We start from the raw sequence: 72,089 nt of genomic DNA, 5'->3' as shown, positions 1-72,089 counted from the left end.
TGAACACTGAACCGATCTTCGAGATTGTGAACCCTAATTGTTGCGTGTGTTATTATAATATACATAATTATGAGTCGGGTTTGAATATCGTTGGGTAGAATTGCTATCGAGGATATGTCAAGCATACCTAGACGTCTAACGTAGGGCATTTTGGCTCTGTAGGTTCTAGTCGAAGGACTCAAGAGTTGATATCGAACTAAGTTGACCTAGTGATCAGTCGACAAGCGCAGCGAGGTTCCTAAGCGAAGGACCTGAGCGTTGAAGTCAGATCCATGATAGTCTGATAGTAAGGCGATAAATCTGAGTGTCCAAGTCAGTCCAAGGTCAACCAGAGATAGTCATAAGCTCTGCAAGCCAAGTACCCCTGACCATTCTTTTATGGTTCAGTACATATGAATAGCTAAATGTTTTACTTTCGTAATGGAACGAAAACGTTTTAAGTTACGTATCCCCTGTAGTTATAAATCACTATTTTCAAATTGTTTTGGGGAGAAGTAACTTCGAAAGGTACCTATCTCGAATGAAATGATTTGCGAAATGGATTTTATATGTGTGCTGGTTAAATAAATAATTTTGAAAATGAGATTGGTACAAGTGTTTTGAAAACTGGATAAAACGGTCAAATATAGGATACATTGGGGCCAGAGTAGGCCTATTGAGGTGGCGTAAGAGGCTAATTCGGTTGCGCGCAATATAAAACCGATTAGTCCAGCAGGTCAGAGACCTAGCTAGTCTCTGAGTTCCGGAACAGGTATATAGGATAGCAGTGGGAGCTGTCCGGTGTTGATAGCCTGATCAACTATCTTCACATATCCACTACGTATCTGATTTGGATTTTATGGTCTCCATAACGGAACAAGTGGTTTATCTAGTGGATTTGGAAATGAAGATAGCATGCTAAAATTTGACTCTGGTATTTATACACATCACACTACTGATGTTATTATTTTACAGAGCATGCTAGTTTTGATATCCAGTTTATACCTATTTTACATGTTTCTAACGAATAATGAATTATATTCCTATAACTATTTTACTTTAAACTGTTTTACTTGTTATTCATATAGTGGTGCTGCCGAGCAAGCAATTGCTCACCCTTGCAAAATATTTTATATGTATTGTAGATGCCTAGGAGATTCTTGCGCGGTAGTCAGGTCAGAGTTCCAGCTCCTTTCGTGTCAGGCTCCTCTGAGGTAGTTGTGCTGGACCAAAGATGGTCTGTTGAGTTGCTGCATTAGGTTAGTTATGTCAGGATTGTTTGTAATTAGTTGAGTTGAAATAGTTGTAACCTAAGTCATACTTAAACCTGGAAAAGATCTTGGAAAAAAAGGGCCGTATTTATATTCTATCTTGGAATTGATTGTATTATGTTTGTTATGGTGATTGTTGATGACGTCAACTCCTGACCCCGGGGTTGAGGCCGTCACAGCAACGGTATCAAGATCATCCAGTTTCACCTTCCTTGAAAGAATACCTTTCATGAATTTCGCATAACTAGGCATTTGCTCCAGAGCCTCAGCGAAAGGTATGTTGATGTGAAGTTTCTTGAACATCTCCAGAAACTTATCGAATTGCTTATCCAGCTTTTGTTTTTGCAATCACTTAGGAAAAGGTGGTGGAGGATAGAACTGTTTCTCCCCTATATTACCCTCAAGAAGAATGTGTTCAACAGTAGTCTTCCTTGGTTCCCCCTCTTTCTCCTTTTTCTTTTCTTCTTCATCTACAACTTCAGCTTCTCCATCTTTTGCTTTTTCAGCATCAGCAACTTTTCCAGACCTTAAGGTAACAGCTTTGACTTGCTCTTTAGCTTCCTTCCTACCCGGCACTTCAGTATCGCTGGGAAGTGTGCCAGGTTGACGATTAAGCAAGGAATTGGCTATTTGACCGATTTGATTCTTCAATGTCTTGATAGAAACAACCTGACTTTTGCAAAACAGCTTTAGCTCCTCGAAATCAATGCTAGAAGGTGGAGCAGCACCTCCTTGTTGAGGATATGATTTCCTTTGAGCATATTACTGAGGTTGCTAATATGGTTGCTGAACACCGTTCTGATTGTTGCTCCAGCTGAAATTGGGATGATTTCTGTTATTAGGATGATAAGTAGCTGGCACAGGCTGCTGCGGTCGCTGATAATTATTCACATACTGAACAGATTCATTAACAAGAGAACACTGATCCGTAGCATGAGAGCCTGCACAAAGCTCACAGACAATAGCTATTTGATTGACTCCGTAGTTGGCTAAAGAATCGACCTTCATAGACAGCGCTTGGAGCTGTGCTGCAATAGTTGTAGATGCATCAACTTCCAGAATACCTGCTACCTTCCCAGGCATCATCCTTTGAGTTGGATTTTGATACTCGTTTGCATCCATAGTTTTAATGAGATTATAGGCCTCGGTATAGCTTTTGGCCCACAAAGCGCCTCCAAAAGCTGCATCGAGCATGGGCCGAGATTAGTCCCCCAAACCATTGTAGAACCCAGTTATCCCCATCCAGTCAGGCATACCATGATGTGGACACTTTCTTAACATCTCCTTATAGCGCTCTCAAGCTTCGCACATAGATTATGTTGGTTGCTGAGCCAACTGAGTAAGAGCACTCCTCATAGCTGCAGTCTTGGCCATTGGATAAAACTTCACCAGAAACTTTTGCGCAAGATCTTCCCAAGTAGTGATGGACCCAGCTGGTAAAGAATGTAACCAGTCCTTAGCTTTATCCCTCAGAGAGAATGGGAAAAGCCTCAGCTTGATAGCCTCATCAGCAATACCATTATATTTGAAAGTACTGCAGATCTCGACAAAATTCCTGATATACATATTGGGATCTTCAGTCGCAGCACCTCTGAAAGAAACAGAATTCTGCACCATCTGAATAGTGCTCGGCTTGATTTCGAAAGTATTGGCCTGAATAGCCGGATGAATAATGCTTGACTGAATGTCATCAAATTTAGGCCGAGAAAAGTCCATAAGAGCTTGATCTGCTGGAACTATACGATCACCCATGATTACCGGTTCTTTCTTTTCACTCTCTTTATCTGAATCTTCAAAATCTAACTTCTCAGGAATGTCAAGAAGTGAATCTGTCTCCTCAGCCGTATCTAGAGTCCTCTTGCAAGTGCGAGAACGTATTTGCATAAACGCTCGCTAGAGTACCTGATGTTGGATATATTTGAGATGTCATGTCTAATATGTTTCATGTTTAGTTTTCAGATCTTAACTAATAGGAAATATCAGTTCTTACTGGAATCAGGACTTACTGGAAGTCAGGACTTAAGGATATCAGGACTTAGATTATCAGAAGATAATAACAGAAGATGGATATCAGAACTTAAGTACTGGAGAACTAACAGTTAAGGAAGGAAGCTGATTTACATGAAAGAAGATCGAGACTAATACAAGAAGAAGATATGCATGGAAAGAGTTAAAGGACTAGAAGAATTATATAAGATATCTGGTTGATATATTTTAGGAGGACAGAATTATATTCCATATCAACTAGAAGTTATCTTGTAACTGTGTGTCTATATAAACACATACATAGATTTACTCTATAAGAGTTAGGATCATCGAGAAGATCATACAATTATAACCTAGCAGCTCTTGTGATATTTGTTCATCACTGAGAGAGAACAGTTCCATTGTAACGGAGTTTATTATATCGAATACATCTGTTTTCTGTTACTTGTGCTTTAAATCGATTTGATTGTATTCTACACTGTATTCAACCCCCTTCTACAGTGTTGTGTGACCTAACATGTGGTATCAGAGCCTCTCTGTTAACACACATACAGTAAAGATCCAAAACAATCATGTCTGAAGAAGCAGAAAATCCAACCAATCCCCCCAAAACTGAAGAAACTCTAAAGACTCAAACCCATAGTCCATATGAGACTATCAGGGTTCCCATGTTGAGACCTTCTGAGTATCCCATATGGAAAGTGAAGATGGATATGTTTCTGGAAGCTATAGACCCAGAATACCTTGACAGAATTTATGAAGGACCACATAAGCCAACCAAGCTCTATGTTGTAGTTGCAGATCAGCCAGCAAAGACCATACCAAAGGGGAAAAGTGAATACACAGCTGAAGATATCTCATCTATTGCCAAGGATGCAAAGGTAAGGCATTTGCTGCATAGTGCTATTGATAATGTCATGTCAAATAGGGTAATTCAATGCAAGACTGCAAAGGAGATATGGGATGCTTTGAAGACAATGTGTTAGGGAACTGATGCAATCAAGAAAAATTGGAGGACTATACTCACTCAAGCGTATGAGAACTTTGACTCAAAAAGTAATGAGTCATTAACTGACTTATATGACAGATTTGTCAAACTCTTGAATGATCTGTCACTGGTGGACAAGGAATATGACATTGAAGATTCAAATCTAAAATTCCTTTTAGCTCTTCCTGAAAGTTGGGATTTGAAAGCTACTATTATAAGAGACAAATATGCTCTTGATGAAACTACTCTTGATGAAATTTATGGAATGCTCAAGACTTATGAACTTGAGATGGATCAAAGAAGCAAGAGACATGGGAGAAAGTCAAGGAAAGTTGCTCTTAATGCTGAGGAGGAATCCCCCAAAGTGGTTGTCTCAAAGAAAGGAAAAGGAAAGGCTCTCATCATATAGTCTGATTCAGAATCATCAAGTTCTGATGATGATGATTCAGAAACTGAAAGTCTACCTGAAGTAGATGTTGATGAAGAGATGATGAAGCTGTGTGCTCTTATGGTGAAGGGTATCACAAAGATAGACTACAGGAAATTCAGAAGGGGAAAGAAGTTTTCCAGGAAAGGTAGAAGTTCTGATAAGAAGGGCTTCGGAAAATTTGAAGGCAAAGGAGGAAAGTCTGACAGAGGAGATTACTCAAATGTCAAATGCTACAACTGTGGTGAGAAAGGCCACATATCTCCTGACTGCAAGAAAGGAAAGAGTGATAAAGGCAAGGCTCTTGTCACAAAGAAGAAAAGCTGGACAGACACCTCAGATTCTAAAGATGAGGAGAACTATGCCTTGATGGCAAATGCTGATAGCAGTTCTAATGCTGTTGAGTTAAAGGTACCTCAAACAACTTATGCCTTTCATATTGATGATATTACCGAGTTGAGATTATATCTTAAAACCATGTTTATTAGCTATAGAGATCAAACTTTAACATGTAAAAGATTAACTTCTGAAAATATTGCTTTTAAAAAAAGGAATGATTATTTAGAAAAAGAGTTAGTTATGTTCCATCAAACTCAGAAGGATAGAGATGATGCTTTATATGTTAGAGATGAAGTGCTAAAAATGAATAAATCTCTAAAAAGTGAGTTAGAAAATGAGAGAGAGATTATAAGGACTTGGACTAACTCTGGCAGAGCAACTCAGGATATACTAAGTAGTGGGAATTGGAAAGAGGGCTTAGGTTATGGAGATAAGAAAAGTGAAAAAGGAACTGATCAAGTTAAGCCAATTATTATTAAACAGACTACTAAGCCAAAGGTAAATCCTGTTAAATTTGTAGCTAAAACTGTAAAGTCTGATTCTGAAAAGATGGAAGATATTAAGATAGAAGTGATAGCAGAGTCAACTTCTGACAAATTAGAACAGGATAAACCAACTGAAGTTAACATAGGCTTAATGACAAAGAAGCAGCTTAAACATAAGCTGAAAGAGATTACCAATGTAAACAAGGTAAAGGTAGCTAGGAAAAATAGGAATGGAAAGGAAGGTATGAATAAAAGTAGCAATTATATGCCTGTTTCTAATGCTCCTAGAAAGAAATGCTATAACTATGGAAACTCTAACCATCTGGCTTCTTTTTGCAGGAAGAATAAGAATATAAACTCCTTACCTTCTAAGTCAGGAGTTAAGAGTCAGTCTGTTAGATTTAAGCCACAAAATCCTTGTTTTCATTGTGGTAGTATATGGCATTCCATTTATACTTGTAAGGAATATCATAGTTCGTACTATGATTATTATCAGATAAAACCTTCTTTGAAGAAAGTTGCTTTAATTCCTTCTAGTGTAAAGTGTGATACAAAGTCTGATACTGTTAATACTGATAAGAAAATTGTTAGCATAAACTCTGATGTTAAATCCTCTGCAAATGTTAACAAACTTAAAAAGGCCAAAGGATCCAAGCAAGTCTGGGTCCTTAAAACTAACCATTAGTGGTCTTTGTGATTGCAGGGCAACAGGAAGAACATCCTAGTTCTGGACAGTGGATGTTCAGGACATATGACTGGAAATAAAGCCCTGCTATCAGATTTTGTAGAGAAAGTTGGCCCAGAAGTTTCTTATGGAGATGGAAACATTGGAAAAACTTTGGGATATGGCAAGATCAATCTTGGGAATGTCATCATTGAAAAAGTTGCTCTTGTCTCAGGACTTAAACACAATCTGTTGAGTATAAGTCAAATCTGTGACAGAGGTTATCATGTGGATTTCTTTGAAGAACACTGTGAAGTTAAGAGTAATTCAACAGGCAAAGTGGTTCTGAAAGGATACAGGCATGGTAACATTTATGAAGCCAGACTTTCAACAAGTACTGATGGTTCTGCAATCTGTCTGTTAAGTAGAGTATCAATTGAAGAAAGCTGGAATTGGCACAAGAAACTCTCTCATTTAAATTTCAACAATATAAATGAGCTTGTAAAGAAAGATCTTGTGAGAGGACTGCCAAAAATAGTATTTGCTCCTGATGGCCTTTGTGATTCATGTCAGGATGCAAAACAAAGAAAATCTTCTTTCAAGAGCAAAACTGAGTCATCAATTCTTGAGCCTTATCACCTACTGCACGTTGATCTATTTAGTCCAGTCAATGTCATGTCTATTACAAAGAAGAAATATGTTATGGTTATAGTGGATGAGTTCACAAGGTACACTTGGGTGTACTTCTTGCACAAGAAGACTGAAACTGCATCTACCCTAATTGATCATGTCAGATAGGTGGATAAATTGATCAAAGATTCTGTTAAAATCATAAGGAGTGATAATGGCACTAAGTTCAAGAATTTAATCATGGAAGAGTTCTGCAAAGATCATGGAATTAAACAGGAATTTTATGCACCTGGAACTCCACAGCAAAATGGAGTTGTAGAAAGAAAGAACAGGACTCTCATTGAAGCTGCATGAACAATGCTTGATGAAGTAAAGCTACCAACCTATTTTTGGGCTGAAGTTGTGCAGACTACTTGTTTTACACAAAATACTACACTTATAAACAAGCATGGAAAAACACCATATGAGATGGTGAAGAAAAAGACGCCAAATCTGAAATACTTTCATGTATTTGGTTGCAAGTATTTTGTTCTTAAGAGTCATCCTGAACATTTGTCCAAATTTGATCTAAAAGCTGATGAAAGAATTTTTGTTGGATATCCATTTTCCACAAAAACCTTCAGAGTCTACAATTTGAGAACAAGAGTTGTAATGGAATCTATCAATGTCTCTTTTGATGATAAGAAGATTACTGGACTTGAAGATTTCGATGATAATGATTAGCTGAGATTTGAGAATGAAGATTTAAATTTTTATTCTGGAAATTCTGATGACTTAAATCCTGATCCTGTAAATTCTGATGGATTAAGTTCTGATGTCGTTGAAACTTTGGTAACAACTCCAAAGGAAAATGCACCAATCCAGGGGGAGCAAGCTGAAGAACCTACCATATCTCAAGACTCTCGAGAAGCATCAGAACCAGTCACTACCTCTTCAAGTTCTGATTCATCTAGTTCTGATGAGCCAAATTCTGATAATTCTAGAAGCTCTGATTCTTCAACTCCTGAAAAATCAAATTCAATTTCTGAAGTCTCAGAGAGCATAACTACAGGGGGAGCATCGGAAAATGCTGATGGATACAGCATGGATCATGGGGGAGGATCCAGTTCTAGAGATCAACTTCCATCTGCAAGGAAGTGGACTAAAGCACATACACCTGATTTAATCATTGGAGATCCTGAAGCAGGTGTCAGAACAACTTCAACTTCAAATGAATGTCTCTATCATTCTTTTCTATCTCAGAATGAACCAAAGAAAGTGGAAGAAGCTCTTCAAGATGCTGATTGGGTGCAAGCAATGCAGAAAGAGTTAAATGAATTTGAAAGAAATAAATTATGGACCCTATTGCCAAGACCAAAGAACAGATCAGTTGTTGGTACAAAATGGGTGTTTAGAAACAAAACTGACAGTGATGGCATAATTACAAGGAATAAAGCAAGACTGGTTGCCAAAGGCTACTCTCAACAGGAGGGTATTGATTATGATGAAACATTTGCACCAGTTGCTAGATTAGAAGCCATAAGGATCTTTTTGGCTTATGCTGCTCACAAGAACTTTAAAGTCTTTCAAATGGATGTAAAAAGTGTTTTTCTTAATGGAGAATTGGATGAAGAGGTATATATTGAACAACCTCCAGGCTTTGTAGATCCTAAATTTCCCAATCATGTCTACAGGCTTGACAAAGCACTTTATGGCCTTAAGCAAGCTCCAAGAGCATGGTATGAGACTTTAGCTCAATTCCTTCTGGAAAGTGGATTTCACAGAGGCACAATTGACAAGACTTTATTCTACCTCAACCATGGAAAGGACTTACTTTTGGTACAGATATATGTTGATGATATCATATTTGATTCTACTAATTCCAAACTGTGTGAGAAGTTTGCAAAGCTAATGTAGTCAAGATATCAAATGAGTATGATGGGAGAACTCAACTATTTTCTGGGCCTTCAAGTCAAGCAAACTGCAGAAGGCACTTTTATCTGTCAATCCAAGTATACCAGAAATTTACTGAAGAAATTTGGAATGCAAGATTGTTCAACTGCATCCACTTACATGTCCACTGTAACCAAGTTAGATAAGGAACTGGTAAATCAGTAGATATTACTAACTACTGAGGTATGATTGGCTCCTTACTCTATCTAACTGCAAGTGATATCATGTATGCTACCTGTCTTTGTGCAAGATTTCAGGCTAATTCAAGAGAACCTCACTTATTAGCTGTGAAAAGAATTTTCAAGTACCTTAAGGGTACAGCTGATCTAGGATTGTGGTATCCTAGGGAATCAGATTTTAAGCTAATTGGTTACTCAGATGCAAATTTTGCAGGATGCAAAATAGACAGGAAAAGCACTAGTGGAAGCTGCCAATTTCTTGGAGGCAGATTGGTTTCTTGGTTTAGCAAGAAACAAAATTCAATTTCCACATCAATTGCAGAAGCAGAATATATTGCCGTAGGAAGCTGTTGTGCACAGATTCTTTGGATGAAGAATCAGTTACTGGATTATGGGTTAGAATTTTCTAAAATACCTATTTACTGTGATAATCAAAATGCTATTGCTATGACAGGTAATCCAGTTCAACACTCAATGACAAAGCACATCAGCATTAGGTACCATTTCATAAGGGAACATCTGGATGAAGGTACAGTGGAATTGCATTTTGTTCCAACAGATCAACAGCTAGCAGATATCTTCACAAAACCACTATGTGAAGCTACTTTTATAAGATTGGTAAATGAACTTGGAATGGTTTCAGGTTCTTTCACTAAATCTGCTTAGTTTTTGTTCTCATGCATCAGACTTTATGATCAGTGTTTACAGATTGTATTATCTATATGTAATATGTGCTTAATTTGAAAATTCATTAAATGCTGATTGTTATCTGATGTGGATTTATATAATCTGATAAGTGTTTTGAATATTCTATGGCTATTCAATCCAATGAGGATAACTGTGCTAGATGCTAACCTAGTAGTTTTAACATACTAGAAATCCCATGTTTGAATTAGTTGTTTATGTGGAAAGTCATTAACACAAGCAGATTCTGATATTGAGCTTAGTCAAGTTTACTTTGTGTATCTTATTACTAAGTCACAAACTAGATTCTTATTTCTTATCTGTCAAATTCTGATGTCAGTAAATCTTAAGAATGAACTAAGTGCTGATAAGCCTCACTTATCAAAAGAAAAGAAAAGAAAAGAATAAAATTCAGGTACTCATTTGAGATCTAGAGTAAAAATGTGGAAGGGAAGACCCAAGTGCATTGCTGGTATTAAGTAATATGCATTAGAAAAGCAATAAATTTCTTGGTGACTTTTCACACTCTATGATTATTGGAGAAATACTCTGATAACAGCATAAATTCTGATAAGCAGTCGTGACTCACTTACACTGAGAAGCCACTGTAAAAAGGAATTTCAAAAGATGCATAAAATGAGCACAAACAGTTGAGGTGGACTCTTGCATACATTTGTTCTATAGTAGACATCATGACTGATGATAGATTTTAAGAATTTTTCTGAGTTATGCCTAATTTCTAAGATGTATTGAAGTTAATCAGACTTTAATCTTTATCTGATATTTTGCTGAATGCACACACTTTCACTCCATATGAATGATAAAAATTACTGTGGTGATTAAGTTGTTTTTGACAAACAGTTAAGTGTCATTTGCATAAATTCTGAGGACAAGTTCTGATGGAAGTTCTGATTATTAAACTCTGAAGAAAACAAGTCAGTATTTGTATGAAGAATCACTGATAAAGATATTCACTTTTTAAGTTCAGAAGCCATGTTCTGATGATTGTTAAAATATGATATAAGTTAAGTTCTGATATTAAATCCTGATGGAATCTTTGATGCGTACATGGCATTTTTCTTTACTTATCTTATTTGTGGTAAAATCTGAAACAGTCGTATTTAAATCAGAATAAATTTGGGTGAGATAAAAACAGTCATAATCATTATGGGTTAGTGGTTAACTTGTATGTCCTGAAAACCTGCATGTGCACGGTAATTATTGCTTATTTCCCGTGCCTATTAACTCTTGCTTTAGATCTTTTACTGACTGTTATTATTACACATCAATCTAGGGAGTCGAGGGATCATTATTTTTACTTGTAATTGTTAACCAGTCCTCGCGTCCCTTGGTATTCTATTGGCTATTTAAACCGACTATTCATTCCAGCCAAAACATCTTTCATTTTCTCACAAATCCACTCTCTCTTTATTCTCATCAAGAAAAATGGTTCGTTTCAACTTGTTCCTGAACTATGAAACTTTCAACATTGAGTTGAGTTGTGATGATTGGCAACAGGAGTAGCATGTCACCACCATTCCTGAAGAGCTCTGGAACTCAGTTCCACATTCCACAAGAGGTTCACACAGACCTCTTGTTCTTTTCGATGGAATACCACCTCCATCTTGACAGGTTGGAAGAGGAAAGGAGAGAAGCTCTCCGTCAGCAAGAACGGACATCCGTCTTGCAGTGCTCTTCATAAGCAGCAGAAGGAGCTAGTCGATAGGTTTTCTTAGACTAGGACTAAGGCTGTTGATGTTAAGATTCTTAGAATAGGACTATCTTGTAATTTTTGTATGTAATTGATAAATTTCATGAAATGTACTCATCTGATATATTAGTGAAATTTTCTTTAAATTGCAAGATTTGGTCTTTATTTCTCAAATTATATGACTGTGCATGTTTTAATTGTAATTTGTTAATCTTTACTTCATCAATTTTTAACTTTATCCTGTGATGAATGTTTTGATTCAATAATGGTCAATAATAAATTTTGATGATTTGAGGAAATAATTGAAGCACGAGTTCATGCATCTGAACCTGTGATAGTTAGAGCTGAGAATGATACTTCTCAGAAAAAGAAAGCAGCTCAAAGTTCTGATACTTTGAAAAGGAAATCTGTAAATTCTGATGCTGCTGAAGCAAATCCTTCATTGGCAAGGAGATTGAAGAAAATGAAGGCAAGGAGGTATTTGGCTAAGGCTATATCAGAAGATACTGAAGAAGCTGAGGAAGGGGATCAGGAATCTCTGATCTCACAAGAACCAATTATCATTGAAGCCCTTCCAGCTCAATCCAAAGACACTGCTAATGACACAGTTGTTACCCCTCCTGTCTCTCCTATCAAAGCTACAGATGATGCTAAAGAATAAACTGATAATTCTAAAATAGATATTCATAATTTGAATATACCTAAAGTTCTTTATCTAGAAGCTCCATCTACATCAAAGACACCAGCTCTGGAGATAAATTCTACTGATCAAAATTTAGATGATGTTATTCCTGAATCTCCAGTTGCTTCACACACTGTTGAGCTATCAGAACAGAATGAGTCTTCCTTAAATTCTGATGACAGTGTTTCTGTTGAGACTCCAGTACCTACTTGGGGTAAAGAAGAATTGGTGAAGAAATTTGTTGAAAAGGAAGCACCTATTCCTTGGGAGGATATTCACAGAGGTGTTGAGTGGACCAAGAAGTGGAATGAATCAGATTTTATTCCATGTTCTACAATTCTGACAGAGCATATTGCAAAAGCTGATGAGTTGCTCACAAATGCTGATTTCAAGACACAACTCAAGATCACAACTCTGTCTACAAAACATCTTCAAGGTCTACATAATTCTACTCATGAAAAGGTTGATACACTCAGGGAACAAGCTGATAAGTTCAATCTACAGATCAAGCTTGACAAGAACAGGTATATCAGACCTATTTCTGAAAAAGTTGCAACCATTGAGAAAACTCAAGAGAAGTAACAGGCCCAAATTGCTGAGGTTCTGGCTAATTAAGCTTCTCAGAAAGCTCAATTGGATGAAATCCAATCTTCAGTTGAACTTCTTCTTTCTCTCTTACTTCCTGATGATGCCAAAAAGGGGGAGAAGGTAGTTAAGTCCAAATGCTCACCTACTCAAGAACTGAAGAAAAAGGATGATAAAGGTGATGACCAGAGAAACTCTGAAAAGAGCAGAGGTCAAAGAAAAGTTCAAGGAAAATCTTCTATTCAGAACAAGTCAAGTTCTGATATTGTGAATGCTCAAAGATTGAAGTCAAGTGGTGATAAGCAAAGTCTGATGACAAGTTCTGATTTTCTGATTCAGTCAGGATCTGAAGAGTCTCAGAAGTTTTTGCAAACTCTGAAGTTAAAGGGGAAGCAGACTACTGTTTATTACAAAGATCCTAAAATCCATACACTTGATGAGGAGATAGCAAGAAGATTATTTCTGAAACACAATCCAAGAATGGATTTAGAAACTCTCAAGGAGGAAGAAGCTAGATTTGCTGCTGAGAAGACAAATCCTAAATCTAAAGCTTCTGATGCAAAGAAACCTCCAAGGTCTAAGGAAAAAGGCATTGTTATCAAGAAAAAGTCAAATTCTGAAACTTCAAAGTTCAAGACTAGATCACAGACTGAGAGTATTCCCAAAGACAAAGGGAAAGGAAAAGTTTATGAACCAACCAAGTCACTGGATTTGAAAACTTCTCAAGATCTGATAAAACCAGTGTGCAAAATGGTTCAAGTAACCGATGATAATCTTGTTGAAGATGAAACTGTTCAAATTCTGAAAAGAAGAAAGACAATTGAAGATTCTAAAACAACCTCTGATACTGCTCAAGTTGTTATTCAGAATAAAGGACAGAAAGGTAGAGAAGAAACAGCAAATTATGATCAAGCTATCAAGACATCAACTACTAACAATGCTCAATTGATTTGGTTAAATTGACAATTGCTGATAAGAAGAAGCTGTTATGGAAGAAAGCTACTCCAGTTGAACCAAAATCCAATCTCATGATTAATCAACTTGTTACATTTGGGTTGAAAGCCAAGCAACCTAGAGATAGAGATGGATTAGGTTCTGACGAAGAGAAGATTCAAACAGGAGTAGAGGTTACTCTAAGAGATCCTTTCATATTGACAGATAAACCATATGAACAAATTAAACAAAAGCACCTTGACAAGGTGTTATCTGCTCAAGTTGTGATAGATGCTCATGATAAGGAGAATCTAAAAGAGAAATTGATCTTATTTCTCAATGATGGAAGGACTTATAGATTAGCTGATACTGATGTATCAAAGAAGTCTATCAGAGAACTTCAACATATTTACTATCTTCTGGAAGTAAAATCTGATGTTACAAGAAGATGGTCAGAATACATTTAGAAAGCTATAAGAGATCTATTCAGAATCTCTGGTACAAAGACTTTTCATTACAGTCCAATGATTACTGAAGGTGATGGAAGAGAAATTCCTATGCTGAAGAATTCTGCTAAGGTGGAAGTTATTCTGAAAGGAAGATGCTTATGTTATAATGAAAACTCTTCACATCCTAAGGTTATCAGACTTGGTGATGGACTTGAAAGAACATCCATTCAAGCTCTCAGAAAAGCCATTTATCAAATTGGTGATAGTAAAGAAGAAGAACTGATACAGGTCGAAGCACAGTTAGCTGAAGTTCTGAAGGAAGCTGAAGATAATCTGATAAATGATTTTGTTAAGAATCATTATGGATTCAGGTTGATTTAGTGATGTTGGTAAAGCTGTATGTTTTGTAAGTTGTAATTAATAGTCTTATTAAACTCTTATTGCATTTGAACTTAAATGTTTTTGACATCATCAAATCTATTAACTTGTACATTCTTGCATAATTTACAAGTTGGGGGAGATTGTTGGATATATTTGAGATGTCATGTCTAATATGTTTTATGTTTAGTTTTCAGATCTTAACTAATAGGAAATATCAGTTCTTACAGGAATCAGGACTTACTGGAAGTCAGGACTAAAGGATATCAGGACTTAGATTATCAGAAGATGGATATCAGAACTTAAGTACTGGAGGACTAACTATTAAGGAAGGAATCTGATTTACAGGAAAGAAGATCGAGACTAATACAAGAAGAAGATATGCATGGAAAGAGTTAGAGGACTAGAAGAATTATATAAGATATCTGGTTGATATATTTTAGGAGACAGAATTATATTCCATATCAACTAGAAGTTATCTTGTAACTATGTGTCTATATAAACACAGACATAGGTTTACTCTATAAGAGTTACGATCATCGAGAAGATCATACAATTGTAACCTAGCAGCTCTCGTGATATTTGTTCACCACTGAGAGAGAACAGTTCCATTGTAACTGAGTTTATTATATCGAATACATCTGTTTTCTGTTACTTGTACTTTAAATCGATTTGATTGTATTCTACGCTGTATTCAACCCCCTTCTACAGTATTGTGTGACCTAACACCTGAAACACAACGGGAAACGGTAAGTAACAAGTCTTAATCAATGATACCTAATGACCACTGATGGCAAGTACATAAACTAAACAAATTAACACCGAGTCCCCGGCAGCGGCGCCAAAAACTTGTTAGGCACAAAGCATGCGCTAATAATTCACAAAAGTATACGCGTTCGCAAGTAATATAGAATGATTTCTAGTTCGTTCCCACAGAGACTCAGACTAATTATATTTAATTAACACTTACTCACCAATGTATGATTACTCTTTAATGTCAAGACAATAACACTTAAGGTTGATTAACTAATTATTAACTACGAGAATTAAACACCTAAATTGACACTTGAATTAACAATATTAAACACACATGAGATCATAACTTCATTACTACTTCATTCAATAGTTATTGTTATTACCCTTAGCATGTAACAGTGATGATATTAATCGAACAACACGAAATTGATAAAAGCCCACTTTCGTTGCACAAGTACCATTCTACCAGGCATCCACAATTAAGATAGAAGTTGAATAGGCATCAATTATGTTAAGACCCTATATGTCTACAGAATTTAACAACATAATGATTTAAGCGCAAGTTATTCATTATGATTACACAGGGCAAGTAAAATGGCTAGAGTTACCCACTAATCATGCATACAATACATGAACCTATGCTAGCATGGCAAGTTCTAAATCTCAAGATTCACTGTCGCTTCACAAGAGATTAATAGGTTATCTTATATATTCAAGACGCACATAAGACAAATAAGCACAACCTATGCTAAATATCATACAATCATCACATACCAAGGTATTAAACAATTAACTAAAAAAATTCATAGTAAATCCGCTACGACCCCATGATCACGATTAATTCATGATAGAACTCATCGTCACCATGGGTTCATATGAAAACATGATAATAACACAACGATATAAACTAATAATAATACTTAACAAAAACAGAGTACGTCACAAGAATATTAAGGTTCAAAGTAAAGAAAACTAGCATCGACTGTTATAATGAATTAAAAGAATCATAAGATAACGTATGCTTCCTCTTCTTCATTTTTACGTGCTAAAACGGTCTTCTTGATCTTCTCTCCATGTTACTTGCTCCTTGATTGTTACTTCTTGTTGTGAAAACATCTCCCAAGATTACTTATATAAGAGTCCACAAGAAACAGCGCTGTCAGAAGCCCAATAGAACTCAAATTAGAAAATCTAAAATTCCGACCCCAGGCGGCCGCCTCCAATCCCACGCAGGCGCCTGCTCTCCAGGTGGTCGCCTGCAGTCTCCAGGAAGGCGCCTGCACACCTTCTGGAAAATTCCACTTTATGCTTCTGATTTTGCTGAATTCTTCACGCAACTCCCCGCAATTGATTCCAAGTACTTCCCTAGGTTTATTATGATGAAATCTTCCTAATTATGCAAGTTATACCCTGAAATGTAAAACACTAGAAAAATACATCAAATACATAAAATACTTGATTTCAAAACATCAATTCAAGCCATTATAAGACGTTCTAAGTGGTAGAAAATGCCACTTATCATCTACTCAACAGACAGATTGCAGAACCATCAGAACTAGTTGAAAGTCTGGCTTTATAAATGTTACCATGCCTGTAACCTTTCAGAACCACTTTGCCTGTAGAATTACTTACAACTTCACAGTGTTCTTCAAAGGAATCCACATGATAACCTATATCACAGATTTGACTCACACTTAGAAAATTGTGCTTAAGTCCTGAGACAAGAGCTACGATTCAATGATGACATTCCCAAGATTGATATTGCCATATCCCAGAGTTTTTCCCATGTTTCCATCTCCATAAGAAACTTCTGGGCCAGCTTTCTCCACAAAGTCTGATAGCAGGGCTTTATTTACAGTCATATGTCCTGAACATCCACTGTCCAGTACTAGGATATTTTTCCTGTTGCCCTGCAATCATAAAGACAACTAATGGTTAGTTTTAAGGACCCAGACTTGCTTGGATCCTTTGGCCCTTTTAAGTTTGTTAACATTTGTAGCGGATTTAGTTTCAGAGTTTATGCTAACATGCTGTTTATCAAGATTTATATCAGACTTTGCATCAGCCTTTACACTAGAAGAAATAATACTAACTTTCTTTAAAGAAGGTTTTATTTGATAATAATCATAGTACAAACTATGTTATTCCTTACAAGTATAAATGGAATGACATAAACTACCACAATAAAAACAAGGATTTTGTGGCTTAAACCTAACAGACTGACTCTTAACTCCTGATTTAGGAGGTAAAGAGTTTATATCTTTATTTTTCCTGCAAAAAGAAGCAAGATGGTTAGAGTTTCCACAGTTATAAAATTTCTTTCTAGGATCATTAGGAATAGGCATATAATTATTGCTTTTATTCACACCTTCCTTTCCATTCCTATTTTTCCTAGCTTCCTTTACCTTGTTGACATTCCTAATCTCTTTCAGCTTATGCTTAAGCTGCTTCTTGGTCATTAAGCCTATGTTTACTTCAGCTGGTTTATCCTGTTTTAATTTGTCAGAAGTTGGCTTATCTTTGACATATGTCCTAGACTCTTTCATCTTTTTAGAATCAGACTTTACAGTTTTTGCTAGAAACTTAACAGGATTTAACTTTGGCTTAGCAGTCTGTTTAACAACAATTGGCTCAATTTGTTCAGTTCCTTTTACACTTTTATCATCTCCATAACCTAAGCCCTCTTTCCAGTTTCCACTACTTAATAAATTCTGAGTTGTTCTGCCGAGTTAGTCCAAATTCTGATAATCTCTCTTTCCTTTTCTAAGTAAGCATTTAGAGATTCATTCAATTTTAACACTTCATCTCTAACATATAAAGCATCAACTTTTTATTTCTTAGTTTGATGAAGAAAAACTAACTCTTTTTCTAAATAATCATTACTCTTTTTATAAGAAAGATTTTCAGATGTTAATCTTTCACATGTTAAAGTCCGATCTCTATAACTAATGAACATGGTTTAAAGATATAATCTCAACTCAGTAATATCATCAGTATTAAAGGCATAAGTTGTTTGAGGTACCTTTAATTCAGCAGTTTCAGGGCTACCATCAACATTTACCATCAAGGCATAGTTTACCTCACATTCAGAATCTGAAGTGTCTGTCCATCTTTTCTTCTTTGTGACAAGTGCCTTGCCTTTGTCACTTTTTCCTTTCTTGCAATCAGGAGATATGTGGCCTTTTTCACCACAATTATAGCATTTGACACTTGAGTTGTCTCCTCTGTCAGACTTTCCTCATTTACCTTCAGACTTTCTGAACCCTTTCTTATCAGAACTTCCACTTTTCCTGGAAAACTTCTTGCCTTTTCTGAATTTCCTGTAGGCTATCCTTGTGATAGCCTTCACCATAAGAGCACACAATTTCATCATCTCTTCATCAGCATCCATTTCAGGTAAACTTTCAGTTTCTGAATCATTATTATCAAAATATGATGACTCTGAATCAGACTTTATGATAAGAGCCTTTCCTTTGCCTCTCTTTGAGGCAACAACTTTAGGATATTCCTCCTCATCTTTAAGAGAAAATGTCCTTGACTTTCTTCCATGCCTCTTGCTCCTTTGATCCATCTCAAGTTCATGAGTCTTGAGCATACCATAAATTTCATCAAGGGTAGTTTGAGTAAGGTCATAGTTGTCTCTTATGGTAGTAGACTTCAAATTCCAATTTTCAGGAAGAGCTAAAAGGAATTTTAGATTTTAATCTTCAAGATTATATTCCTTGTCCACCAGTGACAGATCATTCAAGAGTTTGGCAAACCTGTCATATAAATCAGTTAATGACTCATCAGCTTTTGAGTCAAAGTGCTCATACTCTTGAGTGAGTATAGTCCTCATGTTCTTCTTGATTGCATCAGTTCCCTGACATCTTGTCTCCAAAGCATCCCATATCTCCTTTACAGTCTTGCAATAAATTACCCTGTTTGACATGATATTATCAATGGCACTATGCAGCAAATGCCTTACCATTTCATCCTTGGCAATAGATGAGATATCTTCAGCTGTGTACTCACCTTTCTCCTTTGGTATGGTCTTTGTTGGTTGATCAGCATTTACAACAGAGAGCTTGGTAGGCTTATATGGTCCTTTATTAATTCTGTCAAGGTATTCTGGATCTGTAGCTTCCAGAAACATAGCCATCTTCACTTTCCATATGGGATACTCAGAAGGTCTCAGTATGGGAACCCTAATAGTCTCATATCGACTGTGGGTCTAAGTCTTTTGAGTTTCTTCAGATTTGGTGGGCTTGGATGGAGTTTGTGCTTTTTCAGACATGATTGTTTGGATCTTTACTGTATGTGTTAATAGATAAGCTCTGATACCACTTGTTAGGTCACACAACACTGTAGAAGGGGGTTGAATATAGTGTTTATACAATCAAATCGATTTAACACAAGTATGTAACAAAGATCAAGTATATTAAATAAACTCTGTTACAATATGAACTGTTATTCTCTCTCAGTGATGAACAAATATCACTAAGAGCTGCTAGGTTAAAATGTATAATCTTCTCGATAATGATAACACATATAGTGTAAACCCTAAGTCTGTGTTTATATAGTACACAGTTACAAGATAACTTCTAATTGATATGGAATACAATTCTGTCTCCTAAAATATATCAATCAGATATCTTCTACAAGTCTTCCAGTCTTCTAACTCTTTCCATGCATATCTTCTTTTGTTTTAGTCTCGATCTTCTACTATAAATCAGCTTCCTTCCTTATCTGTAAGTCTTTGCGCACTTAAGTTCTGATATGACCTTAAGTTCTGATATTAAGTTCTGACTTCCAGTAAGTCCCGATTTCAGTAAGTCCTGATATGTCCTGTTTGTTAAGATCTGAAAACTAAACATGAATCATATTAGACATGACATCTCAAATATATCTAACAGTAACTGATAGATAAAGCCATCATCGACTGATCTGTAAGGGGTTTGACGTCATTTAGGCCCTGTAATTTGCGATTTAATGTTATCATATTTAATTTTGAATTTTCTGATTTTTTTCAATATTTGGTTTTTATGATTAGATCATGATGGATATGATATGTTAAGATCAGATAATGTGTTTTAACATGTTATTTTGTGTTAATTGAGCATGGTGGATGGTTATGGCTTATGACCTTAGGTTAATGATTTTGGTTTTTCAAATACGGCTTGCATGTCGTTTAATCTTGTAATTATTAAATCTCGAATGTAACTCAAGTTCTTCTTGTAGATTAGTTTTCATATTTCATTCTTGTAATGTACATGAAGACATGAAGATTTGAAGATCAAGGGTAATCCCACACGGAGGCCATCCAACGAAGCAATACAAGAAAGAAGACATGTAATAGTTAGCCTGTATTTATTTTCCAACTTAGATTGACCTAGATATTAGCTTGATAAAGATCACATAGGATGAATCCATAACCAACCACGTTTATTTATTGCACTTTACATATATATGCGCATATGATGAATGTATATGTAGAGTAGTTTATTACGATGCATGCTTAATTAGATTAAGGATGCATGTATTAGATACGACACCCATGTCATGCTTGCTAAATAAGATAAAATCTGTAACGACTCAAGTTTTTAAAATGAACAAATGATTATGGGATTCTCGTGTTTGTGAAACACGGAATAAAATACAAATTTTCTTTATTTCTGACATGGGGCGATTTTGTCAAAAACGAGTTCATTGAACTTGTAAGGTTGTGGGTTTTAAGCGAGACTGTTGTGACTCCCTCACTACCTGGAAATCAAACCATTGACGAATATTGATTTGAAGTATTTTATTCAAGGAAAAATTGGGAATCTCTTTATGATGGCATCATGATTGTTTTAAAATTAACAAAACCCTAAAGTTAATATTAAGTTGATCAGATGCCTTCCAATGAGTCCAATGTGTTAACCCCTAGATCGAAAAGGAATGGATTCGCCAAAGCGAAGTACTCCTATCCATCGTGGGAGATGTGTTGAAGTATATTGATATTTTTGACTATTGGGTTTGACTTAACTAAGTTACCATAATAGGATTGTGAACTTATAGGCATAGAGTTTGGCGAGATTTATTAGATAAATATGAACAATTGTTGTTCCGCCAAGCTATCCAAGAGTTATATAGTTAATATAAATGACAAATGTTGTCTACCTAAATAATCATATTTTAGGAGAAAAGCCAAAGCTGACCTAACGCATGGTGAAATATGGATCTTGGCTCACTAGAAAGGATATAGAAGATATTCCTTCCGAATTAATAGTTAGGGCTATTGATTTGATAAAAATAGTGGGAGATTATATTGTGTATATATATGTATAATCACTTGAACATAATTTAATGATCATCTGTAGACTAAGTCATTTTAGGCACTTTAATATTGTAGATATCAAATGACAAATAACACAAATAACTTCTCTATGTAATAGTCCTTGAGAAGGACAAGCTGAGATGAAATAATTTCCTCAATTGACATGGGAACTTGAGGATTGTCCTCAGGTTCAAGGATGTCACTCAAACCCCTCCCTTATTTCTTCTAGCTGAGAATGAAACATGTGCTGAACAAAATGCTTACCAGAAGTAAATTGATTATGCAACTGATGTTTCATGTCTCGTGCTAGTAATTATGAGTGCCGAGCTTTAGAAGCAACAAGAGCATAATGATGCTTATGATATGATTGAGCCCCTTCAAAGGATGTTTGAAAGATAGGCTCGTCAGAAAGATTTGACAATAATAAGGCACCATACTTTGCATTAATGGGAGAATGATACCCGGTTGGACCACATGTTATAAAGATGATAGGTATATGTACCTTGATATTTTGGGTTTCAAGAATAGTCTAAAGACTCAGCTTGATTTGATCAAACAATCTTTGAACAACTTATATTCTTAGTTTGTTAAGAACAAAAGGAATGAGATAGACAGAACACTCACTGAGTTGTTAAGCATGTTTAGAACTGCTAAAAATAACACGGTAAAGGCATTAATTACGTCCATATTGATGATGTACACATGGAATGTAAATGGGAAAGGAAAATGGATGGGAAAGGTGAATATTTGATCTTATTCGGTGCCAAACCAAAGTCAAATCCCAAAAGGGCTTTTGAAGCCTGATAGTAGTGTTGCTAATGGAGATGCTTGAAATAACTGAATGATTGGAAGTTGAAAGTTAAATTGTCGAGTTTGTTTGGAAGATCTAAAAAAGAAGACTAGCAATGGTCAAGTTTCAGGTGTCCGGTTAGAATTGTAGCAAAAGTTGTTTCCCTAGTTGAAGGAACTCGATGCCTAATTTTGCCCATAAGGCGAGATTGAGAACTTGATAAATTGTTATTACATGCCTGTCTTTAACGGATACATTAAACCAATTTCTTGTCAGGACAAGAAAGGTTTTCATTTAAATTAAATAAACAATAGTTGTTTATTCTATTTTAATGATAAGGCTTATAATGCTGCACAATTAGTTAACAATTTATATGTTCTAAGGTGCCTCAAATCAAACATTACCTCTAGCATTGTAGTTAATCCATATTAATGAGAAACGCAATTATGAGTTACATATAGATGGATACTTGGATAAGTTTGATTTTGAATCATATGGAAGAAGCGAACTTTGTCTCATTGGCAAAATGACTAAAGCTTCTTTTACCTGATCAGGTGAAAGGGCCACCGAATGATTATGACTTATACATAATGATGTAAGTGGTCGAATGCGTATGATGGCAAGGGGTGGCTTATACTACTTCATAACATTTACTGATGATTTTAGTAGATATGGATATGTGGTTCTTATAAAGAAAAAATCTGATTCTTTTGAACTGTTCAAAGAATATAAGTCGAAGTAGAAAAGCAAACAAGGGAAAAGTATAAAAGTTTTATGATCAGATCGTGGAGGAGAATACTTAAACCTCAATTTCAAGAGTTTCTTGAAGGAGTGTGACAGTGTATCATAACTTACTCCTTCTAGAATACCTCAATAGAATAGAGATTCTGAGAGGAGAATCGTACCTTATTGGACATAATGCGATCGATGATGAGTCAAGCGGATCTTCCATTCAATTTCTAGGGTTATGCTCTGGAAACGGCTGCATATACACTTAACCAAGTTCCGATTAAAGCCATTCAACATACTCTGTATGAGATATAGAGTGATAAATGTCAAAGCATGTCATTTATGAAATTTTGGGGACGTGAAGCGTTTGTAAAATGTTTAGCCTCTGACAAGCTTGGACCAAAATTAGATAGATGCTATTTTGTGGGATACCCAAGTGAGACTAGGGTATAGTTTTTATAATCCTTCCGGGAGCAAAGTGTTTGTTGCTCGGGTTGCTATATTTCTTGAGGGAGAACTACTTTCTAAGAAAATCAGTGGGAGGATAATACATCTCGATGAAGATCGAGAACCATATGATAACATTGAACCAGAGTTGGAATAAGATCAAGATGTACATCAAAATCTTAAAAGTAATCATGTCCAAGAAACACGGGTTATTAGTAGATCTAGTAGGATTCACCATGAGCCCGGGAGAAATTATGAATTTCTTTTGACTCAAGATGGTGATGTGATACTTACGGATAATGATAAGCTTCTCACCTACCAAGATGCTATGAACAGTTTAGACTCCGAGAGATGGATAGAGGCCATGAAATCCGAGATGGAATCCATGTATCAAAATAAAGTATTGACTTTAGTTGATCCACTCGAAGGGGTAAAACCTATAGGGTGCAAATGGGTTTTCAAGAAGAAAACTGACATGGATGGTAAAGTACGGACCTATAAGACGCGACTAGTGCCAAAAAGTTTCAAAAAAATTCATGGTATAGACTATGATGAGACTTTTTCACCGGTTACTATGGTCAAGTCCATCAGGATTTTGTTAGCAATAGTTGTTTACTTTGACTATGAGATTTGGCAAATGGATGTCAAAATTGCTTTCTTATATGGGAGCCTTGAAGATGATGTATATATGATATAACCTGAGTGTTTTGTCGATCCAAAGTTTGCTAAGATAGTTTGTAAGTTGCTTATATCTATTTATAGATTAATTTTGATGAAACGGTCATAGAGTTTGGCTTTATTCAAAATGAAGATGAACCATGTGTTTACAAGAAGGTTAGTGAGAGCCATGTGACATTCCTAGTATTATATGTAGATGACATATAACAAATAAGGAATGTCATACCTTCTCTACAGGCTGTTAAGAATTGGTTGAGAATTAGTTTCTCGGTGAAAGACTTAGGCGATGCTACCTATATATTAGGGATCAAGATCTATAGAGATAGATTGAAAAGATTAATCGACCTAGTCGAAGTACATACATTGATAAAGTATTACATCATTTTATGATGCAAGAGATAAAGAAAGGATATGTTTCGATGTCTTATGGGATAGTGATCTCAAAAGATAATTGCCCCCTAAATCATTAGATGATAAGGGCCGTTTGAGAAAGTTCTAGATGCGTCAGCAATTGGATCTATAATGTGTACAATGATATGTATTTATCCTGATATTTCGTATGCTTTGAGCATGACGATCAGATACCAGTCTAATCCGGGTGAGGGTCACTGGATAGTTTTCAAGAATATTCTTAAGTACTTAAAGAGGACTAAAGATTTATTTTTGGTTTATGGAGAAGATAGGGAACTGGTTGTAAAGGGTTACACTGATACTAGTTTCTTAACCTAATTTATGGATAGACAAGGATAATTATGTGTCTATCCCTGGTTTGTGTTTTGTTTAAATATAATTGATGTTAGCTTGAATAGTTCACAGCAAGAACATTGGTTATTTCTATGGAAGCCGAATATATTGATGTTTTCAAAACAGCCAAGGAGACTGTTTAGGCATATCCTTAAGCGATATCACCTTATTAATGAGATTAATGATCAAGGAGATATAAATGTAAAGTGCATAGTAATGATAGTGTTGCAGACCCACTGACTAAGGCTTTGTCGCAGCATAAGCACGATGGTCATACTAGTTCCATAAGTATTAGATACATGGGTGATTGGCTCTAGTGCAAGTGGGAGATTGTTAGTGTTTGTGCCCTAGAGACAACACTATGATGTTTTAGTTTAAGACATTAGGATTATTAATATTTATGTTCTATCGATTATTCCCTTTATAGTTTATTAATTCTTAATTTACTGCGATATAAATGTTAGATTAATAAATGTCCTTGGAATATGATATGTAATTCTATATCTCTAAGTACTTGGCTTAGAAATGAGATTATGAGAATAGTATCAATATTCCTAAAGGTCCCTAGTCGAGTATTATTATTAAGGGACAATAATAATGCATTAAGACTGGTGTTTGTTGACTGATGATCACATCTCATTGATCATAGGTATCGTGATACTAAAGTCAGAAACATAGGCAGATGTATATGTACAAGGTGCTGGACATACCCAATGTGAGATTTTGCATGTCTATTGTGTCATAAGTAATTCTCACAGTGATAATGATGTAATGGTCCTTAGACCTGAAGTCATTATATTTCAATACGAGAATTAATATACATTGATTCCATTAAAAGTTATCCTTGACCGGGTAATAATAAAAGTGGACATTGGGTATATTATGAATCATATTAGAAATATGAATGATCTAGATGGGATTTAACCCTTCTATTTTTGGAGTGATATTATTGGCCTCTTCTGTGAGCTAGACTATGAAATGCGTGGCCACGCTCAAATGTTGATTTGATATGATAGTCTACTCATTGATCAAGGAAACATAGATTAAACTATAATGAGGATGACACATTACATGCCTCTAGTTTAATCTATAATATTTGGTTAAAGGGATTATATTACATTGTACATTATTCACAAAAGGTTTAATCGATCACCGATTCAATTATTATTACTTGGGTAGCAATGATGTATTACTAGATGCCGCTCATTATTTACGATTTTAAATTACATTTAAAATTCGTTGCCAACGTAATAATAACCTATAGGGTCACACACTAAGAATTCTTGAAGGATTATTTAATTTAAATTGGATTTAAATTATATTAAAATAATTCGAAATATTTATAATATTAATTAAGTATGACTTAATTAATTAGATAAATATTGATATTCGAATTTACTAATATTAATTATGAAATTTATTTGTTAAATAATTAAGTGAGACTTAATTATAATACAAATAGGAATTTCGAATTAATAATAACTCCTAATTAGTTAAGAGTTATAATTCGTTTTTCTACTCTCTATATAATATCTCTTGTGTGGCTGATTTTGCAAGCAAGACTTTTACTAAAACCCTAGCCACCAAGGGAGAAGATGGAGAGAGCCAGAAGAAACGAGTTTGTACTAGTACACATTCAATTCTTGAGTTCAAGCATTCGTGTGGATACCGATAGAGCGTAGATCGCGAGAGCAGGATGCGTGGTGATTGAACAAGCTTTGGATCTCCATTAGTCAACTAATTGGTAAAGCTTCTTAAGGTAAACAATCTGATCTACGAATTAAATATATGTTTTTCGCATGGATCCTGCGGTGGGTTTCAAAAATTCTGATTTTTTACGTTTTTAATTACTGTTTCCGTTGTATTTATGTTCTCGAGACCCAACATAGAGTTGGTACCTTTAATTTTGAAGTAGATGCTTCTCCATGCTCAAAAGCCATAAATGCATATTTTCCAACCTCTTCATCATCATCATCAACATCAGTATCATCCCAACTCTTTCCTTTTCCAATATAAGCTTTTCCAGACTACTTCTTCAAGAGAGCTTCATACTTTGCTTCCATTTCAAGATATGCCTTATCTTTCTTCACCTTTTTAAGCTTTCTGCATTCAGTAGAAAAGTGACCCAACTCATCATAGTTGAAGCACCTTATCTTTGATCTGTCCACAGATCCTGTTTTGTAGCCACCTTTGCTAGCTGAATTGTACTGAGCTTTTGGTTTCCAATTATTGCTGTTAGACGATTGTCCCTTGATTTTGAAAAATCTTGGCTTCTTGAGTCTTATGTTGGAAAATTTTCTAGCCAAGTAAGCCATGGATTGATCCATTTCATCTAACTCATCCAGGGTGTAATATTCATCTTCCTCCAGCTCCAATACAACTTGCTTCTGAGGTCCTTTATTCTTTTGTTCCATAACTTGAACAACTGGAACTTGATCATCTTACTCATCTTCACTTTCTTCTCTGTCATTCATAATCAAAGCACTTGAACCATCAATAACATGACCATGGTGTGCTTTCAATGACTTTCTTTGTAGCATTTCAAGTTCATAAGTTTTCAAGATTCCATATAAAACTTCCAAAGTTATTTTGCTTAAATCTCTTCCTTCTCTAATAGCTGATATTTTTTGTTCAAGATGGTCAGGAAGAGCTAGCAAGAACTTTAGGTTAACCTCCTCAGCTTCATAATATTTATCATGTAGCTGCAAGTCATTTATCAATTTATTGAACCTTTCAAAAACTTCATTGATTCCTTCTTTTGGTTTAGCCATAAACCCTTCATACTGAGAAACCAGAATCCTCCTTTGGTTTGACCTAACCTCTTCTGTTCCTTCACATAAGATCTTTATCTTCTCCCAGATTTATATGGCTGTGTCACAGTTGACAATGTTGTTGTATATTACATTGTCAAGTGACTCTATTAAGATCAGCTGCAAGCCACTATCCAGAGAGACTTTTTCTTTTTCAGTTTCATTATATTCTGAAGGATTTTTAGGAGCATAATGTGCTGGAATGACCATGTCCCCATCTGTAGATTCCTAAACTCTTACCATGGGAGTGAAATGCCCATTCTTGAGAATCTGAATGTATAATGGATTGGCCATCCTGATGAACAACAACATTTTCTTCTTCCATAATATGTAGTTAGATCTGTCAAAGGTGAGGATTTTGATACTGCTCAGCTTCTGTGTCTTCATTCTTCCAAGATCTTTAATCTGTTTGCTTTCAGATTTTTCTCTGATACCACTTGTTAGGTAATGAATACAACACAGGGGGATGAATGTGTTTTAGGTTAATTTTCAGCTTTTTGAATTGTTATGAGTGGTGAACAAAGTAATCTGTCTTGTAGAGATAATATGCTTTAACATGAATAAAACATGCACATGAACACATTGTCTTTCAAAATTCACTTAATTTTATATTAAAATCAAATACGTCTTGCTACAAATTTCTGGGTTCTTTGTTGATAAAGAACTCAACTTCTCTTTTGAGAGTTACAAAATTTTCTAGATCTGTTTTGTTATAACTAAAAATAAGGCATCCAGTGTTTACTTTATAGAACAGTAAACATTTGTTTTAAACAACATGCAATAGCATATACTAAACCCTACTTTAAGTTAAATAAAACTTTCTATTTCTGATTTAGTGTATCTTTACAAATCGTGCATGTATGTGACTTTACTTTGTCAGTTAATCTTGGCCTTTGATCTTGTACTCTTCAAGCTGCTTTTTGTAGACTTTTCAAATCAGTGATTGATTTGTTTGTTGATTGATAATCTTGGATATTTAACTGATCTACATTATGTACTTGAGTTTTACATTGAGATCTCCAGTTTGTTATATAGAGAACTCGACATCTCGATAAGTGTAATAGCTTATCGAGATCTCTTATTACTCTATAGTTGTTTTGACTTATCGAAGACTCTGAGTTCTCTATAAAAGAATTTGGCTTATCGAGGTCTCTAATCTTCATGTCTTCATTTTGACTTATCGATATCTCTGAGTTCTCTAGTGAAGAAATGACTTGTCGATATCTTAGAGATCTCTAGTGATAATTAGAATTATCGATATCTCAGAGATATCTAGTTATAATTAGACTTATCGATATCTTAGAGATCTCTAGTGATAATTAGACTTATCGATATCTCAGAGATCTCTAGTGATATTTTGACTTGTCGATATCTCCAATCTTCATGTCTTCATTTTGGCTTGTCAATATCTCTGAGACTTCTCTATAAACTTTTCTTGACTTCTCGATAAGTCATTCTGGAGTTCTCGAATGACTTCTCTATAAGAATTAATCTGTGACTTGTAGATTTCTTGACTTAGAATATTTTTTCCACAACAGATTTATTCAACTCCAAACTTCTTCACATTATCTCTGAGGCATGATCTTCATGATCTTATTCCAGAGTTTATTCTAAGGCTTGAGACTGTTTATAGAAAAATACTTCAGTCTAATCTATTTACACTTTTACAGACTTAAGTGATACAATACAAAATGCAAACATAGATTATCATACAACTTACTTAGGGTTGTCAATTTGACTTAGTCTTGTTATAGTACATGCATGTCTTGCACAATAAAACATTCCGACTATATCCGGTAGCCATCGATGTAACACCCCCAAATCCGGGGTCGGGGATCCGGGTTGTCACGAGTTCCATTTCCCTTAATAACACTCAATCTTAATAAACAACTAACTAATGCGTACTGTGACCCCACAATATACACACACACCACAAGTTATAGTCTCAGAGATGAATACCAAAAATAACACAAGTCATTTTATTCCATAATTATAAGTCATTACACCTCAAAAGGGTTTCTGAATAACTTTATATTTTATTTACCATTATTACAATTCATAAATATACATAAGTATGGTACATCAAAAGTTGAAAGCCTAGCCTATTGGTAGTTCCTACCTCAGCTACAGCGGCATCAACGCCTACAGGAAACTGCGGAACATTTCCTATCCGCTCGTGAATTGGGAGCTTGGTCATGTTCATCTTGTCTAGCTGTTGTTGTGTGATGAAAGAATAAAGCAAGGGTGAGCAACAAGCCCACCAAAATAACATGTATAATAATTAACAATATATGAGCATTCTCATAGTACTCATGAAAGTCTTGGTTAAACAGAATTGAACCAAGTTTGATATCCTAACGCGACCAAGTCACAAAATAATCAGTATATATGTATATATACTTTTCAAAATCTTTGAAATCCTCTTCCATGCATAATATACACAGAGTTCCAGTTTATAACTGTATAAAAATATCGTTGCAAAGTGATCTCATATATATAACCTTGTCTCAACGTTTTTCTGAAAATCTTTGTCATGCATAAGATAGTCATTAACTAGATATAAGTTGAAAAGATGAAGTTATAAGATACTCCAATATACTTATATCTTTTCCAAATAGTACTTGCACTACCACTGTTCAAGGTATAATCAGTTTCAAAATTTCATCACATAGATGAGACTACAAGATAAGACTTGAATAGATTCGATCTTTGAAATATCATTTGAAAGAAATGAATTTATGAGATACTTCATTAAGTCCCGATATATATACACCTATCTATATATATATCTCATACACTCCTTGAAAACCTCTGTTATGAAAATTATAAACAGAGTTGCAATATCCAATGAATTTGGAAAAAAGAAAACCTTGGCATAAACCTGATATCTTGCTGATCAGGAAAAGATACCAATTAAATCACCTTTTCTACTAGTCGAAGGGATGAATTACCTACTGGTCATCACCCTGGCCGCATTAGAAATTTATGCTGGACTTCCAATTAGCCACTTATGCTTTGATGGACTCCCACTGAGGCACTTACACTTTGATGGACTCCCACTGAGCCCATGTCGCCTATGCCGACGCATTTTGATTGGGCTTACTTCCCGAACATTGGGCAAGTAATCAAATTCTTTTATCAAATTAGCAACTTCGTTGCGCCGAAAATACATCATAGATCCAGATCCCTTAGGCTTTGAGCGAGTATTTATATCCCCTTCGAAAGGAAGATCTTAAATTAAAATCGAGTTTTGGGATCCGCACTAACTTTTAAAATCATTTTGAAGACTTGAAACCATTTTTGAAAATGTTTGGAGTAAGGATGATTTAATAGAATAAATCAGTTACAAAATAATCAAAGAATATTTGAATATTATTCTTCAAATAATATTCTAATAAAGGATAGCTTTTATCAAAATAAATCCAGTAAAAGTTTTTGGAAATAATACTTGAAACGAATAATAATTTTTGAAAGATATTCTTATACGAAAGTAAAATCTTGATTTGAATAATCGAAAACAATGTTTGATTATTATTCAAACCTATTGAATATACCTTATTTGATTATTGTTATATAAAACTATATATATATACATATATTATACCCGGGAACATCGGCTCCCGGTTCAGAAAAATGTTCACCTTTGGGTCCCCTGTACTAAGGGTATACGCAACTACTGCTTAACTCTAGCATAGGTCGTATGCAGTTTATAAGCATTTAAATTGATAATAAAATATCAAGATTTCACAAAATTCATATATATATATATATATATCATATCAACATGCTCCAATATATCGCACGATTTTCTAATAACAACCATGCACTTATGTCAAGATAATGCATCAATATATTTACATCACAACAACAATATAACGGGTAGAAAACTTGCCTGAGTGTTCTGGGGTAGACTTAAGCTTAGAGTGAGTCCGGTAACCTATGAACAACAATATAAGTCGAAATTAAACCACGGTGGCTTAAGAAACTACAATTTATCCACTTAGACCCTAACGTTCGCTTTTGCGCTTAAGGATTTACATAAGTCGCTCGAGTACCCTAGGCTCCACCAGTTTTATAAAATTAACCATTAAACGTTTAAGGCGACTCTTTCGCGAGTACTTTACCAACTGACTAATCCACCTTACATAATTGTTTCTTGTTTCAATTAATCATTTAAGGGTCTCTGTAACGGCCTCAACCCCGGGTTAGGAGTTGACGTCACTAACAAAATGAAACTATAATTATAAGATAACTACTTACTTTATTCAATATAAACAACTCTTCCACAAGATCTTTTCCAGGTTCAAGTATAATTTAGGTTACACACTTATTACAAACCATCTTATTAAAAACAACCTGCCACCTGACTATTATTCTACAGCAACTCACAGACCACACTTCCTAGACACAACCTATTCAGAGGAGCTCGACACAGGAGGAGTTAGAAACTGGCTCTTAGCAAAACAGCAACATCCCCTAAGCATCTGCAATGCGAAAATATACAAACACATTTGCAAGAGTGAGCGATCAACCGCTCAGCAGTACCACTATATGATTACTAACTAAAACAGTTTATAATAAACAATTGTAGGAACAGAAATTACAACTTGTTAGTAGAAAACACGTAAAACAAGTGTAAATAGATAAAAACTGATAAATTGTTGAAACTGGATCTTTAATAGCTAGTATGCTCTCTAAACATTTTATTAATAGTGCTGTGTAAATAGCAGGATTAAATTTAGCATGCTACTTACATTTCCAAATCATTTGTCCCATCGCAGGACCTATAAAACTAATTGTTCCTTTACGGGAACCATAAAACTTGTCCCTTTCCGGGAACCTCAAAATCATTTGCTCAGATATACATGCATTGGATGATTCCTGGTGAGACAGCTGATCAGGCTATCATATGAAACTTGTTTCGGAACTCAGAGACTAGCTAGGTCTCTGTCACGCTGGGCTGGTGGTTATAATAGGGGGCGCAACCACTTCGCCTCTTACGCTAACTTCCATGTCGTTACGGGCCTTCTGCGCACACTCATCCAATTATCTGATCATTTTTATCCAGTTTTCCAAATCACTTACCTATCTCTTGTCAAAACAATTATAACACAGCACATTTTCCCAAAACATTTCCATTTTATTCAAAGCTTAGATATAGGTATTTTCAGAAGTTACTTTTCCCCCAAAACACAAGTTAATAAAATAATTTGAAACCCAGGGAATACGTAACTTAAATCATTCTGTTCCAGTACGAGAATAAGACAACATTATATTCATATATATTGAACCATAAAGATATGATCAGGGGTACTTGCCTTAATACGCTTTAACACTAAGTTCTGACTGGCTTTGCACTGACCGGGATGCTAAGGATTTCAACTGGAACCTACAGGACCCAAAATACCCTAAATTATACATCCGAATAAGCTTGACTATCCTCGCTAACAATCTACCCATACGTTAACAAACCCGACTCGTAACATTCTCAATATAATAATACACGTATCAATTAAGGTTCACGTCTTCAAAAGTCGGTTCAGTGTTCGTTTTCGTAATATAGGTATATTTGTCCTTTTATGAAATTAGGGTTATGGGTTTCGCAAAGTATTCCATCGCAACACATAATCAGGTTTTGTACAAATTAGTTACATATAAATGATCGACGTTCCGATAGCCATTGGGTACGGCCTCGTATTCCCGTAATATAACTTTTCCGAAAATCGGGCAGCACCTCCTTTGATTATCGGCTAACCCGTCGAACGTCCCGACGTCCAATCAATCACAATCAATTCAAATCAATACAATTCCCAACCACCGATTCCCGCCAACACTGTCAATTCTCAAATTTACAAACACCAATTATTCGTTATTATCTGCATTTTATGTCTTAACTCGCATTTTATAACTTTATTCAAAATTTTGATTTTAAATCGTATTTTGTATTTTAAATTGTAGGACTCAGAACAACGTCATCACAGTCCACCGTCGGCTCGCCGAAGCTCATCGCCGACGGCGGCAAAAATTCGCGGGTACCCGTATAATCGGGTTTCCAACGCGAACCTTCACCGATTAAACTAATATTTCTCGCACGGAATTTATTTTCATTAAAATAATCAAATAATTTATTCGAATATTTCAGCAAAATTAAATGGAAAATCAGAAATCATAACATCACCGGCCCACGCGCACACGCGTGGCCGGAAAGAACAGAACCAAGGCGGCAGATAACCAAAACGGAAGTGGTAACAGGAAGAGACACTTGAATCACAGATACACACAACACATGTACACACAGAATCGATACACACACGCATAGATACACACAAGCAACCCACGCAGTTATAATCCTCCCACGCGCCACCACCTCGCCGAAAAACAACGAGGGGCGGCGGCCGGAATGAAAGAAACCGAAGCACAGTAATTATCGAGAATCAGGACAGGAAAGACGATGACAGAGGGAGGAGAGGGATGGAATCGAACAGAGAGGAGGAGGGATTAAAGGGAGAGAAGAGAGTTTGGAGAGAAAATCAGAGAGAGGGACTAGAGGTCGAGGGTGGGGGTGCAGGGATGAAATTGGGGTTTTTGTCCCCCTTTTTTTTTATTATTATTCTGACTCGTACCGCACTTACTGATTTTAACGAATAATTTTCGAGTAACAACACCCCGAAAATTTATCAGAACAAATTTAAAATTCTCAAGATAATTTAAAACTAATACTCTAAAATTATCGCAATAATTAACAATTAACTAAACAAAATTTTCAAGATTTTGAAAGCATTTTTAAAACGTATACTGGATCCGCATTTTTACAATTAAACGAAATAACGCACGGGTCAAATAAATCCCAAAAATCTCCAAAATAATTTTAAAATTCTCGGAATATTCCAACTTAATAAAAATATGAATTTCGTAATTTTTGAAGAAGTCAGGCATTTAATACTGATTTTACAATTAAATGAAATCAGAAAATTATTTAAAGATAAATAAATGATAAAATATCAATTTCTAAATTTTAAAAACTCCTAAAAATAATTAATAAAATTATGAAGCCATAAAAATAATTTTAGGGATAACCCAAGTATTTATGGAAATAAATACTGAATAAAATCACCTTTAAATACAAAAGTGACACAACACAGCTTCACAACGAATTACGTAATTAATACACGAACACCAACGATCACACATAATTAATTAAAATATTAAAAAAAATAATATCCAGCTGACAGAACCCACAGATCTACTTTATTTATGCAATTATTTAATAATTATACATTTAAACAACATAAAAAAAATATACGAGTCGTTATAATCTTTCCCCCTTAAAAGATTCTGTCCTCAGAATATGATCTAATTAAATAAATGAGGATATTTGTCAAGCATATCTGACTCTAATTCCCAAGTGGACTCTTCTACTCGAGGATTCCGCCACAGTACTTTAACTATAGGTAAAGACTTATTTCTAAGAACTCGCTCTTTACGATCTAGGATCTGGATCGGCCGTTCCTCGTAGGATAAATCTGGTTGAAGATCGATTGGTTCATATTCAATAACTTGATTTTAATCAGGGATATAACGCTTCAGCATGGACACATGGAATACATTGTGGATATGTTGTAATTACGGTGGCAATGCCAACTCATAGGCAACCTTACCAACTTTCCTCAGTATTTCAAAAGGTCCAATATATCTAGGACTTAACTTACCTTTCTGTCCAAATCTAACCAATCCTTTCCAGGGCGACACTTTTAGCAATACCAACGATCCTATTTCCATCTCCACGTCTTTTCGATGAAGGTCTGCGTTCTTTTTCTGTCTATCTTGAGCTGCTTCTAACCTTTTTCGAATTAATATAATTGCATCCTTAGTCTGTTGAACCAATTCAGGGCCTAATAATTTCTTTTCTCCTACTTCATCCCAATAAAGAGGGGACCTACACTTACGTCCATACAGGGCTTCGTAGGGCGGCATTCTTATACTGGCATGATAACTGTTATTATAAGAGAACTCAATCAGGGGTAAGTGTTCGTCCCAATTTCCTTTAAAATCCAAAGCACAAACCCTTAACATGTCTTCTATCGTCTGAATGGTTCTTTCACTTTGGCCATCTGTCTGGGGATGGTAGGCGGTACTCATTTTCAATTTAGTCCCTAAACACTCCTGAAATTTTGTCCAAAATTTGGAATTAAATCTTGGATCTCGATCTGATACGATTGAAACAGGAACTCCATGCTTGGTAACAATTTCATCCAAATTAATTTAACTAGCCTGTCCAAAGAATACTTTTTATTGATCGGGAGAAAATGTGCAGACTTGGTCAATCTATCAATAATTACCCAAATTGCATCATGGTTCGATTTCGTCTTTGGTAGTCCTACTACAAAATCCATCGCTAGTTCTTCCCATTTCCACTGTGGAACATCTAACGGTTGTAACAATCCACTTGGTCTTTGATGTTCCGCCTTCACTGTCTGGCATACATGGCATTTGTTAACCCAACTTGCAATTTCCTTTTTCATTCCTGGCCACCAAAAGTGCATCTTCAAATCTTGATACATTTTAGTGCTTCCCGGGTGAATGGAAAACTTGGAATTATGAGCTTCCCGCAATATCGCATTCCTTAGTTCAGTTACATTGGGAATCCATATCCTCGAGGAAAACCTATACATACCCTTGCTATCCTTTTGTGTGCAGAGTTCTTCTCCAGTTAAACTATCTAACTCTCGATTCATCATTTCTTCCTGACACTTCTGGATCTTGTCCATCAATTCTGGCCGAAAAGTGATCTCATACAATTGTCCTTGATTTTCGTCTGTTACTCGAACCTCAATTTCCAGCTTCTCCAATTCTCTGGCGAGGTCCTCGGAAATTTTGATTGCATTCAATCTTTCCTTCCTGCTTAGGGCATCTGCCACTACGTTGGCCTTGCCTGGGTGGTAATTAATAGAACAATCGTAATCCTTAATCAGTTCTAGCCATCTCCGTTGTCGCATGTTTAGATCCTTCTGAGTGAATATATACTTTAAACTTTTGTGATCTGTATAAATTTCACATTTTTATCCGTATAAGTAATGTCTCCACAGCTTCAACGCGAACACGATTGCGGCTAATTCCAAATCATGCACTGGATACTTTTGCTCATGAGGCTTTAACTGTCTGGAAGCGTAGGCAATGACTTTATCATGTTGCATTAATACACAACCCAAACCTTGCAAGGAAGCGTCACTATAGATCACGAAGTTTCCTGTCTCATCTGGCAATGCTAATACTGGAGCTGTTACTAACCTCTTTTTCAATTCTTGGAAGCTTTCCTCGCACTTCTCTGTCCAATTAAACTTCTCATTCTTCCGGGTCAACTTGGTCAATGGAGTTGCAATCTTGGCGAAATCCTTTACAAATCTTCGATAATAACCTGCTAACCCAAGAAAGCTTCTGACTTCTGTTGGAGTCTTTGGTTGTTCCCACTTGGATACAGCTTCAATCTTTATGGGATCCACTTTAATGCCATCTTTTCCTACTACGTGACCTAAGAATTGAACTTCCTCCAACCAAAATTCGCACTTCGAAAACTTTGTGTACAACTGATTCTCTCTTAGCCTTTACAGGGAAATCTTCAAATGATTAGCATGATCTTCTCTAGTCTTCGAATAAATGAGGATGTCATCAATAAATACAATCACAAACTTATCCAAGTATTCTTTATACACCCGATTCATTAAATCCATGAAGGCAGCTGGTGCATTGGTCAATCCAAACGACATTACTAAGAACTCATAATGTCCGTATCGGGTCCTGAATGCAGTCTTTGGTATGTCTTCAGGCTTAATCTTTAACTGATGGTAGCCTGATCTCAAGTCGATCTTCGAGAAACAACACGCTCCCTTAAGTTGGTCAAACAGGTCATCTATCCTTGGCAGGGGATACTTGTTTTTAATGGTTAACTTGTTTAATTCCCGATAATCAATACACAATCTCATACTTCCATCCTTCTTCTTTACGAATAGTACTGGAGCACCCCACGGGGATACACTTGGCCTAATGACGCCTTTGTCCAATAATTCCTGGAGTTGCTTAGCTAGTTCTTTCATTTCAACTGGAGCCATGCGATAGGGTGCCTTTGAAACTGGTTCTGCTCCGGGAACTAAGTCTATGGAAAACTCAATTTCATGATCTGGTGGTAATCCGGGCAATTCATTTGGAAAAACGTCTGGGAATTCCCTTAATATTGGAATCTTGTCTAAATCAAGTACTTCTTTTTCCACGTCCACCACATGTGCTAAGTAAGCTTCACATCCTTGTCTTAACAATTTCTTCGTCTGGAGTATCGAGAGAAATTTCTTTTCTTGCCTTTGTCCTTGATAAGTCACCTTAATATTATCCTTAGTAACCATCAAAATTTTCTTCTTCTTACAATCAATGTTAGCCTTATACTGGGACAACCAATCCATTCCTAAAATCACGTTGAACTCTCCTAGCTCGAAGGGTATTAGATCAGCCGAAAAAGAGTATCCGTGGATTTCCAATTGACACTTAGGGCAAAACTGACTCACTGAAACTCTATCCTGATTGGCTACTTCTATAGTCAAAGGTTCAACCAAATCTTCTAACATTAAGTCCATCTTAACCACACAATTCTTTGATATAAAAGACTTAGATGCTCCTGAATCAAATAAAACTTTAACATGTACGGAGTTGAGAGAGAGCGTACCTGCCACTACGTCCGAGTCCTAAGCATTGGACTTTTTTGTCAATTTGAAAGTTCTGGCTTTAGCTGTGCTGGATGCCGGTCCTTGAGATGCAGTACCTTGAGTAGCTGCCTTACAATACCGAGCAACATGTCCCACTTTCCCACAGTTGTAGCAAGTAACTGCGGGTTTCTCTATATTACATTCAGATGCGTAATGACCCTTTTGATGACATTTGAAGCACTGAACATCCCTTTTGCACGGGCCACTATGTCTCTTCCCACATACCTTACAATCTCTTACGGAATTTGATGACTGAGCTGGAGTGGAGGCAACTGAGGTGGTAGCAGGCCTAACCTGAGAAAAATTATGTCTTCTAAATCTTTTATTTCTGTTCTGGCAAAACCTCTTCTGAAACCTCTGACCGGATCCCCCTGGATTCGTTTCACCAGTGATGCTTTCAGATTTCCGCTTTTTATCGCCCTTTTCCTTGGCAGCCAACTTCTGGTCACTTTCAATTACCAGCGCGGCCTGAACTACGGAGGGATATGTCTTGAGCTGCAAGGCTACAACCCCACTGCGAATTTCTGGCTTCAGTCCCTGTTGGAACCTCTTTGCTTTCTGAGCTTCAGTATTCACATACACAGGCACCAATCGGGCCAATTCCGTAAACTTTGCCTCATACTCGGCCACACTCTTTTCATCCTGCTTCAATTCCAAAAACTCAACTTCTAACTGGTTCTGCAAACAGTCCGGAAAATATTTTTCCAAGAACAACTCTATAAACCTGGCCCACAAGACAGGGCCTTCTCCTTCCACGGCACGGGTGGATTCCCGCCAATAATTCACTTCACCCTTGAGAAAATAGCTCGCATAGTCTGATCTAAGATTATCACTTACTTGCGTAAGGGTGAAAGCTTTCTCTATTTCCTTTAGCCAAATCCTAGCAGCAACTGGGTCCACCTCGCCCTTAAATTCTGGAGGCTTTACCGACTGAAAAGATTTAAAACTCACAGTTTGGTTCACTTCTCTTTGTTGAGGTTGCTGCTGAAGCTGCAGCTGTTGTTGTTGAATTTGTTGTTGCTGCTGCTGTATGAACTGCTGCTGTTGTTGCTGTTGTTGTAGAAATAGCTGCTGCTGCTGCTGAAATTGTTCTTGCTGCTGAGCCATTTGATTAGACTGTTGGCGCAGCAAATCTAGAAACTCACCCATAACTGGGCCCCCTTCAGAAGCTCTGCTAGAGGAATTGGGTGGAATATTCTTCTTGGGCGGCATTCTCCTGAAATATAGCAAATGATTTTAGTTTAAAAGAATTGCCCCCGGGTAGCAACATTTTCATGTGCCAAGAGAATACTGCCACAATAAAATATTCCCACCCTCATTGAGTTGGGGTCCGACTGTAATGAGTGGCTAGATTTAACAAAATCAGCAACAATTGCCACAATAAAATAACAACAGTAATAACAACACGACACTAGCAGCATGCAACAATACCTATAATATAACACTGGCTAAATTCACATGGTCGGACTCGTTCTCGTGGAAAAACTATATAGGAATCTTTATTGGCTACTACCAATGGTACATATACCAGGGAAAACACACTAAAGATTAGGGTAGTTCCAACATCCTTAAAATATGCCAGGGTTACGCCTTCGAACCCTCGACTAGACTCTTAAACTTGCTCCTCTAGGTGCGAGTTGCTGATTCACTCCCTATATACCAATATTACCCCTTCCGACTCTACTCCTAACCTAAATCAGGGACTCAAACCTGTAGCTCTGATACCAACCTGTAACGGCCTCAACCTCGGGTTAGGAGCTGACGTCACTAACAAAATGAAACTATAATTATAAGATAACTACTTACTTTATTCAATATAAACAACTCTTCCACAAGATCTTTTACAGGTTCAAGTATAATTTAGGTTACACACTTATTACAAACCATCTTATTAAAAACAACCTGCCACCTGACTATTATTCTACAGCAACTCACAGACCACACTTCCTAGACACAACCTATTCAGAGGAGCTCGACACAGGAGGAGTTGGAAACTGGCTCTTAGCAAAACAGCAACATCCCCTAAGCATCTGCAATGCGAAAATATACAAACACATTTGCAAGAGTGAGCGATCAACCGCTCAGCAGTACCACTATATGATTACTAACTAAAACAGTTTATAATAAACAATTGTAGGAACAGAAATTACAACTTGTTAGTAGAAAACACGTAAAACAAGTGTAAATAGATAAAAACTGATAAACTGTTGAAACTGGATCTTTAATAGCTAGTATGCTCTCTAAACATTTTATTAATAGTGCTGTGTAAATAGCAGGATTAAATTTAGCATGCTACTTACATTTCCAAATCATTTGTCCCATCGCAGGACCTATAAAACTAATTGTTCCTTTACGGGTTCCATAAAACTTGTCCCTTTCCGGGAACCTCAAAATCATTTGCTCAGATATACATGCATTGGATGATTCCTGGTGAGACAGCTGATCAGGCTATCATATGAAACTTGTTCCTGAACTCAGAGACTAGCTAGGTCTCTGTCACGCTGGGCTGGTGGTTATAATAGGGGGCGCAACCACTTCGCCTCTTACGCTAACTTCCAGGCCGTTACGGGCCTTCTGCGCACACTCATCCAATTATCTGATCATTTTTATCCAGTTTTCCAAATCACTTACCTATCTCTTGTCAAAACAATTATAACACAGCACATTTTCCCAAAACATTTCCATTTTATTCAAAGCTTAGAGATAGGTATTTTCAGAAGTTACTTTTCCCCCAAAACACAAGTTAATAAAATAATTTGAAACCCAGGGAATACGTAACTTAAATCATTCTGTTCCAGTACGAGAATAAGACAACATTATATTCATATATACTGAACCATAAAGATATGATCAGGGGTACTTGCCTTAATACGCTTTAACACTAAGGTCTGACTGGCTTTGCACTGACCGGGATGCTAAGGATTTTAACTGGAACCTACAGGACCCAAAATACCCTAAATTAGACATCCGAATAAGCTTGACTATCCTCGCTAACAATCTACCCATACGTTAACAAACCTGACTCGTAACATTCTCAATATAATAATACACGTATCAATTAAGTTTCACGTCTTCAAAAGTCGGTTCAGTGTTCGTTTTCGTAATATAGGTATATTTGTCCTTTTATGAAATTAGGGTTATGGGTTTCGCAAAGTATTCCATCGCAACACATAATCAGGTTTTGTACAAATTAGTTACATATAAACGATCGACGTTCCGATAGCCATTGGGTACGGCCTCGTATTCCCGTAATATAACTTTTCCGAAAATCGGGCAGCACCTCCTTTGATTATCGGCTAACCCGTCGAACGTCCCGACGTCCAATCAATCACAATCAATTCAAATCAATACAATTCCCAACCACCGATTCCCGCCAACACTGTCAATTCTCAAATTTACAAACACCAATTATTCGTTATTATCTGCGTTTTATGTCTTAACTCGCATTTTATAACTTTATTCAAAATTTTGATTTTAAATCGTATTTTGTATTTTAAATTGTAGGACTCAGAACAACGTCATCACAGTCCACCGTCGGCTCGCCGAAGCTCATCGCCGATGGCGGCAAAAATTCGCGGGTACCCGTATAATCGGGTTTCCAACGCGAACCTTCACCGATTAAACTAATATTTCTCGCACGGAATTTATTTTCATTAAAATAATCAAATAATTTATTCGAATATTTCAGCAAAATTAAATGGAAAATCAGAAATCATAACATCACCGGCCCACGCGCACACGCGTGGCCGGAAAGAACAGAACCAAGGCGGCAGATAACCAAAACGGAAGTGGTAACAGGAAGAGACACTTGAATCACAAATGCACACAACACATGCACACACAGAATCGATACACACACGCATAAATACACACAAGCAACCCACGCAGTTATAATCCTCCCACGCGCCACCATCTCGCCGAAAAACAACGAGGGGCGGCGGCCGGAATGAAAGAAACCGAAGCACAGTAATTACCGAGAATCAGGACAGGAAAGACGATGACAGAGGGAGGAGAGGGATGGAATCGAACAGAGAGGAGGGGGGATTAAAGGGAGAGAAGAGAGTTTGGAGAGAGAATCAGAGAGAGGGACTAGAGGTCGAGGGTGGGGGTGCAGGGATGAAATTGGGGTTTTTGTCCCCCTTTTTTTTATTATTATTCTGACTCGTACCGCACTTACTGATTTTAACGAATAATTTTCGAGTAACAACACCCCGAAAATTTATCAGAACAAATTTAAAATTCTCAAGATAATTTAAAACTAATACTCTAAAATTATCGCAATAATTAACAATTAACTAAACAAAATTTTCAAGATTTTGAAAGCATTTTTAAAACGTATACTGGATCCGCATTTTTACAATTAAACGAAATAACGCACGGGTCAAATAAATCCCAAAAATCTCCAAAATAATTTTAAAATTCTCGGAATATTCCAACTTAATAAAAATATGAATTTCGTAATTTTTGAAGAAGTCAGGCATTTAATACTAATTTTACAATTAAATGAAATCAGAAAATTATTTAAAGATAAATAAATGATAAAATATCAATTTCTAAATTTTAAAAACTCCTAAAAATAATTAATAAAATTATGAAGCCATAAAAATAATTTTAGGGATAACCCAAGTATTTATGGAAATAAATACTGAATAAAATCACCTTTAAATACAAAAGTGGCACAACACAGCTTCACAACGAATTACGCAATTAATACACGAACACCAACGATCACACATAATTAATTAAAATATTAACAAAAATAATATCCAGCTGACAGAACCCACAGACCTATTTTATTTATGCAATTATTTAATAATTATACATTTAAACAACATAAAAAAAATATATGAGTCGTTATAGTCTCAATTATGGTCTCAAAGTTACTCGAGGTTTCGGGGTTCGCTCGCGAAACGCTGTTACTTAAAACGGTCGTTTCTCATCGCTCGTAACTCGGATTCAGGCGAATGACATATCAAAACGATGCTCGTAACATGAGCTATTTAAACATGGAAAAGGTCAGAATGTTACAGTGAGCTCACGGGTCCTAAAATTAAGTACATAAATAGTTAACGAAAATCGGGCATTATGACGGCTAGAACTTAGCGATTTCCAATATTTTTACCACTCCAAATCAATCCCTTCCAACTACAACCCATCCACAACTTCAAGATTCAAACCTAGACTACTGATCTTAGCAAAAACAAGCTCAATAATATAAATCCAATTCAATATTTTACCATCTCCATAATCAACTAATCTACTTAACAATCAAAGTTCAATTCAAGCCTAATCATTCAAACAACTACTTATCCATCCAAACCATCCCAAAATTCAAGCAAACAAACTTAGTACTTAAAGGTATAGAAGTTTTATACCTTTATTTGTGAGGGAAAAGTTGCTAGGAAGCCTTAAAACCTTGATTAATCCTTATACAAGCTTGGATCTCACAAATAATCAAGAAAACACAAAGTTAGATTTTGAAGTTTCTAAAAGTCCGATTGAAAGAACTGTAAAATTGAGGGTCTTACCATGCTTATTTGGAAGAGACTTGTGAACAAGATTTGTAGGCCATCTCAATACCTTTCCAAAGAGCTATAGAAAATACTATTTTAGTGAGTATTAAAGGAGATATGGCAGTTTGAATTTGCTGCTCTGGTTTTGGCCGAGAGCAAGCTTTGAAAAATGGGGTGATGAAATGCTTCTTTGTTTTGCCTTGGTTAATTGGTGTGATGTTTTATTTATTTTAGTTAATCTAACATTGATTTGATTAACCAAGGTCATAATACATGGCCATAAATCATTCTTGGCTAAATATCTTTTAAACCATGCTCATGTCATCAAGCACATGTCATCTTGCATCCACTTGTCCATACCTTGTGGTTTGATGATGTCATAATCATTGGCTTCTTGTACAAGCTTGTCTCTTGGTCGCTTATTTGTTTTACGGTTCGCTTAACTCTCGTTCTCGTTAATAGTTTGAGGGATCATATCCGGGATCTTATTACTTAGGCTTCCCTGAACCTTTATTAATATCTTATATTCCTTTAATGATCCTCTGCTGTAACAATTGAATTTAAATCCTTTTAATCATGTTACCTTATACTTAATTCTTTCGGCATCTGGTGGATTTTCGGGAAAAATCAAAGTGTTCGAATCTGAATTCTGATGACCTTTACATATAGTCATTTACTTTATGGAATACTAATACGATCTCAGAATTCGATAACAGTACTCCTATATAGTGTGGTTTGATAATTTTCCTTCTTCAGCATCATCAGCAAAAAGTTACTATTCATCAGGGTTTCAAATATTTCCAAAAATTGGGGTTATTACAGTTTCCCCTCCTTAAAAGGATTCTGTCCCGGAATCAGATAAAAAATAGTTGGGGATGCTTTTCTAGCATTGCACTTTCTAACTCTCAAGTCAAATTTTTTTCCAAATTGTGGTTTTACCATAAAACTCCGACTAGTCTTATAACCTTGTTTCTAAGCATTTGCTCCTTTCAATTCATAACCCTTACTGGTTGCTCCATATAGGTCAAGTCTGGTTGCATGTCTATGCGCTCATATTCTCCTATATGTCCGACATTCAGATTATGCATCCTTAATATTGATACGTGGAACACGTTATGAACTTGCTACAGGTTCGAGGGTAGGGCTAGCTCATATGCTAACTTCCCAATACATCTTAATATCTCCAAGGGTCCAATAAATTGTGGACTTAGCTTTCCTTTCTTTCTGAACCTCATTAATCATTTCTAAGGGAATACCTTTAATAATACTAGGTTCCCTACTTCATACTCTTTGTCCTTTTGGGCCAAAGCGACATATTTTTCTAGTCGATCTTGGGTTGCTATCAGTTGTCCTTTGATTAAATTCACTATACCCTTGGTTCTTTGGACCACTTCGGGCCTGAGCATCTTGCTCTCTCTAACTTCATCCCAATACAAGGGAGATCGGCATTGTCTTCGCTAAAGGGTCTCATAAGGCGTCATCCTGATACTGACACAAGATCTATTATCGTAAGAAAACTCGATCCGTGTTAAGTGATCATTCCAAATTCATATCAAGTCTATCACACAGATTCTCATCATAGTTTCTAGCACTATAGCTTTTGCTTCTCAATATCCACTCTTTTCCAGTTCATAATCGTTACTATCTTTCGTACCTAATACTATACTGGTTATACTTTTGCTCTTTAGCATTCTATAAACTTTTAATAAATGCGTCAACCTTAGCATCACGAACGCATTTCTATTCCGAGTACCACCGAACCATACTACTCCATTTATACTTGCTTCCATCTTTGAAAGTCTGATCAATCATATAGAAGTAAAAGAATTTATTGAGAAATCACTATGATCATGAACACTTGTTTTATTGCATAGTTAGTACATAAGGTGGCCAGCCTTTAGTACTTAACAAGCAATTAAATAACATGTGGTATCCTACTAGGCTTCTATCACACAGATAGATAGTCATTCGACTATACCTCCCCTTTTGGAAGGGTTGTTCTTCTCAGTTTACACGAAAATAAAAAGAAGAGAAAAGAAAGAATTTAAGAGAATTATATAAAAATATTGCCACAAAACATCTGGCTTGGAGTCTACCTCTGAACTATAGAGGTTTATCACAGGAGAACAAAACATATATATAAATATATATATATATATATCAACATCAAGTATTATAACATCGCAATTAATGTGCCTGAATATTTACTATTCCGTCCATCAGTCTATGAACCCATGCTCTTGAGCAAGCTTATAAACAATAACCCTTGAAACTCCCTCGACAGCGAAAATCGAATATGGGATTTCATTCTAGACATCATCGTTACTAGAATCCATTGCTATACCGCAACCTTCTTCGTATAGTAATACTACTCTTTATCGATAAGAAGGAATCAATATATCATAGGTAATTGTTCAGCTTAGTTGGTCTATCAATAACTTATACATCACCACGACCCAATTAGTGGTACTCAATTTCAACATCCATTACAATACAACTCTCACGGTTGTAATTGTCTGATTATTCGAAGAATCGTTGATGTATTACTATAGTCCACCACGGACCTACGATAGTCATTTATTTACCTTGGAATCTTAATAGCTAACCATACGGAGTCCATACCTGTCGTATCAAATTCTTCTAAGGAGGTAACATAATCGCCATTCATGATTCATGAAGAACACTCCAGATCCTGACATACATACATGACATGAAGCAGATAAAATTGCAGAAGAGTTTCAATAAAAGCAATGATAGCAGGTTAATACCATTTTTAATCATATGCCTTCAATAAAAGACTTAACTCAAGGGTTTGTTTAGTTCTTTTTGAAACATAGTCCTGGCTTATTCTCAAGATAGGACCTTCTAAGATAGATAGCCCGCTCACGGCGATTACATGAACAAATCTTTACCAAACTACTATTACGGTTGAGTATCACACAATCATCAGAAGGAATGTCAATCTTTCATACCATAATACAACCTTCACGACTTTAACCATCATCACTATATTCCTCTGGAACGAGCGCCTATAATTGCTCTCTTACACTTAGAGTGTCGGCCACCTCATTGGTTTTTCCTGATAGTAATAGTTCCTTATAAATAATGTCTTTTGAACGATCTCCAATTAAATCTTTTACCTCATTTCCAATCACTACTTGTATGAAAATGCTCTTCCTTACGCTTTGGTGAGAAAAAAATATCACCATTTTTCCAAAAGTTATTGCCTCGGTCTTTAGAGGTTAACATTGTCACGACTAACTCTCGATCATACTTAGGACGTCTTTTATCTTAGGTCCTAATTGCCTTAAACAATTTCGACCTTTACTGGTTCGATCCATACTTTCTCATGGTTTAACATGTGCCCCACTTGGCATTATTATTATTACATCATATTTCCTTTACCAAAGTTTCTATTTGTAAAAACTTAAATATCACCACTCTTTTTGTAACTTCTCCAAGGTTATTCTTAATCATTCCTCCTGTACTCTCTAGGTACAGGGCATATTAAGATACCATTTACTAATACTAGAACCATTGTCTATATAGTTCTGAAAAACTTTCTCCAATAATCTTTAAAGGTTGTTGTTGCCTTAGTCCTTCATTCTGTACCACCCAAACTCATAATGTCCCCATTAAGGGTGAAATGCCAACCTTTATGCATTTCCCCCATGGTTCATCTTAAGTTATCGAGGTTCTATCCTTAATTCCACTTTTAAAAAGTTACTTACATCCTTCCATGGATAAATCAAGTCATATATCCTTGATAAGGGTATCTTATTCAATCATTCCCACCTCGATAGTCTATACCTAATTTCACAATAGCATCCTCATTCAAACTGCGGTCAATCCATATGGCCTCCAAAAGATAACAAAGGTTATCCACTTTTCTTGCCTGATTTGGAAATGATAACATGGATGTTCTGGAAGATATTGGTCTTGTTCAACGTGAACTTCTTTTTACTAAATCCTTATTTACTTTTGTTGTTTATCTCAACAGTCATCTCAACGTTGAGATATCTTCTATACTTGGTGTCTCCCTTTTTGGGCATCAAGTCACAAGTGTTATATACACTTCACATTTTTGAAAGTTACTTCCTTCATCCAATTTCATAATTTCTTGTCTCCTCAGTCCATCCGTGTTCCCTTATTAATCCATCGAGCTATCTCAGAGTTTCATCGTGTTAGGTCCCAATGTGTTTGTAGAAGGGGGGGTTGAATACAAACAGTACCGAATAATCGAATTAAATGCGGAATAAAAAATGTGAAACAAAATTCAAGTTAAATAAAAATATTATTAAACTTGAAAGGTGTTACAACAACTGTATCGATTACAAGGAATTAATCTCAAATTAATTATCACAAATCTAGAATAAATTTGACATGAACTTTTTCTATTTTTGTAATAAAAAGATTCAAATGCTAAACGCAATTTGAGATTAAGTTCTACTGATTTTGATCCGCTAGATTGTTACACAAGAACAAGAGAATGATTTCTAGTTGATTGGATTTAACATTACAAACTAGAAATTGTGATCTTGAATTAGCAGATAAGATGAAATATTTGGCTGCTTTTTCTCTATGTATGTTCTTGACTTCTTTTTTGTTTAATTGTTTTTTTTCTTGAATGGCTGCTTCTGTCTTTTCAATCAATCAACAGAATGGAATGAACTGGAATGACAATCCCATAGCTGGTAGGACTTTCGGTGAGACTATCCTTTAAACTAGCAAGACAATCTCAACAGCTAGCAAGACTTTCGGTATGACAATCAAATGAACTAGCAAGACTATCAGAATGAACTAGCAAGACAATCTCCTCCCAGTGTAACTTTCGGTGAGACTATTGAAAATGGCCTGGCATGACAATCGGTATGACAATCCTGATTGTCATGCTAGTTCATTTTCAATTGTCTTGCTGATTTAATGCAGATTTTAATCCAATTTAAATTCTGAAAATCCTTAATATTAATTCTGAATTAATTAATCAATTAATTTAATTAATCAAATAAATTAATCTTTGCAGATATAATTTATTTTCTTAATTAAATTATATGACTTAATTAATTAATAGAGAATTAATATTAACCCTGAGCAGCAACCAATCTTCTGAATATCTTCTGAAAATCACTGAGAATTATGAATCAATTCCACCACTTCAACGTTGAAACTCCATGTATTGTCTGGTTCATGAGTGACTAACTTCCGTGACGTTTCTTCATGTCTTGACTTTGATACTCTGATTTTCTTCAGATTAAATCCTTGTAATTAATGATACTCTGACGAGATCTCTGTCACTTGATTAAATCCACACTCTTGATTTATATCACTGAGGCATGATCAATTTCTTGAACTTCTTCCAGTGAATTAATTCCTCAAGTTTGTAGATGAACCTTGTTTCTGAATCCTTTGACAGATATTACTCTGTGAGATCTCTTTTGACGGTAGATCCACTATTTACTTATTATATTCTTATTTGAGTTGAGTTGAATCCTCGAATATACAAATAGGCTATGACATATGACTTACAATCTCCCCCTATTTGTTTGTTAGACAATAACACACAAATACCTAGAGGATAACTCAACTAACAAATAAGAAAAAGATATAAAAAGAAATGCAAAGTAAATAGTAGAAAAGTTCTGGACTAGATTTAACATTTTCCAGATTTCAAGTAGATGTTCCTCTAGACTGAATATATCTTCAAGTAGTTCCATCTTCATTTGTACAACCACATTTCCTGTTGAGAAGCCCATATCTCTCTTGCTTCTCCCCCTATGAGAATCAACTGATTAAAGAAGATCACCTTCGTTTACCACCTCTCCCGTACAATAGGATCCGCAGATAAAAACCAATGGTACTCCCCTAACAGCTTCTTCCCTTACTAGAAAATCACCTTGTGTTTACCACCTCTCCCGTACAATAGGATCCGTAGTTACAAACAACAATGGTGTGGTGTAGTGTACATGTAGGATCTTTTTCTTCCTCCCTGCTATTTATCCCCCTTAGTTGAGGAATCCTCCAAACTATTACTTAAGCTTTTATCTCCCCCTTAAAGAAGGAATGTATGTCGTCGTCTGAAGGAGTTCTCATATTTCACTTGGTTGGAAAAGAAATAACAAGAAGTTTCTCTTTCTTCCTCACTGTGAGTGTGTGATTCTGTTTAGTGTACCTCACATGTGTTTCACTCTTCTCTCCACTCGTGTTTACACTCATTCTCACAAGTGTATCACTCTTCTCTCATAGCTCCATAATCCAGCTGTACCTACAAGGAAAATCACCTTAGCCATCCTTAAGGAGGTCACAGGTGGTGCAATGGGAGTTCGCAAATCCCCATCCTTGTTAAACTCGTCAGATGAATCTGAGTCATAATCTACAAGTTGCTAGTTTCCCTTTTAGGGTTCCAGATTTGAATTCTGGGAAGGTAAACAATGATCCAACGAATTTAGCATAAAGATCAAAGTTCCCTTCTAATGCATGTGAAGACATTTCCTTGTGACTCATCAGGTAATATCTGAATCATTGTCAACAAGTTGCCGATCTGCGCCTATGTCAGATCCACTATCCGCAGATGCATCCAGGGGATTTAAGCCTGGGGAGGTAGACACTGACCACTGACATATGGCTTTTGGATCAGTATCCTCTCCTAACACCTGTAAAGGCAATTGGTCCACTAACGAACCTTGAACAATCGAATCTGACCTTAAAATGGTCGAAACTCTTGTTTCCGTCAACTCATCCTTTGTGTGTGTAACATTTCCTTGTGCATCAAGAATTGTTTATATTTGAAGTGGTGACACTACATCGGATACCTTGGCCGACAGGCAAAATTCAATAGACGCACCCTGTTGAGAGAATAAATCTAGTAACTGTTTTTGTGCCTTTTCAGCCATTACATCTTTTTGAGAAGATGTATGGGGGCTAGCAGTTGTCTCGGTTTAAATACTACTCATCTATGTAGGAGACAGAGCTACTGGGTTGACTACAGAACCTTCCTTATGTGGTGCACTGAGGCACTATCTCCCTCACGCTCATTCATACTACATTTAGTGGTAAGAGAGTGTTGGTTGGTTCTGTTTTTGTGTTTGTCTTTACAGTCAGGGATAGACGTTGTGGGTTTTCAACCTCATGACTGTCAATGAAAGAAAGTCATTGGAGACTGAACCTGTAACACAGAATATATGGCACTATAGAGATAAAATGTATTTAAGATTTATAATGAATGAAAATTATACATTTAATCTTTTGAGAGTAATGATGTACAATAGTGATTTCAAAGGATTTTACATGAAATAAGAAATCACTAATGTAGAAAGAAGTTTGATTTTGTTTTTTTTTTAATATGAATGAGTTTTTGATAAAACATTGATCACTTAGGGTAAAGTCTAAGTAATTCTCATTCATGTCAAAAACTTACAAATATCTGCAACATAATGTTAACAACATATCATTGACTGATACTTGTCAAGTACTTTAGATACTAATTGTTATGTTGCATAATATTTAAAATAAAATAAAAATAGAATAATAAAAAAATAAAAAAAATAATACAATACAAATAATAATAATAAAAATAACAAATATCAATGAATTAAATACCACATATCTATCAACAAGATATCAGCATTCAATTTCACATATCATACAATATTTACAATTACAGAAAATACAAATAAAAACTTATATAAATATAGCAAAAATATAGAAACTATTTACAAGTTCAATGATAACATTACCAGCTTGCAAACAACCATATCCCTCGGATAAACCTTTGTTGTTATCTCCAAAGGTAACCAGGGGGCCTGCTTTCTCAATCCACATTTGATAGCAGGGCTCTATCTCCGGTCATATGTCTTGATGATCCACTGTCAAGAATCCACACTCCCGGTTTCACCTGTTTTAATGCCCTACAACACAAATGGATTAACCCTTCTTCGGAACCCAAACTTGGTTGGGCCCGGCATTCTTGTAGAACTGTCCTTTGTCAGGCAAAACAACATTTTTAATTTTAATTGTCTCAACTTTCTCAATGACTGAACATTTGACCTTGTAAACAGCCTTAACAAATTTCTGTTTAAGCTTAGGCACAAATGTCTCCTTTCTAGCCTTAGAAGGACTAGCAGTCTTAGACCTATCATGCTTCTTGTTATTCACATGCTGATGAGAAGTAGTCTTATCATTAGAAACATGCTTACCATTAAAATAAGCATACATCATATTAAAAGCACAAGACATACAATTAGAAACACCACATGCTTTATGATAGTGATTAATAGCAGGCAATTTATGCATGGTAGACATGGCATTTTTGTTATCTAACTCATGTGTGTCTGAGTTAGTCTCAGTTGCTTTCACAACTTTGACTGGAACTTTCGACACACTTAACTTGGAAACAACCTTCTCATTAGCAAGATCTTCAGCACGTATTTCTTCTTGAATAACAGAAGAGGTCGCATCAAATGGTTCAGCAATTGATGGTTTATAGAGGGGTTCATCAACACCCTTAAGCACATGTGGTACTTCCCTCCCTTTAGCACAGACACGAGGAGGGGAGTTTATGCCTAATTCTCCAATAGCAACCTTGTAATCATAACCTATTCCAGATGTTTGATTAACAGATTGCTTACTGTAGAACTCTTTAGCCTTCGAATAAGAATTGAAGTAGGCTCTAACCTTAGTCTCAAGACCGGTGATCTTGTCTTTGAGAATAGTTTCGAGTTTTCTATAACAGTCAACTCTATTCTCTAGAAAAGATACTTGTTCTTTTAATTTGTCTTGATTAATGTGCACAAGTCTTAATTCATTGACCTCTTTCTCAAGGTCTGTGATCTGTAAACTTAACAGTTCATTATCACGACGTGCATAATCTAAGTTACCTCTTAGATGATAAACCATTTCAGCATCAGAAAGTTTTACCTCTATTCTTGACGATGAAGCTTTTCCATCAATAGCCATAAGAGCAAGATTTCCTTCATCTTCATCTTCACTGTCAGTATCATCCCAGCTTCTTCCCTTTGCCAGATAAGCCCTTTCAGAGTTCTTTCTTACTTGCTTTGGCTTTCTACATTCTGTGGCAAAGTGTCCCAACTCATTGCAGTTATAGCATCTAATGGTGCTCCGATCAACCATCCATGTTTTGTATCCACCACTGCTGGTGTTAGAGGATGAAGATCCACCTTTCTGGAATTTGTTGTAGTTGGACTTGTACTTAAGCTTGGGATTCCTCTTGAATCTGACATGGGAGAATCTCTTGACAATTTGGGCCATTGACTCGTCTTCCAATTGCTCCAGCTCTTCCAAGGAATAAAAATCATCACTTGATTGATTTGTAGTAGGAGGATCATATTCTGCTACTAACATATTTTCCTCAGCCTTGGAACACTGTACCATTCTCTCCCATTGTTGAGATTGTTGTTGTTGTTGACCTTCAGCTACAAGTGCAGTAGATGTGCTGACCATTCTATCTTTCCCGTAGACTTCCTTCTGCTGAATCTGCTCCAACTCATAGGTTTTCAACACACCATAGAGTCTATCCAAAGAAATCTCACTCAGATCTCTAGCTTCTCTAATGGCAGTGATTCTATGTTCAAGATGAGTTGGCAGTGTTAAAAGGAACTTTTTGTTGACCTCCCTGATTGAATAATATTTTCCATTTTTGTTCAGGTTATTGATCAATGCATTGTACCTCTCAAACACTTCAGAAATTCCTTCTCCTGGATTTGATTTAAAATGTTCATACTCAGAGGTTAGGATCTCCAACTTGTTCTCCCTAACTTCCTCTGTGCCTTCATTAATCACCTCAATAGTTTCCCACATGTGTTTGGAATTTTTACAGTTCATCACATGTCTGTTCATCAAGGGATCAAGGGAATCAATTAATATTAATTGAAGGCTGGCATCCAAGGAGGCTTCTTCCTTCTCAGCAGGAGTAAAATCTTCAGGCTCTTTTGGATAGGTTCTAGCTTTGGTAATCACAACATCATCTACTATCACCTCTGGTTCAATAACCATCGAAGTTTTTAGACCCTTCTTTAACAAGTTCAGATATTTGGGATTTGCAACTTGTAAAAATAATAGCATCTTCTTCTTCCACATGATATAATTTTCTTTATCAAATAGTGGAATTTTAACGGTTCCAACTTTTTGTGAAGTCATTATGAATTTTTGAATAAATAAAAATTCAAGGAGTTGAAAAATCACAAAAGTCTAGGATCTTGATTTGTTCGTTAATCAGAAGGCTCTGATACCAATTGTTAGGTCCCAATGTGTTTGTAGAAGGGGGGGTTGAATACAAACAGTACCGAATAATCGAATTAAATGTGGAATAAAAAATGTGAAACAAAATTCAAGTTAAATAAAAATATTATTAAACTTGAAAGGTGTTACAACAACTGTATCGATTACAAGGAATTAATCTCAAATTAATTATAACAAATCTAGAATAAATTCGACATGAACTTTTTCTATTTTTGTAATACAAAGATTCAAATGCTAAACGCAATTTGAGATTAAGTTCTAGGGATTTTGATCCGCTAGATTGTTACACAAGAACAAGAGAATGATTTTTAGTTGATTGGATTTAACATTACAAACTAGAAATTGTGATCTTGAATTAGCAGATAAGATGAAATATTTGGCTGCTTTTTCTCTCTGTATGTTCTTGACTTCTTTTCTGTTGAATTGTTTTTTTTCTTGAATGGCTGCTTCTGTCTTTTTAATCAATCAACAGAATGGAATGAACTGGAATGACAATCCCATAGCTGGTAGGACTTTCGGTGAGACTATCATTTGAACTAGCAAGACAATCTCAACAGTTAGCAAGACTTTCGGTATGACAATCAAATGAACTAGCAAGACTATCAGAATGAACTAGCAAGACAATCTCCTCCCAGTGTAACTTTCGGTGAGACTATTGAAAATGGCCTGGCATGACAATCGGTATGACAATCCTGATTGTCATGCTAGTTCATTTTCAATTGTCTTGCTGATTTAATGCAGATTTTAATCCAATTTAAATTCTGAAAATCCTTAATATTAATTCTGAATTAATTAATCAATTAATTTAATTAATCAAATAAATTAATCTTTGCAGATATAATTTATTTTCTTAATTAAATTATATGACTTAATTAATTAATAGAGAATTAATACTAACCCTGAGCAGCAACCAATCTTCTGAATATCTTCTGAAAATCACTGAGAATTATGAATCAATTCCACCACTTCAGCGTTGACACTCGATGTATTGTCTGGTTCATGAGTGACTAACTTCCGTGACGTTTCTTCATGTCTTGACTTTGATACTCTGATTTTCTTCAGATTAAATCCTTGTAATTAATGATACTCTGACGAGATCTCTGTCACTTGATTAAATCCACACTCTTGATTTATATCACTGAGGCATGATCAATTTCTTGAACTTCTTTCAGTGAATTAATTCCTCAAGTCTGTAGATGAACCTTGTTTCTGAATCCTTTGACAGATATTACTCTGTGAGATCTCTTTTGACGGTAGATCCACTATTTACTTATTACATTCTTATTTGAGTTGAGTTGAATCCTCGAATATACAAATAGGCTATGACATATGACTTACACATCGAATACTCCCAACTTAAAGGGGATTAATTATATGTATTGTTTACACCTTCAAACCTTGACTTTATCTCATGGTTAGTCACCATTGCGCTAATGATGACACACTTCTCTATATTTATTGCTAGAATTTCTTAGGGTTTCACATACCTAACTCCCTTATCGCTTCATAACTCTATTTCCTTTATATCATTTTATACTCCTTCCCCTTTCAGTCTTTTATTTTTGTTTCTATTACAACCATTTCATGAACCAACAAAACATATGAAAGAGATATGTCCTAAGTCCAATCATTTATGAGGATTTAGGAATAACTTTTATGTAATCTGTTTTGATTTCATTGATATTAATAAAAGACTTTTTTTGTTTTTATTGCGGGTTCTATCTATTTTAAGTGTTTAAATAAGATATACCACAAATTAGAGTAAAGCTTTTTATGCATTGTGATGAGATCATAATAATGAGACCTAAAAGATGATAACTCTAAACTTAAATAGTTCCTGGTCGTAGGATTACTAACTGGTAATTAATAATCTGCAAAGATCGGTACATACTATGCTTGCTTCATTATGAAGGATGTCTGTTCTCATAGACATTTGTGTGGTGACAATATAGCTAGTATGTAGGTGCTTATTTTTAGAATAAGTTTACTGAACATGACTCACACAGCTGAACAACTGATGGAGTTCAATCACGTGTCAGCAGTTGTTCACATAGTGATAGTTGTACAGGTCTCCTTAGACTTGAGGTCATCATAGTCATCTTGTGTACACTGAACTATGCTTTGGTTTAGTTCTTAGTCTTCAGGGATAATTATTGTAATAACCCCAATTTTTGGGAAAATTTTGAAACCCTTATGAATAGTGTTTTTGCTGAATGAGAAAACTTTTCATACCACACTATGTAGGGGTTCTTTTATTGATCTTCTGAGATTTTATTAGTACTCTCTATGGTATATAAGTGTATGTAAAGATCGTCAGAATCCAATTCCGAACACTTTGATTTTTCCCGAAAATCCACTAGATACGGAAAGAATTGAGTATAAGGTAACATGATTAAAAGGATTTAAATTCAAGGATTATAAGAGAGGATCATAAAAGGAATATAATGTATTGAGAAAGGTTAAGGGAACCCAAGTAATAAGATCCCGGGTATGATCCCTCAAACGATAAACGAGAACGAAAGTTAAGTGAACCGTATAACAGATCAGCGGTCATTAGCCAAGTAATTAAGAGCTAATCAAAGAGGTTAGTGATGATGATGTCACCACACCAACAAGAAGATGACAAGTGTGGGAAGATGACATAGGAGGATGACATAAGCATGACCAAAGGGAAGGTATTGTTGGTTAATTTCAAGCCACACAAATTTTACCATGGTTAAAAGGTAATTAACAAAACAAAAGGATATCAACCAAGCTTTTTATGCACAAAGATCAAGAAAACAAAGCAAGCTTCTCTCTCCCCCCTTTTCATCTTCTTCATTTCGAATTTTTCACCAAAATGGTGAATTAGAAATTCAAAACACAAGCTATACTCCATGGAAAATTATAAGGTTTGTTTCTTTGGATCCTATATTTCATAACTTAGTTATCCTAGAAGTTTGAGCTTCAAAAATCATGTCTTTCTTAGCTAATTAATTCATCAAAGATGATGATGAATAGTAATGAATAGTAACTTTCAAGAACTAACTTTGATATCTTGATTTCTTTTGGAAGTTCAAGGTTGTTTAAGCTTAGATCAGGGCTCTCTTAGGAATTTCAAGGCTCTTTGATGATATTAAGAAGCTCCAAGAAGGTATAACCAAGCTTTCCCCTTTGATTTAAGTTATAAGTTTGTATGAGCTTGGATTGTAAATGGAGGTTTTAATGGTTGAATTAGTGAATGAGAGATTAAGCATGTTTAGTTATGTATGTAAGTTATTGTAGTTAATTATTGAGCCGTTATCATACTTGGTATTAGAATTATGATCCATGGATGTTTTGACTTAGAAAATGGTGGAGTGGTAGGTTGGTTTGTTTGTGGTTGATGTTTGGATTGTTGTGGTTGGTTTGGTGTTGATTGGTGGTGATTTGATATTGAATTGATTTGGTAAAATTTGGGAATCGCTAAGGTATAGCCGTCGTAATGCCCAATTTTCCTTAAAATGTTTTGTGCATGACTTTTGCACCCGAACACTAACTACCATGAACTGACCATTGCCATGATTAGATAGTTCATGTTTCAAGCTTCGTTTTGATATGTAGTTCGTTCGATTCCGATGCACGGTTTAGGAGAAACGACCGTTTTAAGTAACGGTGTTTCGCGAACGAACCTTTACCCCTCGCCTTACTTTGAAACCTTGGTTAAGGCCCTTAAATGACTAATCGGAGCATGAAACATTTATGTAGAGTGTGTTAGGCAGTTGATAAGACACTCGCGAAGGAATCGCCTTAAAACTCGTAAAGGTTAAATTATTAAAAATAGTGGAGCCGAGGGTACCCGGGTGACTTAAGCGAATCAGTGAGCGCAAAACAAGCGTTAGAGTCTAAGTTAGTTAAAGTATAGATTTACAAGTGACTTTGGTTTAATTCCAACTTACTTGTTGCTTATAGGTTACCAGACTCGTCCCGAGCCATTCGTAACCCCCAGTCGCTCAGGCAAGTATTCTATCCGTTATACTGTTGTTGTGATGAATACACTTGTATATGCATTATCTTGCGATAGATGCATGTTGGTTATTTAGCAAATTCTTGCGATATATTGTAGCATGTGATATGGTATATATGCATGCCTGTTTCATATTCTTGAAATATATATCTGTTGGTTCATTTGATAATACCTATGCTAGAGGATAGCGGTATCTTGCATATACCCTTAGTATAGGGACCCAAAGGTGAAAATATTTTCTAAAACCGGGAGTCGAGGATCCCGAGTAGATTTTGTATATATATGGATATGGATATATATATATATATTTATATATATATACATATATATGGTCATAGTTTTCAAAACTATTAATCGAATAAGGTTTATTCGATAACTTTAAACTTTATTTATTATTGAATATTATTTCGAATATTATTCGAAGGCGTATGACTCCTTTTATTATTTATTGAATATTATTTGAATATTCATTCGAGGGCTTATGACTCTTTTATATTATTTATTGAATATTATTTGAATATTCATTTGAGGATGTATGACTCCTTTATTTTATTTAATGAATATTATTTATAATATTCATTCGAGGTATTATGACTCAGCTTATTTTATTTATTGAATATTATTTGAATATTCATTTGAGGATCTATGACTCCGATTATTTGCTGAGATATATTCTTTATTTTATTAAAGAATAAGGTGTAAATAATCAAACTTATTTTCGATTATTCAAATAAAGATAATACTTTCATATAAGTATATCTTTGGTTAATTAATACTCGTTTCAAGTATAAATTTTAATACTTCTACTTCAATTATTTTTATAAAGACTATTCTTTATGGGAATATTATTTAATTAATAATATTCAGATATTTTCTAATATTCTGGGGACTGATTTACTTCATTAAATCAGCCTTACTCCAAACACTCTTTAAAGTGTTTTCGAGTCTTCAAAATGATTTTTAAAAGTCAGAGCGGATCCCAAAACTCATTTTTATATTTAAGATCTTCCTTTTTAAAGGGGATTTAAATACTCGCTCAAAACCTGGGGAATCCGGCTCTGTGGTGTATTTTATATTCGCAACGAGGTTGCTGTTTTGAGAAAACAATTTGATTACTTGCCCAATGTTCGGGAAGTAAGTCCATTTGATTGAGTCGGCATAAGCGACAGGCCGGGGTACGGTCTATTATTGTGTAAGTGGCTGGGTGGCAGTCCATCAACGCGTGAGGGGCCGGGGTACGGTCTAGCGCGAGGTCCTAATGCGGCCAGGGTGATGACCGGTGAGGAATTCATCCATCTACAGTAGAAAAGGTTACTTATTGGTATCTTTGCCTGATCAGCGAGATATCGGGTTTATGCCAAAAAATTCTTTTCCTTTCCAAAATTCATTGGATGTTTCAAACTCTGTTCATACTTTGCATAACAGAGGTTCCAGGAAATGTTTAAAGGGATATATATATGTGGATATATATATATATCGGGGCTAAATAAAGTATCTCATAACTTTTTCATTCAATAATATTTCAAAGATTGAATCTATTCAAGTCTTATCTTGTGGTCTCATCAGTGGGATGAACTTTTGAAACTGATTATAACTTGAATGGTGGTAGTTCAAGTAGTATTGGGAAAGATATAAGTATATTGGGGTATTTGGTAACCTCATCTTTTAAACTTATATCTAATTAATAATTGTCTTATGAATGACAAAGATTTTCAGAAAAACGTTGAGACAAGGTTAGATATATGAGATCACCTTGCAACGATATTTTTATACAGTTATACACTGGGATTTTGTGTATATTATGCATGGAAGAGGACTTCCAATATTTTGAAAAGTATATATGTATATATACTGAATATTTTGCGACTTCATCGCATTAAGATATCAAACTTGGTTCATTTCTTTTGACCAAGACTTTCATGAGTACTATGAGAAGGCTCATATACTAGTAAGTATATACTAGTAATTATCTTACACACGATAAAAGATTCTAGTAAGTATCCATTTAGATACTTATATTATTGTTATCACTATATATTATCTTGCGAGCTGTAAGGCTCACTCTTGCTTTATTTCTTCATCACACAACAACAGTTAGGAAAGATGGCCAGACTCCAGCAGACCCAGCGCAAGCGTGTGGGAAGCGTCCCGCGTCTTCCCGATGATGTTGTGGCTGCTATAGCTGCAGAGGTAGATCTATTGGTAGATCAGGCATTCTATTTTTGAGAATCAATTATGTATAATTATAACTTGTGGCAGATAATGGCAATTAACTGTAAATTTATCAAGTAATCATTTTGGGTTGTAATAATTTTAAATTGTGGATTCAAAGACTTGTACTTATTTCAATTTCATCTCTGAGACTATAACGGGTTGTGGTGTGTGTTAGTGTGGGGTCACAGCATAAGGTTATTATTATTAATTAAGTGAAGTGATATTGTGGAAAGAAAGACCGTGACAACCCGGATCCCCGACCCCGGATCTGGGGGTGTTACAGAAATGGTATCAGAGCTAAGCGTTATAAACCTCAGAGATGATGGGACGTTAAGATAATAAGTTCACTAAGATAATAAGAACTCTTGCCAAGTTCATAGTCGGGCTACCTAACGTAGTACTGACAGTTAAAACCCTTATGGGAACCCTTATAAATATCGTGATAGGAGTGTAGTTCGTTATCGTATATGGTAGCGGGACTCCGAACCCTGAGGTTGAGGAGCAACATCGCGATGATATTTTATTACTAATTGGAGATCGGATTGTGGATCCGATAGAGTGTCCTAATGCAGGACCGGATGATGTTGATATTGAGGATTTAGCGGTTGAGGATGTTGTCCTAGAAGGGATAGTTATTGAGGAGGATCCCATGGAGGATCCTGACAGGATTGGATAAAGGACCACTGATGAATTGATGACCATGGTTTGGTCGACTACCAGAGGTAGGATTGGCCGGTCACTACCGGAGGTTCGTTCAAGTTGTAAAGATAGTAGCCCCCTTTAACGCGGCTTACTCGTAAGACTGAGAAGTTCGAATGGACAGAGAAATGCGAGAACAGCTTTCAAGAACTGAAGCAGAGGTTGGTGATGGCCCTTATGCTGGCGTTGCCGGATGGAAAAAGAGATTTTGTGAAGTATAGTGACGCTTCGCACAAGGGCTTAGGGTGCGTGCTTATGCAGCACGGTAAGGTAATCGCGTACATGTCAAGACAATTAAGGTAATATGAAATTCGATATCCCCGCTCATGAGCTTAGGCTCGTGGCAATAGTTTTACCCTAAGGATTGGAGGCACTACTTGTATGGAGAGAAGTGCAAGAATTACCTAAGCCATAAGTGCTCTAGTACATTTTCACGTAGAAAGAGCTCAACATATGCCAGAGGAGGCAGTTAGAGCTAATCAAGAATAATGATTGGGAGATTCTTTATCATTCGGGGAAAGCCAATATGGTGGCTGATGCCCTTAGTAAAAAGGAGAGACTCAAGATGATAATGTCTTTTGGAGAGTTTATAAGAGATTTTGAGAAAATGGAAATAGAAGTGAAGGTAACCGGAGCCGGTACCGAAAAGCTGTTTAAGATTGCAATACAGCCCGAATTATTGGAAAGGATCATATTGTGCCAGAAAAAGTTATGAATGAAGGCAGGGAGCCAACAATTAGATAAAAGATTAATATCGAGAAAGATGATAAGGGAATAATGAGGTATTCCTATAGAATTTGGGTTCCAAAAGTTCAAGAGCGTAAGGATGAGAACTTAGATGAGAGCCATAGTTTGAGGAATAAGATTTAGAGCAAACCCTGAACGTGATAGTCAGGGAGGTCGCCATCAAGATAGAAGGAACCCATGACATAATGGAGTGGAAAATGAGGATTTTAAATTAAAAGATGACCCCAATTATGGGGAGTAGGATGAAACATTTCATACTAAGGAAACAGAAAGTCGAGTAAGGAAAGGAGACCCGAGACGGTACTCCTATACGGCAATTCATGGACCTGTCTAAAAAGAACTTAGACTATTATCCCCAACCACCACCCTGAGGAGACAGTGCGGTGAGAAATTCTTTCAGGACCTTTAAATCGCTAAGCTCTCAGAGTTCCAAGGAACAAGCTGACCCAGTCGAGGCAAGAGCCTGGCTAAAGGAAATATAGGAATCATTTGAGATTCTAAATGATTGACGAATCACAAAAGACTATTTTTATCACTTACCCTCCTAAGAGAGAGACCACCCGACGGTAAAAGGCCAAGGAAGGCACGGAGCAAGAGATTATAATAAACTGATTTAAGTTCAGTCAATTGTTTTCGGGAAAGTAATTCCCAAAGATAAGGAGATAGTGTAAAAGCTTTAGAGCCAGAACAAAGGCAGACGAGTATGATAAATTATGAATCTAAGTTGTAAAAGTTATCAAGATTCGTTCTGAGGACACGAATCCAGAATGACGGGATGTTTGAAATCAATGCTTATGTTGTGTTGGTTCATGAAATAATGATAAGAGAAAGGAAAATAAAAAGAAATTGAAGTGGAAAGGAATATAACGGCAATAGAGTTTGAGGAATGATAAGGGAGTTGGGTATGAGGAAACCCTAAAGACTCGTAACAATAGACATAGAAAAGTATGTAATCGTCAGGATGAGGGTGATATACCATGAGTTAAATTGATGGTTGAAGGTATAAGAGATACATATATATTATCCCCTGTAAGTTGGGAGGATTCAAAGAAACCTTGAGATAGTTCGAAGGATAAATAATGAGACGCGGATAGACTGAGGAGACAAGAAAGTAAGAAATTAAGAAAATTGGATGAAGGAAGTGACCTTCAAGAATGTGAAGTGTAAGACCGGTGGCTTGATACCCAGGAAGGGAGACGCCAGGTATGAAAGATATCCCAACATTGAGATGACTGTTGAGATAAACAACAAAAGTAAATAAGGATTTATTAAGAAGAAGTTCACGTTGAACACGACCAATATCTTCCAGATCATCCATGTGATCATTACCAAATCAGGAAAGAAAAGCGGAAAACCATTTTTATCTTTTGGAGGCCATGTGGATTGACCTTAACTTGAATAAGGATGCTATTGTGAAATTCGGTATAGACTATCGAGGTGGAAATGATTGAATAAGATACCCTTATCAGGGATATATGACTTGATTTATCCATGGATGGATGCAGGTACCTTTTAAAGGTGGAATTAAGGCTAGAACATCGGTAACTTAAAATGAATCCTAGGGGAATGCATAAAGGTTTGCATTTCACCCTTAATAGGGACAGTATGAGTTTTGACAGTATGATTGGGAAAGGGTTAAGGTAACAACAACCTTTAAGAATCAGTGGAGAAAATTTTTCAGAAGAATATAGACAATGGTTCTAGTATTAGTAAATGGTATTGTGATATGCCCTGTATCTAGGGAATACAGGAGGAACGATTGAAGGATAACCTTAGAGGTTTTACAAGGAAAAAGGTAATATTCAAAATTCTCAAGAATAGAAATGTTGATAAAGGAAATATGACGTAATTATAATGTTGCCAAGTGAGGCACGTGTTAAACCACGAGAAAGTATGGATCGAACCAGTAATGGTCGAAATTGTTCAGGGCAATTAGGACTTAAGATAAAAAAAAATGTTCTAAGTATGATTGAGAGTCAGTCTTGACAGTGATTAGCCTCTAAAGACTGAGGCAATAACTTATGGAAAAATGGTGATATTTTTTTCCCATCTGATTTTAAGGAAAACATCTTCACTCAAGCAGTGATCGGAAATAAGGTAGAAAATTTATTTGGAGGTGGTTAAAATGACATTGACTGTAAGGAAATTTTACTATCAGGAAAGGCCAAAGAGGTGGCCGACACTTTAAGGGTAAGAGGATAATTATAGGCGCGTGTGCCAAAAGAATACAGTGATGATGGTTAAAAATGTGAAGGTTGAATTATGGTTTGGAAGATTGACATTCCTTCTGATGACTGTGCAATACCCAACCGTAATAGTAGTTGGTAAAGGTTTAATTCGTGTAATCGCCATGAACGGGCTATCTATCTTAGAAGGTCCTATCTTGAGATAATCCAGGACCATGTTTCAAAAAGGACTAAATGAACCCTTGAGTTAATTCTTCTATTTAGGGCGTATGATTAAGAATAGTATTAACCTGCTATCGTTGCTTTGATTAAAACTCTTCTGCACTTTTATCTGCTTCATGTCATGTATGTATGTCAGGATCAGGAGTGTTCTTCATGAATCAGAAATGGTGATTATGTTACCTCCTTAGAAGGATTTGATACGACATGTATGGACTCCGTATGGTTAGCTAATAAGATTTCATGGAAAGTGAATGATGACAGTGGGTCAGTGGTGGACCATAGTAAGGCAGCAATGATTCTGCGAGTAGTGAGCTGATTACAATCGTGAGAGTTGTATTGGAATGGGTGTTGAGATTGAGTACCACTAATCGGGTCGTGGTAGTGTATAAGTTATCATTGATAGACTAATTAAGTAGAGTATCTACCTGGTGAATAATTATTCTTTCTTATCAATAGAGAGTCGTATTATTATACGAGGAAGGTTGCGGTGCAAGCATAGAATTATAGTAACGATGATGTATAGAATGAGATCCCAGATTCGATTTTCGATGTCGAGGGAGTTTCAAAGGTGATTATGTATAAGCTCGAGGAAGAGTGTGGGTCCATGGAATGATGGACGGAATAGAAATATTTAGGCATGGGAAATACGATGCTATAATACTTGATGCTGATATAAATACGTTTATGTTTTGTTCTCCTATGACAAACCTCTATAATTCAGAGGTAGGTTCCAAGCCAGATATTTTGTGGCAGTATATATATTTTTTTTATATATACAATTCTCTTCAGTTCGTTCTTTTCTCTTCTTTTCATTTCATGTAATCTGAGAAGAACAACCCTTCCAGAAGGGGAGGTATTGCCGAATGATTATCTATCTGTGTGATAGAAGCCTAGTAGGATACCATCTATTGTTTAATTGCTTGTCAAGTACTAAAGGCTGGCCACCTTCTGTACTAACTATGCAATATAACAAGTGTTCATGATCATAGTGATCTCTCAACAAATTTCTTTACTTCTATATGATTGATCAAGCTTCCGAAAATAGAAACAACTGAAAAAGGAGTAATAAAGTAGTGGTAGTATGCGGAATGGAAACACATTCGTGATACTAAAGTTGTCGTGGTCATTAAAAGGTTTAGAACACTAACAAGCAAAAGTATAACCAGTATAATATTAGGAACGGAAGGTTGTAGCGATTACGAACTAGAAAAGAATGGGTATTGAGAAGTAAAAGCTCTAATGCTAAACGCTATAATGAGAGTCTGTGCAATAGACTTGAAAGAATTTGGAATGATCACTTAACGCGGATTTAGTTATATCACGACAATAGATCATATGTCATTATCGAGGTGTCACCTTATGAGATCCTTGAGGGAAGATAATGTCGAACTCCCTTATGTTAGGATGAAGTTGTAGAGCGCAAGATGCTCGGACCCGCAGTAGTCCAAAGGACCAGGGATATAATAGATCTAATCAGAGGACGGCTGGTAGTAACCCAAGATGGACATAAGAGGTATGCTGATTTGACTCAAAAAAAGGACAAAGAGTATGAAATAGGGGGCCTAGTAATGTTATAGGTATCCCCTTGGAAACCCTTGAAAAGGATTGATGAGATTCGGAAAGAAAGGAAAGCTAAGTCTATAATTTGTTGGACCCTTGGATATATTAAGACGTTTGGGAAGTTAGCATATGAGCTAGCCCTACCCCCGAACCTGTAGCAAGTTCATAACGTGTTCCACGTATCAATGTTAAGGAAGTGTAATTCGGATGCCAGACAAATAGGGGCAAATGAGCGCATAGACATGCAACCAGACGTAACCTATATGGAGCAACCAGGAAGGGTATAGAGTAAAAAGGAACGAGTGCTTAGGAGAAGGGTTATCAAACTAGTAAGAGTTTGATGGTAGAACCACAATGTGGGAAAATTTACTCGAGAGTTAGAAAGTGCAATGCTAAGAGAGTATCCCTATTCACTTTCTATCTGATTCCGGGACGGAATCCTTTTAAGGAGGGGAGACTGTAATAACCCCAATTTTTGGGAAAATTTTGAAACCCTTATGAATAGTGTTTTTGCTGAATGAGAAAACTTTTCATACCACACTATGTAGGGGTTCTTTTATTGATCTTCTGAGATTTTATTAGTACTCTATATGGTATATAAGTGTATGTAAAGATCGTCAGAATCCAATTCCGAACACTTTGATTTTTCCCGAAAATCCACTAGATACGGAAAGAATTGAGTATAAGGTAACATGATTAAAAGGATTTAAATTCAAGGATTATAAGAGAGGATCATAAAAGGAATATAATGTATTGAGAAAGGTTAAGGGAACCCAAGTAATAAGATCCCGGGTATGATCCCTCAAACGATAAACGAGAACGAAAGTTAAGTGAACCGTATAACAGATCAGCGGTCATTAGCCAAGTAATTAAGAGCTAATCAAAGAGGTTAGTGATGATGATGTCACCACACCAACAAGAAGATGACAAGTGTGGGAAGATGACATAGGAGGATGACATAAGCATGACCAAAGGGAAGGTATTGTTGGTTGATTTCAAGCCACACAAATTTTACCATGGTTAAAAGGTAATTAACAAAACAAAAGGATATCAACCAAGCTTTTTATGCACAAAGATCAAGAAAACAAAGCAAGCTTCTCTCTCCCCCCTTTTCATCTTCTTCATTTCGAATTTTTCACCAAAATGGTGAATTAGAAATTCAAAACACAAGCTATACTCCATGGAAAATTATAAGGTTTGTTTCTTTGGATCCTATATTTCATAACTTAGTTATCCTAGAAGTTTGAGCTTCAAAAATCATGTCTTTCTTAGCTAATTAATTCATCAAAGATGATGATGAATAGTAATGAATAGTAACTTTCAAGAACTAACTTTGATTTCTTGATTTCTTTTGGAAGTTCAAGGTTGTTTAAGCTTAGATCAGGGCTCTCTTAGGAATTTCAAGGCTCTTTGATGATATTAAGAAGCTCCAAGAAGGTATAACCAAGCTTTCCCCTTTGATTTAAGTTATAAGTTTGTATGAGCTTGGATTGTAAATGGAGGTTTTAATGGTTGAATTAGTGAATGAGAGATTAAGCATGTTTAGTTATGTATGTAAGTTATTGAAGTTAATTATTGAGCCGTTATCATACTTGGTATTAGAATTATGATCCATGGATGTTTTGACTTAGAAAATGGTGGAGTGGTAGGTTGGTTTGTTTGTGGTTGATGTTTGGATTGTTGTGGTTGGTTTGGTGTTGATTGGTGGTGATTTGATATTGAATTGATTTGGTAAAATTTGGGAATCGCTAAGGTATAGCCGTCGTAATGCCCAATTTTCCTTAAACTGTTTTGTGCATGACTTTTGCACCCGAACACTAACTACCATGAACTGACCATTGCCATGATTAGATAGTTCATGTTTCAAGCTTCGTTTTGATATGTAGTTCGTTCGATTCCGATGCACGGTTTAGGAGAAACGACCGTTTTAAGTAACGGTGTTTCGCGAACGAACCTTTACCCCTCGCCTTACTTTGAAACCTTGGTTAAGGCCCTTAAATGACTAATCGGAGCATGAAACATTTATGTAGAGTGTGTTAGGCAGTTGATAAGACACTCGCGAAGGAATCGCCTTAAAACTCATAAAGGTTAAATTATTAAAAATAGTGGAGCCGAGGGTACCCGGGTGACTTAAGCGAATCAGTGAGCGCAAAACAAGCGTTAGAGTCTAAGTTAGTTAAAGTATAGATTTACAAGTGACTTTGGTTTAATTCCAACTTACTTGTTGCTTATAGGTTACCAGACTCGTCCCGAGCCATTCGTAACCCCCAGTCGCTCAGGCAAGTATTCTATCCGTTATACTGTTGTTGTGATGAATACACTTGTATATGCATTATCTTGCGATAGATGCATGTTGGTTATTTAGCAAATTCTTGCGATATATTGTAGCATGTGATATGGTATATATGCATGCCTGTTTCATATTCTTGAAATATATATCTGTTGGTTCATTTGATAATACCTATGCTAGAGGATAGCGGTATCTTGCATATACCCTTAGTATAGGGACCCAAAGGTGAAAATATTTTCTAAAACCGGGAGTCGAGGATCCCGAGTAGATTTTGTATATATATGGATATGGATATATATATATATATATTTATATATATATACATATATATGGTCATAGTTTTCAAAACTATTAATCGAATAAGGTTTATTCGATAACTTTAAACTTTATTTATTATTGAATATTATTTCGAATATTATTCGAAGGCGTATGACTCCTTTTATTATTTATTGAATATTATTTGAATATTCATTCGAGGGCTTATGACTCTTTTATATTATTTATTGAATATTATTTGAATATTCATTTGAGGATGTATGACTCCTTTATTTTATTTAATGAATATTATTTATAATATTCATTCGAGGTATTATGACTCAGCTTATTTTATTTATTGAATATTATTTGAATATTCATTTTATTTATAATATTTTGCGACTTCATCGCATTAAGATATCAAACTTGGTTCATTTCTTTTGACCAAGACTTTCATGAGTACTATGAGAAGGCTCATATACTAGTAAGTATATACTAGTAATTATCTTACACACGATAAAAGATTCTAGTAAGTATCCATTTAGATACTTATATTATTGTTATCACTATATATTATCTTGCGAGCTGTAAGGCTCACTCTTGCTTTATTTCTTCATCACACAACAACAGTTAGGAAAGATGGCCAGACTCCAGCAGACCCAGCGCAAGCGTGTGGGAAGCGTCCCGCGTCTTCCCGATGATGTTGTGGCTGCTATAGCTGCAGAGGTAGATCTATTGGTAGATCAGGCATTCTATTTTTGAGAATCAATTATGTATAATTATAACTTGTGGCAGATAATGGCAATTAACTGTAAATTTATCAAGTAATCATTTTGGGTTGTAATAATTTTAAATTGTGGATTCAAAGACTTGTACTTATTTCAATTTCATCTCTGAGACTATAACGGGTTGTGGTGTGTGTTAGTGTGGGGTCACAGCATAAGGTTATTATTATTAATTAAGTGAAGTGATATTGTGGAAAGAAAGACCATGACAACCCGGATCCCCGACCCCGGATCTGGGGGTGTTACAATTATAAGGGCTCTACTGGGTATAAGAATTTGTACACGAAGATAGTGTATGATCAATAAAGGATCTACCCCTTCCAGTGAAGGAAGAGAATGTTCAATGCTGATCAACTTATGCTAGTTCAGGAATCTCTGGCCAGAGTGAATGAAATTAGAAAGGAGTTTCTAATTTACATTAAATAGAACTAAGCATAGTGAATGGGAAAGCAAGTGATCAAATAAGATAGGTTTGACACAAGTTCCATGCCTTGTATTTAATCATGACATTACAGGGTAGAAGGAATTGATTGTACGGTAACTACTCACTGAATAGGTTCTTGGTATTCTAAGCAGTGAATTCGTATTATCCGGATAGTCGTGATATGCTGAGAAGTATCCCTCACGATGTAGAATAAATATGATTAATTAATTAATCATATTTAATGAATTAGAGAATTTATATAAATAATGATAAAATAGTTTTATTATTATTTATTTCTACTACCGGCTTAATATTGAACCTACAGGGTCACACCATAAAAGAGAATGATTTAATGGTGGAGGAATTAATTAATAATGGCTGATAATTATTAATTTATGAAATAAATAATTAATTGGCAAATTTAATAATTGATTAAATGAGATTTAATTGATTATAAATTAATTAAGAAAAAATTCTTAATATTATTAATTAAGAATTTAATTTTTGGAAATTAAATCAAGTGAGAGAATTATTTTTAAAGTGTTTAGAAAAAGGATTAATAATTAAAAGGTGTTTTAATTATTAGTGACAATAATAAAGGGTTAATAATAATAATATTTTATGGGAAAATTTTCAGCTGAAAAATTTGCCTATAAATATACTATTATAAACCCTATTTATGTCAAAACCTAAAATTTACAAAAACTCTAATTCTCTCCACCTCCTCCTCCTCCATTACATTGATTTCTTGGTGGATACCGGTGGAGTGCTTCACACTTGAGGAGCAGCTGCTAAGGATCTCCGCTCGTGGTTCTTGGATCGCTTTTAAAGGTTAGAAATGATCCCTCGATTTAATTCATGATCTGTATGCGTATTATATGGATTTTATATCGTAAAAATTATTTTACCATGCTTCCGTGATAGATAAAATCCTACAACATAAGCATTAATTTCAAACATCCCGTCATTCTGGATTTGTGTCCTTCAGACGAACCTCGTCAACTTTCACAACCTAGATTCATGATTCATCATACTCATCCACCTTTGGTCTGGCTCTTGATCCTCTATACTATCTTCCTTTATTTCTAAGCCTTTCACTAGCGTTGACCTTTCTCTTTGGAATGTAAGTGGCAAAAATAGTCTTTTATGCTTTATCAATCATTTAGTATCTCAAAGTACTCCTATTTTTTCTTTAGCCAGGCTTTTTTCTCTATTGGGTCAGCTTGTTCCTTGGAACCTTGAGAGCTTAGCGACTTAAAGGTCCTGAAAGAATTTCCCACTGTATTTTCTCTTCAGGGTGGTGGTTGAGGATAAAAGTACAAGTTTTATTTAGGCAGGTCCATGAATTGCCCCATAGGAGTACCGTCCTGGTTCTCTCTATCTTGCTCGACTTCTACTTTCTTAGTATGAAATGTTTCATCCTTCTCCCATAATCGGGGTTATCTTATACGCTAAAATCCTTATTTTCCACTTCATTGTATTATGGTTTCCTTCTATCTTGATGGAGACCTCCCTGACTATCACATTCAGGGTTTGCCCTATATATTATTCCTCGAACTATGGCTTTCATCTAAGATCCCGTCCTTAAGCTCTTGAATGTTTGGAACCAAAATTCTGTAGGAATACCTTATTATTCCCTTATCATCTTTATCAGTATTAATCTCTTCTCCAGTCATTGGCTCTCTGCCTTCATTCATCAATTTTTCTTGGCACAATATGATATTTTCCAATAATTCAGGCTGCATTGCCATCTCAATAGCTTTTCGGTACCGGCTTTGGTTACCTTCACTTCTATTTCCATTTTCTCAAAATCTCTTATCCACTCTCCCAAATACATTATCATCTTGAGTCTCTCCTTTCTACTAAGGGCTTTAGCCACCATATTGGCTTTTCCTTGATGATAAAGAATCTCATTATCGTAATCCTTGATTAGCTATAACCACCTCCTCTGGCACATGTTGAGCTCTTTCTGCATGGAAATATACTTGAGCTCTTATGGTTTTTGTAAATTTCGCACTTCTCTCCATACAAGTAGTCCCTCCAATCTTTAGACAAAAATTATTGCCGTGAGCCATCATGGGTGGGATATCGAATTTTGTATTCCTTTAACTGTCTTAATGCGTACGCAATTACCTTGTCGTGCTGTATAAGCATGCACCCTAATCCCTTGTGCAAAGCGTCACTATAAATCACAAAATCTCCTTTTTCCCTCCGGCAACGCCAACGCAGGGGCCGTCACCAATCTTTTCTTTAATTCTTGGAAGCTGTTCTCGCATTCCTCTGTCCATTCAAACTTCTCAGTCTTACGAGTAAGCCACGTTTAAAGGGGTTGTTATTTTTGCAAAATTGAACGAACCTACGGTAGTAACCGGCCAATCATACCTCTGGTAGTCGCTGTTAGGTCACACAACACTGTAGAAGGGGGTTATCTCCTCTGTGGCATCTTTCACCACAGTTGTAGCATTTGACATTTGAGTTGTCTCCTCTGTCAGACTTTCCTCCCCTGCCTTCAGACTTTTTGAACCCTTTCTTATCAGAACTTCCACTTTTCCTGGAAAACTTCTTTCCTTTTCTGAATTTCCTGTAGGCTATCTTTCTGATACCTTTTACCATAAGAGCACGCAATTTCATCATCTCTTCATCAGCATCT

Source organism: Apium graveolens, chromosome 2 (assembly GCF_009905375.1).
Source record: "Apium graveolens cultivar Ventura chromosome 2, ASM990537v1, whole genome shotgun sequence".
Taxonomy (NCBI): domain Eukaryota; kingdom Viridiplantae; phylum Streptophyta; class Magnoliopsida; order Apiales; family Apiaceae; genus Apium; species Apium graveolens.
The sequence above is the reverse complement of the archived record's forward strand: the minus strand, read 5'-3'. Positions refer to the sequence as shown.